The sequence below is a fragment of the Canis lupus genome, chromosome 22 (genome assembly GCF_003254725.2).
Source record: "Canis lupus dingo isolate Sandy chromosome 22, ASM325472v2, whole genome shotgun sequence".
Classification (NCBI taxonomy): Eukaryota; Metazoa; Chordata; class Mammalia; order Carnivora; family Canidae; genus Canis; species Canis lupus.
The window spans coordinates 11,751,344-11,823,432 of NC_064264.1; positions in this window are offsets into that span (position 1 = coordinate 11,751,344).

Here is a 72,089-nt window from a genome sequence, read left to right on the forward strand (position 1 = left end):
ATTTTATATCCAACTAATACTCTTTGTTAAGTTTTATGCTAATTATCTAATACAATAAATGCCACCTGCTAACCTATCTAACCAAGTACTTTCTAACAGTTACAAAATGCACATTTTGCCTTTTTAGAGGTCGACTTTAAATTAGGGTGGTACTAGGATACTTCTTATTTCCCTTGTTATACTTACTGGCTTTATCATTCATATATAAGATAGATAGGTAGATAGATAGATAGATAGATAGATAGATAGATAGATGATAGATAGATAGATAATTATCTGTATCTATAGCTTTTAGTTAAATGAATTCTAATTTTGTTACTGACTCATAAAGCAACATTTTATTTTATTTGCCCTAAAGCTACCCTGAAAGTAGAAATCAGTTAAATTAAATCCTAATCTGAGGTTGATAATAACTTGACATATAAATTTGGACAAATTGCTTAATTTCCCTGAGCTCCATTTTTGTCCAACTGTAATGATTTCTCAGCCTGTTCCAATTCCAACCCCTTATGGACATATCGCTAATAGGCAGGTCATTTCAGCAGGGAAGCTCCAGGATTTAAAGCAATGGATATGTTTACGAGTCATACACCCAAGTCACATTCATTAACACTTTTTGATATGCAGTTTTGTTATTTTCAAAATAATATCATCAATGATATCATCTCTTTCAAAGAATCAGGGGGATCAAATAAAATAAGATCGTATAAAATCATTTTGTACCTGCAGAGCAGTATTTAGTTGTAAAAAACTGTTCTAATTCCAAGAAAATACTTCCATACTTCAGGGGTGATGCTCAGTGTACACTATTATATGGCTTGGTAACTGAGATTATAATTGTTTTAGTCATAATTTCTACTTTCTTCAATCAGAAGTATTTATAGCATTTATTTATTATGTGCCTGGAATTAGTGTCATATATTTACAAGTCACTTTGTTCTCACTTTTGTTTCTGACAGAATAGTTTTTTTTTTATTCAATATTCTTGTGTTCTTCTGCCCTCCTGATCATCTTTAAGCCAAGGTTTTGAAACTTATGAAAGAGTACCATGCCTTGCTTTCTTTGAGCCAGCAACAAGATAAAGGTAAGGTATTGTTTTTGACATAGAACTAAATCATATTTTCTCTTCTATTTCGGACACTCCTAATGGTAAAATGTTTACTCTTGACCATGTATAGGTCTCCTATTCTTGGGAGAAGCAGCTCACCAACTTGGTTACCCTTCACAGGGAACCTGGACTCTGTGATTATAAAGGATAACTTCATAATGGATTGAGAACAGCTGACTGGCATGCCTTGAAGAATTATCATGTGAATAGATATACAAGTGAGTAGACATACAAGGTAAATAATACAAGTGAGTAGATATACAAGGTAAACAATTATGCTGCACTGGCAATGTCACTCCTATCTGGCTTAATAGATTCAGTGCAATGGAGAAACAATAACTAACTGACCTCCTGATCTGAATCCTACCAGGTAGTGGGAGGGTTCTTCAAATAGTAGCAATAGTACTTGATCAAGTCAGTACAGTCCCATCAGCCCCTCAAGGGGCCCAGATTTTGATTAGTGTAATGCTGGATCCAGAGTAGAGAAACAATGCGTGATTAGAATCCACCTTAAGTAGTAAAAGTTAAGACAGTGTCTTTTTTTTATATATAAATTTATTTTTTATTGGTGTTCAATTTGCCAACATACAGAATAACACCCAGTGCTCATCCCGTCAAGTGCCCCCCTCATGCCCGTCACCCAGTCACCCCCACCCCCCGCCCACCTCCCCTTCCAACACCCCTAGTTCATTTCCCAGAGTTAGGAGTCTTTCATGTTCTGTCTCCCTTTCTGATAGATAGGATAGATAGATGATAGATAGATAGATAGATAGATAGATAGATAGATAGATAGATTCTAACTTGATGTATTAATACAGCTAATATGTACTAATACAGCTAATATGTCACAGATCTGAGACTAAATTTGTCTAAACTTCCTGCTACTTTTCCAATAAAAAGGTATCAATGTGTATCAGAAAGTATCAAAATGATCAAATATAAACCGTTTGATAATTCTCTCCCCACCTCTTTTAAAATATTTAGCACTAGGCATCCTTTCCTAACTTTCATTTCACTTTAATGCCAGTCTCAGAAATCAGGCAACAGCTGCCTTAATAATCTCCTTGCCAATATCCACCACCCCTATATGCTGTTGCCAGATTTTTTTTTTCTTAATAAAACTATCGTGTCCCTTCCCAGATCAAATCACTTGTATGGATTTTTTCCTGTTGGAATGAAAACACAAATAAACTTCTTGGTTTGCAAAACAAGGCTTTTCTCAGGTAGTCTTTCTTCCATCTCTTTTCTCCCACTGCCCGTGTGTTGAAGTTACACTGGCCTATCTATCTACTCCTCCTCAAAACTGCCGTTCATTTTTCTTCTAAGGAAGTGTTGAACATTAGCTTCATCCATTATAATGAAGGGCTGGGAGGATATGTGAACTATTTCCGTTTAAGTATTCAATATTTTTATAAAATATTTAAAACTCTAATACAATTTATAGGGGGTGAAAAAAGGAAATTTGGTAGTGTTAATTGCCTGGGAATATATTTTTTGATCGATGTCAACGTGTCCTTGGTGATATTTTATTTTTTCTTTGTTCTTTATTATTAAATGTATTGTGACATGTTATGTCAAGGAAATAATGTTGGAGCTGTAAAGATCATAGCTGGGTGACTGCACTTACAAGAAACCTTATAAATTTTAATAAATGACCTTTCCAAGAGGCTGTCAATAGCAACAACTTTAGGCAATAAGTCCAATAATTTATTCTATGTCTACCTATCTATCCAACCACATTTGTACAAGTTAATTTACAATTAGGTTTGGAAATAAAAAAATATGTTAATGTTGCTAAGTACTACTATTTAAAGATACTTAGAGCATTGCTTTTACCTACATTTTTCAAAGTTTTATAAATAAGGTCATTTTTTTCCATTTGTATAACATAAATCATAAAATGTACAGGAATTTATGAATGTATACAGAGAGAAGAAATGTATCCTAAACAACGTGTTTGTCAGAACGCTCAAGGCTTGCTTTTCAAATTATGTATAATGTGACAAAGCAAGGGGGAAACCCTGTCATTTTAGCTTTGGAGTGCAAACATGCTAATGAGTACATATTCTGGCATAAATGTGGTTAGAAATGTACTGTGTCAAAGAGATTGATCTCCATAATAGTTAATGAATCTGAAATGAAGAATAGAAGATACAGTGTCCTAGATCCAATTTTATTGCTTGGAATTATATTCGCCCTTGGCAAAGCAGCTTGTTTATTGGTCCTCATTATAGCTGATACAGTATTGTAAACTACTTTCATCTAGAAATAAAGGTTATCAAAGATCATAACATAATGCAGGCATGAGGAGTTTTCACAACACTTCAACATGCTTTTATTACTGACTATAATACAGCAATACATGTAGTGTAAGTATTAGCATTACAATTATATTATCAACACCTTACCTGTAGTTTTAGTGTCAAGAGACATTATATTTAGTCAAGCTTGGATAATGGTGCAACTAAAAACAGTATTGAAAAATCAAAACTGAATGCATGGCAAACATTTAAAAACACGCAGGACAGATTTATTATTCATATTGAACACAATTATTCCGCAGTACCAATGAAAAGAAAGCAGAAAACAACATGACACGATAAGGACTGCTATTGTTTTAATCTCAATTTACGGGAATCCTTTTAGCTTAAAGGATCCTGGGCAGGAGGTGGCAAACTAATGTTATGAAACTATTGTGTTCTACAAATTTTAGAACTTAAAAGTTATCGAATTTTTCTTTCATATGGAGATATTTAAAGGGCGATAATTTCATTATACTGGTTATATGGAAGCCATACCTAAGCGAAGTTTGGATATTTGAAATAATCTTAAAATGAATTGTCTACTCATTAAGCATCTTTAATTGAATGGTCTTTAGAATTTAGTAGACATTTTTAATTTCACTCAGAAAGGTGTTGCTCTATGCTTCTATGAAAAGACCATGTTCCTTTTCCATCCCACCAGTGTCAAAATGTATGAATCGGTGATTAAAGGGAAAACATGAATATTTTGCCAAAAACATGAAATGACATTTGCTGAATGGATGAATGTCAGCTTTTGTTTTCAAATCAAGCTATTGGAATTTTATAAAGCTTTGTCAACTGTGTCATATATGGCACCGAGATTCTTTGATTCATTTTATTATCAAATACTTGTGAAGAAAAAAATTAATTTGATTAACATTCTTGATATAGTATTTCCCAATATCCTATCACAATACCTATGAAAACAAAGAAAAAGATGTGCTTTATAAAGATGCACCTTATCCTATAAAAGACACATAACTTTTTTTTTTTCAAATATTGTGTGAATTCTACTTAGTAAGATAGTGACTTAAGGAGAAAGAGATATAAACAATATGGTGCCAAAAATATTTTCCTATAGATGGCATTGATGTTGAATAAATCTCTATTTATTATTCTCTATACACATCCATTTTAGAAGCTCAAGGAAAATAAAATACTGGACCTGAAAGACAAAGAGCCAATAGATCATATTATAAAAAATCCAAGGTTGAATTGTCGTGTTGTCAATTAGTTCTGCATGTCAAAGAATAATTAGGGGAAGTTTATATTGAACTTTTACTATTATTGGTTTTTATTTTTTTTCTGTTATTGGTTTAATTCCTACTACACACTCTCAATTGGGCAGACTGAAGGCAATTTGACCATTCATCATTGAGGAGGTGAGAGTAATAGCATTAGTTCAAAAAATACAGATTGTTTTGGCAAAAGCCACCCAATTGGTGTTTTCATCATCTAAGAATTATTGAAGTGATAAAAAATAATATGACATTAAAGAAAAATACTGCAGTAGGGAGAAACAAAGTTTTTATATGCTGATGACATAAAGTGTTAGATATTTATAAAAATAATACTCTGCAAGTTGCAAAATACGATATTATAAAAGTGTCTCATATATTAAAACCTGGATGCTGCAGTCAGTTAAGCATCTGATTCTTGGTTTTGGCTCAGATCATGATCTCGGTGTCATGAGGTCAAGATCCACATCAGGATCCATGCTCAGTGCAGGGATGGCTTGAGATTCTCTCTCCCTCTCCTTCTGCTCCTTCCCCTCATGCTCTCTCTTCAAATAAATAAATAAATATTTAAAAAAGAAAAGAAGCAAGATGACATGCATTGTGTCTGTTTCAAAGAGTAGCTATAAAGACAGGAGTGACCACGAAGATATAAAACAAGTGAAAAACAAACACAGAACAGATGTATTTCAAAGAAAAAATGTTGGATTAAAAGGTTGAACTAAATAAAGGAGAGCAAATTAACCAAAAATTCAGTGGCAGAGTTGACATCACATGGGGGAAGTAGGGAACAGAAGTAAAAAAGAGGAAATTAAACACTGATGTAAATAAGAAGTCAAGATAGACTGCTGTAGTACAGAGAACATGGATGAAAATGATGAAAATAAGTAGAGAGAATATATATGGAAGAATAAATTAAAATGAAATTTACTTCAAGAAGAAACAAAAAGTACAAAGGAAACAATTATGAAAGACATAATTAGGGATGCCTGGGTGGCTCAGTGGTTGAGTATCTGCCTTTGGCTCAGGTAGTGGTCCCAGAGTCCTGGGGTCAAGTCCTGCATTGGGTTCCCTGCAGGGAGCTTGCTTATTTCTCCCTCTGCCTATGTCTCTGCTTCTGTCTAGGAGACTTTCATGGATAAATAAATGAAATCTTTTAAAAAAGAGACATAATTAAAAAGTGTTTTATTGGGTTAAAAACATGCCTTGACAACATAGACTCAAATTGCTTACTACAGTTGAGCAAAAACAAAAACCAAAAAACCAGGCCACATATACCATGAAGAAGATCAATTTTCATTTTTTTTTTTTTTTTTTTTTTTTTTTTTTTTTATCAATTTTCATTTTGAGGAATTAAAAATGTAAGCATCTAGATAAAACAAGTTACAAATAATAAAAAATCAATTAGTGCTCAATATTCTTCTGTACAATGTTAAATGAAAGATAATAACATGGTTTTGTGGAGAAATACACAGTTGTAAACAAGAATTCCCTATGCATTTAATTCACTGTTCATATATAAAAACCATTTCCAAATATGATGATAGCAGAGAGGAAAAGAAAAACACAGCACATTTCTCTTTTTTACATAGAACAGAGTTAGATGATATTGCTCAGGGATATTATAGGGAAAAATACATTAAAATAGGTGTGCGATATGTACAAAATAACTTCTAGTTTGGAATAAGGAGCCATCAAGGATTCATTTTTTAAAATTATCTATTTATTTGAGAGAGAGCGAGAAAGAGAGCCTGAGCAGGAGAGGGGTAGGGGCAGAAGGAAAGGGAGAAGTAGATTCCCTGCCAGAGCAGAGAGCTCAAAATGAGACTTGATCCCAGGACCCTGAGATCATGACCTGAGCCAAAGGCAGACACTTAACTGACTGAGCCACCCAGGTCCCCTGCCATCAAGGATTTTAATCAGGCATATGTCATAAGATTTACACTGAGGAATATTCTGCTGATAACAATGTGAAAATTGTATTTGATGGTAGTAATATTAGTGGATATTAGTAACTAATAGTACTAATAAGACTTTTTGTATAAAAATATAAAGCCTGAGTAGGGGTGGAGGGATCGATGGTAGTGATGGTAAAAAGAATAAGTAAAATATAGAAGAAATAATATCAACTAAATTTGCTGAACAATTTGAAAATGGGGATTTAGATATAGGGGAGAGAAATCATGAAAACTGGGCGGGGGGGGGCAGATGGTTCAGTTGTTTGAGCATCTGACTCTTGATTTTGGCTCAGGTCCTGGGATCAAGCCGGCATTGGGATCTACACTTAGCAGAGTGGCTGCTTCTCTCCTTCTTCCTCTCCCTCTGCCCCACTGCTCAAATACATACATACATACATAAATCTTTTTTTTTTTAATCACTAAAAGTAACCAAAAGTCACTTCCACATTTATTACTTGAAGGAATGGATGGATTCTGGTATTTTTTATTGAGAGATGAAAATTAGCACAATCATCACATTTTTAGGGGTTAGGAAAGGGAAAAGAGAGGATATTATGGCTTCGTTTCACATATTGATTTTGAAGGTGCCCATTGGAGTACAGAGAGATATAGAGTGGGCAAATCAATAGGTACATCTGGAGTCAGGAAGCAGAGAGTGATAATTGATGAAGATTGTCATTAAAAAAAATAAGAATGGATGAGATTCAGCAGGGATGATATATACATGCAGGTTTGTAATTGGTGGGTCCTGAAATATTGTTCTCAGAAGGGTTTCTAGGTGGCCCTGGAAATAAATATTTTTACCATTGTCTTTCATGAAAGCCTGGAAGAGCTTAGTGTCTGGAGATTTAAGATGTTGTCTACCCTGACACTTCCATTCCTAATTTCTGCAATAAAATGCAAATATTTAGATGTCAAGCACTTTATCAGGCAAAGACATTTGAAATAGAGCAATCAAAAATGTGATGTCCCAGGAGGCAAGAGAAAGGGACTGTCTGGTTGCATCAACCAACTTATCTAATTAATTTGACACTACCACGTCATTGCCAATCATAATAGAAGCTATTTCAGTTATAAATTTAGAAATGCAACTTAAATGCTTGGAAAAGGCAGGAAAATATGATTAACTATATATCAACTCTTCTTTTGGGAAGCTTGAGTATAAATGAAAGGAATAAGTTACATTGATGGCGAGAGATTTAGTGTGAAGAGGAGAATGATGGAATGCTTATAAGTAGGGGGAAGAGAGGAGCAAAGTGCAATAGGTTTACAATATAAAGAAGGCTCTAGGTGGAAAAATGTTCCTGGAAAGAATACAGCTGTGAGATGATTCACAGAAGATAAAAAATGGGATTATGGGTGTAAATGCAGATTAGGACAGGACTGGAGAGAATTCCCACATAGAAGCTCCTATTTCCTTTATAAAGAAACAGGCAGTGCCATCTGCTTAGAGTGGGTAGGAAATGTTGAATAGAAGTAATCTCAAGGAGAATAGTGGAGACTTGAAATAGTGGTTTCAAGAAAAGAAAGAGATTGCCTATTATGGACTCATTACCTTGTCAAACAGCTAACTTTGAAATCATGAATATGTAATGGGACAAAATATACTATGCATACTAGGCATGCCACCAGCATTTATCTATTTCATATAAAATTACATGTTGCTGTGAAAATCTGATGTTGCCTTGCCTCGCACACATTTTTTTCTCCTACTTCAGATTTACTTTATTTTTTAATGTGAGACTGCATGAGAAATTTTGCATACGTTATTTTATAAGCTATTAAAATAATCATGATATTTTCCTCTAACTTAGATTTGTTCACTTTATTAATGTGCTTCCTAAGTTGAAACCCTCTATACGATCATCCTTTCTGAGAGTAGCTTCACTTAAACCAAAATTAGAAAAAGGAAGAGGAAGAGGAGAGGGAGGGAAAAAAATGAAAGAGAAACATGTGCTAAGCGTGGTGCTAAGTGTTTTGTACTTAGAATCTTCGCTGTGTCTGACGTTCGCTTTCGTATTCATATTCAAGTTAGGCCCCTGATGTCCATCAAGTGATGGAAATGAGGATCACCTAATGCTTTTGAGTATGTGAGTTATTTTTTGCCTCTCTTGCATATTATGCAGTTATGCCACATACTTCATATTCACTTTGTTGGCATTGTGCGAAAAAATTCAAACTTTCTAACAGCTCTGAGCCAAAAAAGCAGCCAGTCCCAGTCCAGCTGTACCATTCAGAACTTTTCCTAGACAACAGGAGAATAGTGCAATTCTTTAGTGGGATCGATTGATACTCACGGTCCCTTGTGTAATACAGACCAAATATCTAACTTTTTCTCATTATAAATAGCCTTCTGGGCTGCACTTATCTAGGTCAGTCATGTTTTTACTTTTGTTAGCCTACACTGTGATGTAGTTTTGGCATACTCTGGATTTAATCTGAATGATAGGGAAATGTTTGGAAAAATGATTTAAGTCCTGTATATGCCACTGTGTTGAAGGATGGACCCCAGTATAATTTCCCCCTCATTTGAAATATTTATATAAGTGACAGTGCCAACGTGTTATTTTGTCATATTTCATATTTTATCTCTTCACATAGGCTGTTTTCTTAAGAATATATGTTTGGAAGGTAATCTTTTATAGTTCAAAATGTGTAAAACAATAATTAGAAGTTTTCTGAATTAGAGATGACGGGGAGGAATAGAGCATTACAACCAAGTACTGTGATTTTTAACAAACCTTATGGTTTATTTCAAATGGTGATATTCAAACAGAGATCACTCAGGGAAAAAGGATGCCTATTTTTTATTGTGAATCACAATTTCTTTCCTGTAACTGTCCCAAAACTTTTTTGGTAGAGATTTTACTAATTTTTTTTTTTTTTTTTTACTTTTCTAATAGGAAAATTGTTAAAATCAATGAGGAAGAGGAGGATGAAGACAAATGTTATTGCTCTTACAGAAATTGTGGGTTTGAAGGGGATTTTTAAAATTAATTTGAAATGTCTTTCCTTTTGTTTTCTTTAACTATATGATGTCTTTTTCTCCTTAAAAGAACTGACTCTAGCTATCCAAGCTGAGTCACATACTCTGATGAGAGTCTATGCTTATGTTTTCTTTATTATTTTCCCGAGATTATCCAACACCTTCAAAATGGATCAATGGAAAATATTCTCTTTTTATTGTCATACTGTATTTCCTTTTAGTCTAGAGCTTCACTTATGCATTTTTGTTGGAGACCAGTGTCTAAATGAACTGGCTTATTCCTACTTGAAATGGAATGTAGACTCTATGGGCATAAACCATGTCAGAATCAGCCACAGAGTGAATCTCACTGGCTGTAGTGCATGGCAATAGCAAATATAAATTGTTGTATATATATCTGGACATAAAATTTTTTCCTCTTTAATCTTAAATATTCCTAATCGTTGACCTCTTATAAATGTTAGAATATAACAACAAAATCAGTTAATTTGGTCACTATATTTCAAACAGGATGATCCAAGAAAACTAATTAAAATGGGAATTTTGGCATCAGTTGTGCTTATTTTCTTTTCAGGCACATGGATATTTTCGCTATTCACATACTTCATTACTTGACATATGGTAGAAGTAGGTGTATGACATGTTCCCTGAAATTTTCACTGAAATGCATTGGTACAAATCACAGGATGCCTAGAGCTCCCTCACAGGGTGAACCAAACCTGCCACTTTACTATCTTTATCAAACCTCTGGCACAACATCTATTTCTTCCAAGACTTTTATCATACCGCAAGATAATTTTCTTTCCCATGACCAAAGAAATATTCATCATACCTGCATGTCCTATAATGCTAAATTCCATAACTCCACACATGACTGTAGTCATAAAATGACATGGAGGCAATTTGGTGGTTGATGCTTTTCCCCAAAGGAGGTTCCATATATTATCTGGGAACACATCTCTGATTGAGTGGCAATGTAAGGTTGTTGCGTTTTGGAGCCTTCTCTAATTAAAAAAGTATCTATCACTAAATAGGACACTAAGTAGGATTCCCATAATTTCTTTGGATTTGGCATCATTCCTAGGGGCTCCCATGGAGATGACATTAAGTGTTTTCATAAACTCAGAAGTGTTTGATAGTTACATGCATTAATAATTCAGCTTAATTTTGATGTAAAAAATCAGGGCAGTAAGAAAACTAATGTCTCAAAAATTATATGGCGATGATAGCAGTAGTAAAACCTACTTTTGATGACCTTTCTCTGTAACAGAAGTAGGCTGGAATATGGAGAACTGGTGAGAGTTTATACATTTAAATCTGAGGGAAAAAATAACATTTAGTGATACATAGAAAATCACTAAGACACAGTCTTCTATGGGAACTTCACTTTGATAGACTCTCCATTTATTATACAATTTAAAACAAAAAATTTAAAAAATAAAACAAATTATTTAGTTTTTCATGTAGTATTGATATTTATGTAAAATGTTGATTTCATATAAGAAATAAGATAGTATTGATTCTCTATAAGAAATAAATAATTGTGACAGTTCATTTTAATGAGCAAAACACAAGCTACATAATATGTATCATCACATAACTATATAGAGTTTACAGATATAATGTCTACATGTAGTCAACTATTAGGTATAAATATAGTCAAATATATATGTATGTATATGCCTTTTATCATGATTTTTCTTCTCTCATGCCTTAAAGGCTAGAAAAATTTTAGCAAGGAATTCCATCTTCTAAAAGGGGCTCATGAATCCTAATAAAAGGAGAAGATAAAACTGATATGTAAAACCAGTCACTTTTTTTTTATAGTTCCTGGCATATAAATTTCCAAAATGAATGATAAAAGTCTATTTCTTGTTCAATTCATAGTCCATTGCAGATCCTAGGAGTCACTGGGGTAACACTTGGCTCAGTCATCCATTCAGACTCATGGTTCTTCCACCATATAGCTTTGCTGCTTCTTGAGCCTTAGAATCTGTGCTAGATTATCTTCATCCAGCAAGATAAACTACGAAATATAGACAATCACAGGGAGATGTTAGAGCCCTTCATTAAAGAGATGTCACACTTCCATTCATATTCCACTGGTCAGATCTCAGCCACTTGGTCCCAACTAACTAATGAAAAATAAAATTTCTGGAAACTCTTGTCTAATGACATACACAGGTGTCCCTGTCAAAATCTTATCTTCTGACCATCTGTCCATCTTCTGGACAAGTAAAAAAGTAACTTTTTACTTTCTATTATTCATAGAACTTACTTACCTCTTCTAAGGAATAGAGTTCAAAGTCTTATTCAATCACTCAGCTCCAAGTCCCAAATCCCTAGAGACATTCAGCCCTTATCATGAGAACTTTGTGGTCTGGTAGTATCATTACCCAAGTTCTTACACAGCTTAAAAATTATGGATAAATGACTCGGTCATAATCATACTCTTGTAGTCTACTTCACTACCATACACACATGTGCACGTACACATATATAGATTTGCATAAAAAACAATGTATACATACACACATACACACAAAGAACAGGGTTAACAAAGGGCCCTTTCCTTTTTTTATTTTAAAGATTTTATTTATTTATTCATGAGAGACACAGAGAGAGAGAGAGAGAGGCAGTGACACAGGCAGAGGGAGAAGCAGGCTTCATGCAGGGAGCCCGACGTCGGACTCAATCCTGAGTCTCCAGGATCACACCCTGGGCTGAAGGTGGTGCTAAACCACTGAGCCACCCAGGCTGCCCCGAAGGGCCCTTTCATAGTATTTATATTCACATATATCTGTATTTACACCTATATCTATATCTATACCTATGTATTATATATATAACATATATATTATGTATATATCTGTGTATATATATATATATATACATCTGTATATACACACACAGAAATAGTTATGTAAATATAAAATAAATGAATATATACATACAGACAGATATTAATTATCTGAGGCAAAATTTACAGAGAATGAATGTACAGATCTTAGGACAGTTTGTGGAATTTATAAAAAAGTATATCTATCACTTCTACATACATATAGGATATTTTCATCATCCCAAAAAGATTCCTCTTGCCACGTTCCACTAAATCCCCAACACTACTCCCTTTTGGACACCCTTCCATTTGCTGTCCTTGGAGATTAGTTTTAGTTATTTCTGATCTTCTCATATAAAAGGAATTAAAGAGATGTCGGCATGTGTCCAATAAGGTAATAGTAATATAATTTCATTATGACACACACAGGCACAAAGCATTTTGTTTATACATTTTCCAGTTGATACACAATTGGGTTGTTTCCCATTTTTGTTATTGTGATCTAAGTTGGATGAACATTCTTGTGTACTTTTTTTATTGATTTTATTTCTTTTGGGAAATAGATTTTCTAATTCATAAGATAGACGCTAGTTAAGTGCTTAAAGAAATTACCAAAATGTTGTACAGAGTGGTTGTACCATGTAAATCTCTACTAGAAATTTAGGAGAATTTCACTTGTTCTATAGCTTTGACAGTATTCAATCATTATTTGTCTGTTTTTTTGTTTGTTTGTTTTGCCTTTTTAGTAGTAATGGAATGATATTTAATTGCAGTTTTATCCTGCATTTTCCTGATGACTAATGATATTGGGTATTTTTTAATGTGTTTTGTGGCTATTCACTTATCTTTTTTTGTAAAATGTCTATCCAAGCTTTGCCTATTGGCAAAATCCGTGTTTTTCTTTTTGCTATGGATTTTATTGAATCAATATTTTGAATATATATCATTTGCCACACAAATGTATTATGGATTTTTCCTCCAAGTCCATAGTCTTTTTATTTTTGGCTGTATTTTTTAGAGCACCTTGAGGTTCACAGGAAAACTGGGAGAAAGATACAGTGATTTATCATATTCTTTCTGCCCCCATATATGCATAGCCCTGTCCTTATCAACATCTTTCACCAGATTGCTACATGTGTTACCATTGATGAATGCACACTGACACATTGCAATCACCCAGGGTCCATAGTTTACATTAGAGTTCACTCTTACATATATTACATGGATTTCAATAAGTGAATAACATGTATCCACCACTGTAATATCATACAGAATAGTTTCATTACTCTAAAAGACCTGTGGATTCTGCTTATTCATTCCTTCCTATTTCCTTCACCCCTGGCAACTACTGATCCTTTTATTGTCTCCATAGTTTTGTCTTTTCTAAAATGTCATATAGTTGGAATCATTCAGTATATACGTTTTCAGGTTGATTTCTCACTTAGTAACATATATTTAAGGATGTGCCATATATTTTTTCATGGCTTGATAGCTTTTGTTTTTGCACTAGTTAATATTCATTTTCTGGATGGGCAACCTTAATTTTATGCATTCATTTGCTAAATAATATCTTAGCTGTTTATCTAAGTTTTGGCAGTTATGAAAAAAAGCTGCTATTAATATCCATGTTTGAGGTTTTGTGTGGATATGTTTTCAACTCCTTCGGGTAAATAACAAAGAGAGTAATTGTTGGATCCTGTCTTAGGAGTATGTTCAGATTTGAAAGAAATCAATAAACTGTCTCCCAAAGTGGCTGTACTATTTCACATTCCAACCAGCAGTGAATGAGAGTTCCTATTGCTTCACATCCTCATCAGCATGTGGTATTGTCAGTGTTCTGGATTTTGGCTATTTAAATAGACCTATTTAAATAGGTCTTATTGTTTTAATTTGCATTTCTCAGATGACACATGATGTAGAACATCTTTTGACATGTTTATTTGTCATCTCTTCATTGGTGAGGTGTCTGTTAAGATCTTTGACCCATTTTTTAATTAGGTTGTCTGGTTTCTCATTGTTGAGTTTTAAGAGTTCTTTATATATTTGGATAATAGTCTTTTATCGGTGTATCTTTTGCAAATAATTCTTCTAGGTGTGTGGCTCTTCTTCGCATTCTCTTGATGTTGTTTGCCTTTTTATTTCTCAACAATGTCTTGTATGAACAGAATAAAAATGTTGTGAAAGTTCTCCTAAGGGATGTTTTATTCATTTTTGTTACTTTAATATCCTCCCTATGAAATCTCTGCATGTTTCAATTTCTCAAACATATTCCCTTATGATTTCTTCTAGAGAATCTATAGCTGTAGCTTTTACCTTTACATCTCTGATCCATCTAGAATTAATTTGCTATGTGGTTTGAGATAGGAGTCCAAATTCATGTTTTCCACATATTTATTCTGTTGTTCCCACATCATATGTTGGATATATTTCTTTTGCTTATGGAATTTCTCCTTGTGTTATCTTCATAGGTGTGTTTCTCTATCTGGATCTTTTCTTCTTTTCTATTAATGTGTTTGTCTATCCAGACTTCAATATTGTGTCTTGATTATGTGATTATATATTTAGACTGGTAAATTAATCCCATTGATCATTATGGTGTGTCCATTATTATTTCTGATAGTAATTCTTGTCCTAGTTTTCATGGATGGATATTAGTATAGCTACTTCAGCTTTTATATTTGCATGGTTTCCCTTTTACCATCCTGTTTCTTTCAACCTATCTATGTCTTTATATTGTACTTCACTTATTTTGATGAGCACTGAGTAATGAATAGAAGTATTGAATCACTATATTTTACACAAGAAACTAATATAGCTCTGTATGCTAACTGTAGTGAAATTAAAATAAAATTAGTAAATAAAAATTTAAAAATGTTCAGGCACTCCTTCAAAAAGCACTAGATATTCCAAAGAAGAGATATGCAAAGGAAATATCACCAAATCTAAAGTATAATATTTACTGCCAAAGCAATGAAATAGAGGTGTGATAGGAATAAACAATTGTGTATTCCACAGCTTAAAAAAATAAAGTACTTCAATAATAAACTACATATTGATGGGCTGCATTTCTTTTTATCCATACTGGCAGTTTGCTTTAAGGGTTTTTTTGTTTTCTTTTATTATAGCAAAAACACTTAACATAAAATCTACCCTCTTAAGAAAATGTTAAGTACAATATATTATTGTTGACTTTAGATGCAATATTGTACAGATCTTTAGAATTTATTCATTTTTCTTAAGTGAAACTTTATGCCTGTTGATGGGTAAATCCCTATTTCTCCTTTCCTCAGCTCCTGGCAATCACCATTCCATTCTTTGATTCTAAGAATTTGAGAGCTTTAGAAAACTCATAGAGGTAGAAACATACAATATTTGTCTTTCTGTGACTGACTTATTTGACTTACATAATGTCCTCAAGTTTCTCCTATGTTGTTGCATATTGTAGCATTTCCTTCTTTTCAAAGACTGATTTCTTAATTTATTGAAGAAACTACAGACTGCTTTCCACAATGACTGTATCATTTTGAATTTCCTCCAACAGTATGCAAAGGCTCTAATTTCTCCACATGCTTGCCAACATTTGTCATCTTTTTTTTTCATAATAGCCATTCTAAATGTGTGAAATGATATCTCACTGTGGTTTTGATTGACATTTCTCTGAAGATTAGTGACTTTGAACATCTTTTTAAATATCTGTTGGCCATTTGCATGTCTTTTTTGGAAGAATAGATAACTATTCAAGTTATCAGCCCAATTTTTTAATTCTAACCAGCCAGGTCTGTATAAACAAAGAATTATCGTCCTAGAAAACTTGATCTTATCTATTGTGGGTCCTATTTGATGGGCCAAATTTCCTATGGTATCTAAATGCATTTTGTTACTTTTTAATGTTTCCAAGTGGTTATTTTATTTTTTTAAATTTCTGTCCAGAATTTATCATTGTTAATGTAAAAGAATGTGTTTACAACAAGCTATTCCTATGCATTGTATATATGGATATATACAAATGTTTATATGTAAATATATATGAAATGTTTATTTATATTACATATATAAATATTTTATAATGAAAATTATACTTATTTGTTATTTATGATAATGACACAGGTATACACCTAAAACAAATATATCTGGCCAAAGTATGTGCTGATTCTAAAAACATTAGAGGCATAGTTGGTTAAGCATCTAGCTCTTGTTTTTGGCTCAGGTCATAATCTCATGGTCATGAGATCATGTTCTGTGCTGGTGTGGAGTCTGGTTAAGAGTCTCTCTCTTCTCCCTCTGTCCCTCTGCTCACTGATGTTCTCAAAACAAAAAACATTAGTATATAAATCCACATAGAAAAAAAGGCCAAAAATCATGAATGTTCATATGAAAGACTAATTTCAGAAACATTTCCTTGGATGAAATAACGTCATGGAAGTCTTAGTTGTCTCTATGTCTGAAATAAACTGGTGAAATAATCAATGAGATATAATATTTTTAAAAGCCTCTGAAGTTAACATAATTTATAATTCTTTTATCCTACAAAAATTAAGAGTTTATTGTAATAAAATTTAATAGTTTGAATTCTTTTGACTTCTGAGTCTGTAGACAAAATAAAATACTGCAAAGTGTCCTGCAACAAAATCATATCACAGATTTCTGGATTGTCATCAGTATAAATCCAAAATGGTTGTCACCTAAATATAAGTTTATTAACTGCTTGCTGTATGCTAAATTGAGCATTTAAGGAACATTGGATGTTGATTTGATATCCTGCAACATTACTTCATTTGTTGATTAATTCCAACAGTTTTTTGGTTCAATCTTTAAGATTTTCTATATATAAGATCATATCAACTGCACACAGAGACAATTTTACTTCTTCCTTTCTTATTTGGATGAATTTTATTTCTTTATCTTATCTAACATTTTAGCTAGGACTTTAAGTCTATGTTGAGCAAAAGCGATGAGTCTGGGTATCCTTGTCTTGTTCCTTTTCTTAGAGGAAAAGCTTTCAATATTTCACCGGTGAATGTGATGTTAGCTGTGGGTTTTTCATATATGGCCTTTATATGTTTCTTTGATGACAAATTTGTTATAAATTTTTATTTTGAAAGAATTTTGCATTTGTCAAATGTTTTTTCTGCATCTGTTAATATGATTTTTATCTTTTATCCTTTTAACATAGTATATCACATTTATTGACTTGTATATCTTGAACCAGTCTTGCATCCCAAGGACAAATCTTACTTGATCATGATGCAGATGCTTTTAATACACTGTTTAATTAGTTTGTTAATACTTTGTTAAGAATTTTTGCATCTATATTGATCAGAGATATTGGTTTGAGTTTTCTTTTCTTGCAGTGTCTTTATCGGACTTTAGTATCAGGGTAATTCTGGTCTCTTAAAACGAGTTTGGGAATAATCCCTACTCTTGAACATTTGAAAGAGCTTGAGAAAGGTTGGCATAATTCTTTAAATGCTTGGTAGAATTTAGCTGTAAAACTATCTGGTCTGGGCTTTTCTTTGTTAGGAATTTTTTGATTACTGATCCAACCTCCTTATTTGCTATTGTATTTCTATACAGTAACAACAAACAATTGGATAGATAAGTTTGAAAAAGCCCCATTCACAAGACATGAAAGACAATAGAATACATAGGAATAAATTTAACCAAGAGAGTAAAAGATCTATACAATGAAAACCAGAAGATTTTGCTGAAAAAAAGTTGAAGAAGACACAAATAGAAAGATAGCCCATGTTCATAGATTGGAAAAATTAATATTGTTAAAATGTCCATACTACAGGTCAGTGTAGTACCTATCAAAATTCAAATGTCATTTTTCACAGAAATAGAAAAAGACAATTTGTATGGAACCACAAGAGATCCTGGATGGCCAAAACAATTTGGAGAAAAAGGAACAAAGATAGTGACATCACATTTCCTGATTTGAAACTTTACTACAAAACTCTAATAAAACAGTATGGATATATATAATCAACTAATATTTGACAAGAAAGTCAAGAATAACAACGTACAAAGGATAATCTCTTCAATAAATGATGTTTAGAAAACTAGATAAGTACATACAGCAAAGTGATATTGGACCTCTATTTTATACCACTCACAAAAATTAACTTGAAATAGATAAGAGATGTAAGCATAAGATCTGAAACCATAAAACTCCTAGGGAAAAAGGTTCAAAGCATTGGTCTTGACAATTTTTTTTGATATGACAACAAAAGCACAAGCAAGAGAAGCAACATAAACAAAGGGGACTATATTAAGCTAAAAATCCCTGTACTGCCAAAGGCAATCTGTAAATGGGAGAAAATATTTGCAAATTATATATCTGATAAGGACTAATGTCCAAGGTGTATAAAGAACTCAAACAACTTAAAAACAAAACAAAACTATACCCCAAACAATCCTTTTTAAAAGAAGGCAAAATAAAAAAGATAAGAGATAACAAGTGTTGGTAAGGATGTGGAGAAAGGGAACCATTGTAAACTGTTGGTAAGATGTGAATTTGTTCAGCCAGTAAGGGAGGTTCTCAAAAAGTTAAAAATAGAACTACCTACCATATAATTCAGCAATCCCACATCTGGGTTTATATCCAAAGAAATAAAAGTAGGACATCAAGGATATCTTTATTCTTATATTTGTTATGGCATTTTTCCACGATAGCTGTAATATAAAAACAACCTAAGTGTTTGTCATAGATGAATGTATAAAGTAGATGTCATATAGATAAATACAATGGGATACTATTCAGCTATCAGAAAGAAGGAAATCATTTGCAACCATGTCAATGGAACTCAATGGCATTTCACTAAATGAGTTAAGACACTGTATGGCATCACTTATATGGGAAATATAAAAATGTGGGACTCATAGAAATAGAGAATAGAATGGTAGTTACCAGATTATGGTTGGTGGGGGGTGGGGTTTGTGGAGATGTTCAATGGGTTCACACTTGTGTTAGAAGATGAAAAGTTCTGGAGATCTAATGTACAGCATTGTATATATAGTTAACACTACTGTTATAATATACTCAAAAGTTGTCATGAGACTAGACCTTAAATGTTCTCACCATAAAATTAAGATTATTATTATATAATGTGATAGAGGTGTTAGCTAACACTATGGTAGCAATCATATTGCAATATATAAGTGTATCAAATCAATACATTATACACCTTAAACTTGCAAAATGTTATTTGTCAATTATATCTCAATAATTAAAAAAAAAGAGTCACTGAAAATAATTATTTGGCCTAACTTGAAAGGTCTTTTATGTCAAGTAACTTGTTAAGTAAAATGATAATAACAACTTACTTCATAGAACTGAAGATTAAATCTTATAAAATAAAATTAAATTAAATTAATTATTATTACTTGTTAAGTAAAATGATAATAACAACTTACTTCATAGAACTGAAGATTAAATCTTATAAAATAAAATTAAATTAAATTAATTTATTATTTATTAAATTAAATTAATTAATTAAATTAATTAAAATTAAATCTTATAAATAAATGCAAAACATGTAGAACAGCTCAAAATCTGCTAAAAATCAAAGACCATCTACTCTTCTTATTGTTATTAGAGGGAGGATGTGGCACAGGATGAGATTTACACTTTAGAATGATCATGCTGGAGTAAAGAGTAAATTGGAAAATGGTGGTAGACATTGGAGGTAATTAATATTAAAAAGGTAAGTGTGATAATTTAGTCAAGTGATGAAAATGGTATGGTTAAGACAGTGACATTGGAATATAAAAAGGAAAATGAGTTAAAATCTTGGCAACCATCCAATATTGTAAACCAGGAAAATGGTTAAAGATGGTCCAAAGTCTCTGAAGCTCTGAAGTTGTGTACCTGTGTGTGTGTGTGTGTGTGTATATGTATATGTATGTATATATATATATATATATATAATGGTATCAGAGAAAAGGACAAGTAATAAAGAATGGTATGGGGAAGTAAAGTGTTTCAATTTTTATATATTGAGTTCAAGTGTCTTTGGAATATCCAGCTATTAGTCTATTAGGATGTAGCAAATAATTAGGGAAAAAAAAGACATCAGGAGAAGTTAGGGTTATCCATACATTGATTGATGATTGTGCTAGATTACTCTCCTTTTCTTCAAAATCCACGGAGTTAGTTATTGTCATATCCACAGAGTTCTTTCCATTAATCCATTGGCTGCTTGCATAAAATTTAAGAACAACTAGTGCTGACAGAAAATGAGCCAGAGAAATGTATAGATAGATTGTGGGAATAATCAAGGGGTAACAATAGAGATACAGAGAGAAAAACACACATCCAGAGTTAAAAGACAGAGAGATACAGGGATGAATCTTGAAGAAGACAACAAGATCAAAGAGAATGCGTATAGATGAAAGGAACCACAGAAAATAAGATCTAAAACAGACCTGAAGTGAACACTAGAATGTATATGACATTTTCACTTTTGCAATAGTGATTAGCTATTTAATTATTGCTTGTAGCCCTTTAACTCATACATATCGGCATAGAAGTATTATGTTACAGAAGATAACAAAAAGAAATACCAAGTTATAATGTCAGTGAAAAAATATCTTATCGCTATAATGATTAAATTAAGCAGAGGATTTAATTTGCCCCTTGTCCATAACTACCCCAGTTCAGTAGTTAATATGATTAGGTTTAGGTTAATACATACACATTTATTTTGATTCACCTCTACCCACATAACAAAGTAAGGATTGTAATCAGGCCATGTGGGGAAAAACAAAACAAAACAAAACAAAACAAACAAACAAAAAACAGGATAACTAATTCTAGTTGTGAGTCACAGCATCTTATTAAAAAACTCTATAATATTAGTTAATAGCAAGCTATTTGATATTGAAACCCACACATACATACCACATTCATTCACCATGATAGAAAACTCAGGATAACTATTTGACTAATTGAATTGAACTGCTTTAATATTTTAATGACTACTTTACCAATGTAAATGCAGTTCAGTTTGTGTTATCTGTTTGGAGTAGAACACATAATTTTCTAAATAATGACTAATTAATAGAAACTAATTGATTGTAAATTCTAAACAGATAAAGCAGATATATTTTTCAGTAATAATGGAGTACTGTTCTGATATAATTAAGATTTTTGATGACTGACAGGATTCAGACACTCCCTTGCCATTATTAACGTTGTTTTCATTTTCTAAAGTCTAGTATGCATTATTCATATGGGAAATTAGTGAATAGCACAAATGGACATTTTAACTGCAGCCAAAACTTAGGATTTGCGACTTACAATGTGGTAGCTGTTCTGAGTCCATAATCCATTTACCCTCAGGAACCAAAGAATAGCCTTAATACTCTGTGTTTAAGCCACTTTGTTTATAGTTTTACAAATATTTAAGACGATAACCAATTTTTCCGTTTAAAACCACAAAGAAGGACATGATAATTAATGATTGTAGTTTAGCATGGGGAGGTTGGTGAGTATTATTAGGATCGAATGGATTAAAAAATGTAAGCAAGACTTTTCCATGCTCACATGAAAAAAAGCATTTTATGCTTTCTTCAGCTTTTACTTTGGTTTACAACTGAGTGCATTTAACCACCTACAGTCTCTTATGAAATAAGATGTCATTAATAAGCATAAAAATAAAACTCTTCATTACCACAGAAATAGATTTTGTTTTTTAAGGAAGATTAAGATTATGGATTATGAAACATAAACCAATTATGACTTCACCCGAAACTCCCAATTATTAAATCTGTCCTAGTTTTCAAGGATACTCTCAACAAATTTCTTTTTTGTTTTTTTGTAGTTGCTGTTTAGGAACAAAAGCACTAAACATGCCAGCCTCTTGTGTATAATAAATAAATTAGACATACATCAAATAAACAATGTATCAAAAGTGTAAAGGAAATTGACGATGGCCAAGACAGATATATCAATAACTAAGACGGCTATGAGTAGCCAACATTTTAATGCCTACATTGACTTTAAAGCTTCATTGGTCCTGCTTCAGTTTGTTTTCAAATTATTTGCTTTCATACTCTTAAGATTATGAATTTCCAAGGGAACCTTCTAGTTGCCAGGAGGTTGGGTTTTGGTTTTGAAATCATTTTTCTAGGGTAAGATGGAGTTACTAAAATTTTTATTCTAACATCTCAAAACTACTATGATATCATCTAAAATAACTCTACGCTTTTCATTTATTTATTTATTTATTTATTTATTTATTTATTTATTTATTTATTTTTAACTCTACGCTTTTTAAATCAAGGCTAGCTTAAGCAGAGATGGCCTAACTACCAATTATGTCAAATCTTCTTCAAGTAAAGTTGTGGCACTTCCAAGTTCCTAAAATTCCTAAAAGCGTGTATTGACAATCACAAACCAGCGGAAGAAATGTATTTCAGACATCCACCATTTCCCCCCTGTATTTGCATACTTTTATGCATCTTGTGAGGTTATTGAATAACAAACTGAACTATCAACTGAGGATCCAGCATATAGAATGGCATAATAGCATGAAAATAAAACACCAGGATGATATCTGGAATCATTTGGTTTATAATCCTAGTCCCTGAATCATCTTGTTGGTACCAGTGCCAGAGTGAACTCATCAGTACTACTGAACAATTCTCTCTTAGGAGGACATGTGCAAGTGGTAAATGATGAGAAACGCCATTATTCACCTGATTAATAAATTATGCTAGGTATTGTATCATAGTTACTTATTATCTATGTGTTCTACTATGTTGAGAGTTTAATTCACATTAGTACTAGGGAAGGATTATGATGGTAATTTTATGTGGCAATCTCTCAGGAGTTGACACCATGTTCACTGCTCTGCGGTGTGCCAGAGTGCGTGTGCCTATGAGGAGACAGCCTTCTTTTCCCCAACACTCTGATTGCCCCCTTCAGTCAGGGACATTGAGGCTTCAGTGATAGGGCACACTGCATGCTCTGTTTGGGGGCAAATTTGTGGACCTAAACATACTTCATTTTCATAGTCTTTTTTTAGGTCATACAGGCAGTCAGACAGTCAGTAACATTTACTTTAAACTAAAAATTAGTGTGCAGCATTTAAATGATTTATACATATCTAAAAATAAGCACCTATGCTCTTTTTATTCATCTAGCTTGTCCCTCTGTAACTAACCTAGCTCATTAAAGACATTTATCTTTCTGTTCTTAATGTATGGTTCTCCAGACAGATGTTAGTAATACCATACAAGTCCTGATTTTTTTCCCCCATACACAACATAAAACTATTAGTCACTTTGAATTATACAAAGAAATTGAAACCTGATAAGGCCAATGAAATGCTGACTCTGGTTCTTGATCTGTTGAACTATCAACCCTTTTTAGGGCCAACTGCTTAAAATCAGCCCATTAACTATTTATTTACATGGAAAGAAATGTCTATTTTGAAAAGATTAGTGCTGATTATAATAGTAGACCAATCATAATCATGCATTTAATATAAATACTGTTTTTGATGATGGATAAAATAAATACTTCTGATGACATTTATTTTATGTTATACTTGCCATGTGGAAGAGACAATACTAAATGTGGAGTGATAAATTTAACATGATATGGCTATTTTAATATTTTTACAATATTGTGTCATTATTTAATGTCTCTACTTTTAAACATGTAAGTGGAAACCATTTAGACAGAGAAGAGGTTGCAAAAAATTATCTAAAACAAAACTTAAGAAATATTTAGTGATTGTTACATCTAAGTTTTATTTTTTATCATGGAATATAGTATTTAACTTTATTAAGAGTGTTTAAGACTTTTGAAGAGGATAAAATGTATGGAAAAAGGTAAATTTATTTTGGAATTGGTGCTTTGGTAATATTTGAGAGTTAGAAGCAGATTTGTCTTTGACTTGGCCCTGAATTCTTGACTGGTGGTTAAGAGGGTCTCTCATGAATGACTAATAGCAGAGGGAAAGAGATCATTTTCAGAAATATTCAAGATACAGGGCTTTCTGGGTATAGTTGAGGTCAGACTATAAGTAATAACAAGTAATATATCCAGTGATAAAGGAGAGGATAATGGAGGGATTATCTGCTAATGTTAGAGGTCTTCATCAAAAAGAGTGCAAGAAGTGGTAAACTGGTTAGCTGAAATCAGTGGTTCTGGCCATATCAACAATTTTATGAGACAATAAATAATACGTTTAGTGGTCATTTTATAAGTACCTAGAATTTGTCAGAACAAAAATGTGAGCATTACATAAAATTTCATATTAATAGGAATGCCTGGGTGGCTTTGTGGTTGGGCATCTGCCTTCTGCTCAGGGCGTGATCCCGGGGTCCTGGGATCCATTTCCAACAGGGCTCCCTGCAGCGAGCCTACTTCTCCCTCTGCCTGTGTCTCTGCCTCTCTCTCCGTCTTTCATGAATAAATAAATAAAGTCTTAAAAAAACTCATATTAATAATTATTGAAACCTGCTCAATGATCTTACTAAATATAATCTCAATCTACTGGCCATTTTTAATATTTACTAAAGAAACCACTTTTTCATGCAAGTAATTTTCCTGAGTGACTACACTAGTTTTACTCTGAAATGTTAGAAATTCATGGTAAGGAAATCAGACAGAAACCTTTCCACAGAAAATATTCTGAGAAATTTAAATTTGATATGGTAAGATTTTCCAGTGGGGGTGACAAAGGGGGTTGCTAGAGTAAGGGTGTGAGGAATTTGGATGAGATGTTTACATGTGGGCCCAATTAGTCATAAAGAAAATGGAGATAGAAAAAGGTAAAAGTTTCCCAAAGCAACTTTCACATTTGGGTAGAGAAGGAGGAATAATTCAAACGCGTCTGAGATGGAGCATCAAGTAATTGGACAACAATCAGGAATATATATTGTCAACATCCATTCAAAAGAGAAATATCTTTCTAGTAGGAGAGAGGATTTCATTCTGTTCAGCGTTGCTAGAGGTTAAATAAGAAGGTTAAATAAGAAGAGGTTAAAATTCCCTTTTACCAAATTCCCTTTTATAAGAAGAAGTTTCTCTTTCTCAACTTAGAAAAGTTGAGAAGAGAAAGCTGAAGGATAACTGAGTCATTAGAGTGAAGGAGAATTCGGGAATAAGAGAAAATGGTTTTGAGGAAACTGCCTATGAAGAGAAATAGAAAAAATGGTCTATCCTTGAAGAATGATGTGGGGAGAAGACATATTTTTGACGTTTTATATTTTGCTTTGTTTGAAGGATGAGAGGCACAAAAGCACTTTCTAAGCTGCAGGTAATGATACAATGGGAGCAGTGAGTCTGGTGATGCCACACCGTCATAGGTCAACTGGAGAGGGAAAATCCTTGCAAAATTAAAGGGCCTGACATCCAGGATGCATGGGTAGCCACTAATTTTTGATGGAACAAGGACAAATCTCCTCATTCAAATGAGAGACGGCAACGAGAGGGAGAAGACAGTTGGCTTCTGCTTGTTTGATGCAGTGTGATGAAAACTCATGAGCTTAAGGTGTAGTGGGTGAAAAGGGAATCAAAGATTTGAGAAGAGAATTGATACGAAGCATTCCCTTGGGAAATGTGAGCGTGAGTTTACAGCTTACCAAGGAAGTGGAGTAAATTGTTGAGCCAAAAAGTTGGTCTGATTTTGTAGAACACGAATTGAAATGGATCCCATCAGCCAGTAGGTCATTTTTCCCACTAGTGCTCAGCCCCTACCTCCTCACTTCCACCCGGGAGATAGGAGGGGGAGAGAGGGAAGAGAAACCTGAAAGGGTTTCTTTTCTTTTTCCGAAAGGGAGTTTACAGACCAGGGGTATATTAGTTTCCTAGGCTTGCCATAACAAATTACCACAAACTGGGGAGATTAAAACAGGAGAAATGTTTTCTCGCAGATCTGTAGGCCAGCAGTATGAAATCAAGGTATCAGCCAGGCCATGTGGCCTCTGAGGGCTCTAGGGAAGAATCTTTCCAGAGTCAGGTGGCCCCGGATGCTCCCAGGTTTGTAGCATCCTGATGTAAATCTGTCTCCTTCACTGGGCACCCCTCTTCCTGTGTATCTGTCAAAATCTCCCTCTCCTTTCTCTTAACGAAGATTCCAGTCTTTCAGGTTAGGGTCTCTCTAACTCCAGGGTGATTTTATCTCCAGATCTGTAACTAACTATATCTGCAAAGATGTTATTTACAAATAAGTCATATTCTTAGATTCCAGGTGGACATAAATTTGGGAGGGGACATTATTCAACACACTACGTAAGACGCAGCACAGACAAGAAAGCCAGAACCTGAGTGTGTCTATGGAATTTGACTGGGACCAAACTTCAACTTAGTCTTTCTATTTTCCACCTGTTAATTTGCCCCCTAGTATCTGCTAAATTGGAGGTTTGATCACATTGCTTTCCACAGACTGCAGGAGCGCATCACTCCCCGCATATTAATGCATCAACCTTATCATAGTCACCACCTTCCATCTTCCGTAAGCTTATTATTTTTTATGTTTATTTTTTTATTTTTATTTTTTTTTAAGATTTTATTTATTTATTCATGAGAGACACACAGAGAGAGAGAGAGACAGAGACACAGGCAGAGGGAGAAGCAGGCTCCATGCAGGGAGCCCGACGTGGGACTCCATCTGGGACCACCGGATCATGCCCTGGGCCAGAGCAGGCGCCAAACCACTGAGCCACCCAGGCATCCCTCCATGAGCTTATTAAAATCTTCCCCCTCCCAGCCTCTTTCTTCTACAATCCTGTCATTGTTTGAGTTTATTCCTTTCTGAATTTCTATACTTTAATTGTAGTGTGGTTTCCCCATGGATGACAGAGTGAAATGTGTATATGTATTCTTTCATTTGTGAATGAAAAATTGTCCTATTTTTTTATGACTGTTTTCCCATTTTGCTCTAGGAATTGCCTTTTCAATGTGCTATTTTGTTTTTATGTAACTCTTTCCTTATAGCCTTTTCCTAAGGCCCATATTCTAATTTTTTTTTTCTTGGTTCATTTTTAACTTAATATATTGGCCATCTTTATTTTCCAGTATGAAAGATGAGAAAATTAGCTCACTAATACTTCCTTGTATCTCTGCCTCAAATTCCCTTTTACCGATATTTATTAATTAACAATTCATAATTAGTATTCATTATTGTTACTATTTTTAGTGCTTTCATGTTCCCTTTACAAAATTATTCCAAGACTACTTCTTGTTTATTAACTTATTTAACTTTGAGTCCTTTTTAGGGCCTTAGCAAGAAATCTTAGCAAGAAAAGCGTGGAAAATATGCACTAACATGTCATCTTACTTTTATTATCAATTTGTGTTTACTATATTATTATACTTAATTGTCAGTGTCATAATATTTAGCTTTTCTTCTCATGGTTTTCATGGTTGATTAACCATGGTTCCACATTTAATAGGTTTACTAGGTACAACCAGTTATTTAACTATGGCTTAGAGCTGAATTTTAAAATTTTAAATGCAAACATATAGGGGGTCAACAGAGAGAAGAAACAGTTATAACTCAAGTAGAAGTGTTGGTTTTCAGTAAGATCAGGGACAGATCTCCCAAATACTATAGCAAGAAGTAAGAATATGGGCAATTTTGCAGACATGTTGAAAGATTTGAAGGAGAGCCCATTTTATGCCATTTTTAAAATCAGGTAGTGATATCATTTTAAGTTGAACTGAGGACTTGTTTGTGGGCTTAGAAATTGAGAGTAAACAGAGAAAGGGTAAGGTTGACAACGAATATCAAGTGATATTGTGGGAAGTTGAAAAGCAACCCAATAGGAGAAAAAGGTATCATGGGGCAGGATTTAGGTATGTAAAGAAATCAATGACGATGCTCTTAACCAATATTCTCTAATACCTCCTAATACCAATATCTGAAATGTATAGGGTTTTTATATGCAAAATGTATTACATGTATTATTACTGGGTCTCACAAAGATACTATCAGCAGGGCATTATTATCCCCATTTTACACATGAAATTAAGACTGTATTACTGAATTTCATGATTTGAAAGAAAAATGTCATATTTTATTATGCATCAGGAAATAGCAAAAGTAAAATTATTCCTTTAACAATCTATTATTTAGAAAAAATAGTACTAGGGCTTGCTTCATTATAAATGAAGATTAAAAAACATATTAACAGAAATAGAAAATTGGGCAAAATCCCTCAGAAATAATTTTCTTGGATTGATTGCCACCATCAGACAATATTCTTCATACAGATTTTTTTGTTCAAACAGTAAATCACTAGACCTATTCCTACCACTTGAATGTATGGTACTAAATTTTGTTTAATATGATATTTAAATGAGTCTTTTTTATAAATTAACTGCAAAGGGAAGGTGAGCCAGAACAATTTTATGCTTCATATGGTGTTCATAATTTGGCATACTACAATCAAGAAAAGACCAAAGCATGGAGTTTAAACAGATGTCTACTTGTATAGGTCCATAATACATTGGTAGCTTTTTCATCATGAACTCGGAGACATCCTGCTTTTCAGTTAGATGGAAAAAAAGACAGGCCTGATAAATGTCTAGGAGAAAAAATAAATCAGCTCAGCTGTGACCCAGGTCAGGATTATTCTTAATATTCACAATTAATTTCTGGAGAGCAGCTTGTATAGAACATTACCAGCTGCTCCTGTAACAAATATGTGCACATTTTGGCAACTACAGATTCAGTAATTTGCTTTTCTCACATGAAAACCAAAAGGTGAACTCATCTTGTATGCTTTTTTTCTTTCCTCGTTTCCTTTATAGTGATAATGCTTTTTATCACATGAACTGCAAGTAAGAGTAAATTAAGAATGGTGAGAGTGACACCTGAGCTATGAATGAGCATCATTCAAGTTAGGATGCATATCTTAATTAAAATTTCAGTGAATAGTAAAGATAGACCTCCCAATGACTTTTTTTTTTTTTTTTTTTTTTTTTTTTAGTTCTGAACTGCTGTAGAGATACTTTCTATTTCACTTTTTGCTAATTCATTTATGTACTTTGTTTAAAGTGTGGATAAAAGATCAAATTAATGTTATTTCAGATTCAGTCTGGGATGACTTGATTCTGTGATGAAAAGACACTATTTTCATGCATGTTTTTACAGAGATAAATGGATGGAATCAGTGCATGTTATCTCTTTACAAGGTGGCACTACTCTCTCATACTGAATCCCTGTAGAATTGGTTTTTACAGACTCCTCTCCGGACTGAAGGATGTCTGTCTGATATGGCATTTGACATCGGCTCTATCTACATGTGGACTTCTAAACTGAAGATATGCCAAGAAAGAAAATTAAATAATACCATTTGACTATTATTTATTTCCACCCAAAACAGGGGCAGCATCACAATTCAATAAAAAATCAAGAGCTCTCCAGCGCACCTGGGTGGTACAGTTGGTTAAGCATTGAAATCTTGGTTTCAGCTCAGGTGATGATCTCAGGGTCCTGGGATAGAGGCCTGCATTGGCTCTGAGCTCAGAGCGAAATCTTCTTGGATTTCTATCTCCATCTCTCTCTGCCCATCTCCCCACCACAGAGTCACACTTTCTCTCTCTTTCTCTCTAAAACAAATAAATATTTTTTTAAATAAGTAAGGACATAAATAAAATAAAATAAAATAAAATAAAATAAGCACAAGAGCTTTGGAATAGTGCATGCTTTGTTTTTACTTAAAACTTAGCAATAACAAATGGTGGTTTCTTAAGATATCTAATTATTTCCAAGTTTAATTTGTAAAAATGAGGGTTATGCAAATATTCATGATATTAATGAATATAGGTTCAAAATTAAGTCTGTCATGACTTTTGTGGGGAAAGGAAATATATCATGTTCCTCTTGTCTAAAATAGATTCATGGTTGGGGTGCCTGGATGGCTCCATCACTTAAGCATGGAACTCTTAATTTTAGCTCAGGTTATGATCTCAGGGTTGTGAGATCAAGCCCCGTGTTAGGCTTGGTGCTGGGCGTGGAACCTGCTCAACACACACTCTCTCTCTCTCTGCCCCTCTCCCACTCTCCTCCCTCTCTTAAAAAAAAAAAAAAAAAAAGTATTTGTGGCAGCTTAAGAACTAAGCGATGTGGGTGGGAATGAGAGAATACTTGTAGGGGTTAAACCAAAAAACCCAAAGTTAAGTAGCAATACTCAATCTTTATTCTGAGTATGTGGATATTCAAAGAAAACACAGAAAGACCAACTCAAAATATGTATTTAGTTTATTTTAAAAAAATAATTTCCACTACTAATTAAAAAACAGATGTCAAGATTTTTGTCATTGTTGACTTGAAAAGGCATATATTTTTTGACAACGTTTATTTTTAAAAAATATGTTTACAATGTATAGCCTCTACGATTTGGGGGAGGACATCTAGGGGAAGGTAGGACCTGATTTTCTTTAAAATTCAAGTGTGTTCAAGCACTGTATTAGTTTGCTTGGGCAGTCAGAGCAAAGTACTATGGACTGAGTGCTTTAAAACAACAGAAATTTATTTTATCACAATTCTGGAAGTTAGAAGCCCAAGATCAAGGTTACAGCAGGCTTGATTTCTTTTGAAGCCACTCTCCTTGGCTTGTAGATGGTCATCTTCTCTGTGTCTTTATGTGATCTTCCCTCTGGCTGTCTCCTAATCTCTCCTTTTTATGACACCAGTCAGATTAGATTAGGGACCAGCGTTATGACTTCATATGACTTAATTATCTATTTAAAGACCGTATCTAGGGCGGCTGGGTGGCTCAAGTGGTTTAGCTCCTGCCTTCAGCCCAGGGCGTGATCCTGGTGACCCGGGATGGATTCCCACATCAGGCTCCCTGCATGGAGCCTGCTTCTCCCTCTGTCTGTGTCTCTGCTTCTCTCTCTCTCTTTCTCTCTCTCTCCTCATGAATAAATAAGTAAAATCTTAAAAAAAAAAAAAAAGATTAAAGACCATATCTCTAAATACAGTCACATTCTGAGGTACTGGGAATTGAACTTCAACATATGAATTTGGAAGGGACACAGTTCCTCCCATAGTAAGTGTCCCACCATGACTGGGAGTATGTCACATTTTTATAATTAAAAGAATTACCTTTGCAATACTCAGTAATGCTTTATGTGGAACATTTTAAGATAAACTTCATGGTTTGTTTATTGTATATCAACCATAAAAGATTGCCTTTTATCTTTTTCTATTGTCTTGGTTTTTAGTTCATATTAATATTATTGCTACCAGTGTCTTCTTAGTTTTATATTCACTTGTTTGTACTCACTTGTTTGTACTCTATTACATGATATTCAATGGTGCTGTGTCATTATTCTTTATTTTAACAATAGAATATTTAAGGTTTTTTTTTTTTAGCTCAATTGTAAAGCTTATTTTTTCATTTGTTTGTTTTACTTCCATCACTTAAAAACTTTTAATGGCTAATCATTGTGCTTAGAGTTAAATTGAAATATATTACCCTAGATTGCCTAGCCTCACCTGGCCCCTTACCCTGGGCTACCTAGCCTCTCCCTCCCTGTCTAACTAACTTCACTGCTCAACACTTATGCTCATTCATCACAGCCATGTTAGCAAGGACCTTTTTATTCTTGATTTATCCAAGTTATATGCCTAGAATTTGTGCATACTGTAACCTCTTGCCACAATGGAATTCCACATGCTGGTGACTTTGTTGGCTTGGTTTAATCATTAAGGTTTTAGTTGGTACATCTTCTCTTCACAAAAGCATTATGTGATCTTGCCCTCTATCATGCTGCCAGGCCCTGTTTTTGTAATTTCCAGTCATTCTCTATCATATCACACTTTCTTATTTCTTTCAAGGCCCATATCAGTATCTGAAGTTTCCTCTTTGTCACAGTTTATTTTTATATCAGCCCTCTCCAATAGAATGTTTTACAATAATTGAAATGATCTATATCTGCACTGTCCAATACAATAGCCACTAACCACATGTGTCTTTTGAGCCTTTGAATGTAGCCAGTGGGACTGTGGAACTAATCATTAATTTTATTTCATTTTAACTCATTTGAATTTAAAATTAAATAGCCACATATAACTGGTGGTTTCCATATTGGATGGCACAGCTCTTCATCCTTCATTAAACCCAAAATTCCACCATGATGAGAAATATTTCTGTGAAAAGTGGTCACCTTTACAATATGATACTTGGAATGTTCATATTTAACAATAGCAAATACACAAAATATATATGAAAATAATAAATGAAAAGATGAATAAATGTTAGGAACATGTAATCTATTTGTATTTATTGTGGTTATTAAAATACTTTGTTTGCATTCTGACTGGTTATCTAAGATTAGTATGATCATCTTTCTTCTTTTCCCTCTCCTGATTTTGGTTTAATTGATCAAATCTTTCCTTTTTGTTATTCCCTTGTGTGTCTGGATATCCTAAGAGTTATTAATTAATGCCAGATGCTGCTCTGAGTTCTTTACATATATTAAGTCATTTGATGTTCACAATAACCCTAGGAAGTAACTGCCATCATTACCCCCTTTATACAGATTGGAAACCTAAGGCACAAGACATTGAAGCAACATGTCCAATTCACTTAGTTGATCAGAGAGAGAGCCTCCAGACACCACAATATTAATCATTATTCTACATTGCCTCTATTTTTTTAATATTATTTATTTATTCATGAGGAACATACAGAGAGAGGCAAAGACATAGGCAGAAGGACTCAATCCCAGTGCCCCAGGATCATGACCTGAGCCAAAGGTTCCCCTCTACATTGCCTTTAAATTTGAAAGCTTCCTTCTGTTATGCTAGGGGCTACCCTTATATTAAGAAACATTTGAGGGGCACCTGGGTGGCTCAGTGGTTGAGCATCTGCCTTTGGCTCACATCATGATCCCAGAGCCCTGGGATTGAGTCTCTCATCAGGCTCCCTGCAGGTAGCCTGCTTCTCCCTCTGCCTGTGTCTCTGCCTCTCTCTCTATGGCTCTCATGAATATATAAATAAAATCTTAAAAAAAAAAGAAACATATTTGAAATTATATTCAATATTATATAAATATTAGGGGCATAAAATAAAAGACCAGATCTTTATGGCACTTTTCTTTTTAGTAGGTGCTGTCTTTTACCTTCATCCTCACCTGAGTATGACATCGTGTTGTAATAATTTGGAGTCGATTGAGAAAGAGGAAAAATGTGTCTCTTTGCAATAATCCTTGACTTCTAGCAAGCATGACTCCAAGGGAATGGCCAGGAGAAGAAACTAAGACATATGCCATCAAAGTGGGCTCTTTCTCTCCCAGCCAGGCAAGCCACCTAAAAAAAATCAGGACGGAGAATGGACTTTGCTTTTTTCCTCATCATGTTTTCCTTCACACATCCAAACTGGCTAATTGGTAAACAAGTAAAACAAATTAGATATACATCTTTTGGATTTGTTAATGTCACTGCTCTATCTGGAGTCAACAGGAAAACCAATTACTCTACAGAATCTGCCCCAGAATTTCAAAAACACTCATGTTTAGAAATACATAGCTATGCAAAATCCAAATCCATCTTTTGCCTCCACTTACATTTTTAACTAGCCTTTTGGGGGCTATCTGTGTCAGAGAACTGCCTACAGTCATTCTCAAATTAGTTTTATTCTTCCACCATTTATTTCCATGTCATTAATGGCATTAATCCTTGAGTTTAACACGTTAGCCTGCACAACCCATCCTTAGAAACTGTGTACTTCTTTCTAAGTAACAACTCACAAGTTAGTTGATTTTCTTCCAAGTGTGCAGGAAATATGTTTCTGTGATCAAAATTACACAAAGAACCAAATGTTTACTTTCTGTTATGTCTTATAAACACCAGTTGGTGTTAATCTGAACTTCACTATTTTTATTTTGAATTTGCTTTATTGTGCAAGCTTCACTTACCTCAGATGAAGTTTATTTCTAAAACATTATTTGAATTAAATACTAATATATTTCTTCAGTTTTACTCTTATCATTTTATTCCCAAGATATACAGATACATAAATAGAGATACAGAAATATATATATTCAAATCCAGATGGAATCAAGTTTTGTTTGGCAAAAATAATACTTTAAAACTCATAGAAAATGTAGGTGAATAATTTTTGGACCTGATGGAGAAAGGAATTCATAAGTAAGATGTAAAAGAAAAGCTCCATAAATTTGACCATATTAAAATGAAACACACTTAAAGACAGGAAAGTTAAAGATTATGAACTGGGAAGGATATTTAAATAGACACAATTAACAAAGAACTCATATCAAGAATATATAAAGGATTTCCACAAATCAATAAAAACAGAATCAAGAACTGAGAAGGAAAATGGATGAGCAACATAAACATGTATTTTAAAGACTTAGAAACACACATGGCCAATTAACATGTAAAAATGCATCCAAACTACAATCACAAAAATCCAGTTCTTTTTCTATTTTCATTTTACTTTAATTTTCTGTAGCATTGTGTAATGCCGTCACTTTTTTCATGAGTCTCTGTCCTTTACTGGCTTGCAGTACGTGCTCAGTCATACTCCTTTTATGTCAGACAAACCCCTTCCTGTTCCAACCTGTTCCTGCCTCTTCTTAGTTCAACAGTTTTATTTGACAAATTTGTCTTCTATACCTTTTGTAGCCCAAGCACTATATGACTCATGGATGACTGGAAATGAAAAAGACAGAGTCCTTGTTCTCCTTGTCCCCTAAGTACTTATGATCTAGTGAAAGAAGACAGGACTTAACAGATAATTTTTAGCATTAGCTTTCTCATCCAGTGAGTCTACCATGGTAATGTGCTATGACCTCCTCTGTGAAACTTTCCTAGAGCTTGTTTGTCAGCTGTCATAGACAATCTAAGTGCTAAGGGTACTACTCTTACTTTGTATCTGCTTTTTATGGGGAGGAATGACATTTTTCATATGGTCAATAAAGAGGGGAAATAACTGAACATATCACAAAACTTATGTTCTACTTTTAATAATGAAAGTAATAAAACATATAGAATTTTAATGCAAGGAAAATCAATGAGAAAGACTTCAAAAAGAAAGTGGAAGTGGAACTAGGTGATGGGCAAAATAGGCATACTTGTAGGTGGGGTCATTAAAAATGAGAGAAACATGATTAAATATTGGTCTTGACGGGATACCTGGGTGACTCAGCGGTTAAGCAACTGCTCAGGGAGTAATCTTGAAGTACAGGGATCAAGTCCCACATCAGGCTCCCTGCATCTCCCTCTGCCTGTGTCTCTGTCTCTCTCTCTCTCTCTGTGTCTCTCACGAATAAATAAAATTTAAAAAAAAATGTTGGTCTTGCTATGCCTAGAAAAATCAAGAGTATGATTTGACTCTAAAGATACCTTTGAATATATAAACCTTGCTTCAAATCAACTAGAAATCAAGAGAAAGTAGTGGCAAAGATGAAGAAATATGAGACACTTTAGGGTATATACTACTAGAGTAGGTGGTGGTTGTACATATTAATCACATCTCTTACTGTTGAGGAATTTGCAATATCATGAGAAAAAAGACTATTACTTAGATAACATAATTACAAAAGTGCACTTAGTACAGAGATCATACTGATAAGTTATAAGACGCTTCTTTTAACTAAAGGAATACTTGTGTGTTGTCCTGCAAGGTTTTGTATACAAAAGAAGTTAGATTCAGAAAAGACCCTGAATAGTCCAGGGGAATATTAAAAAAGAAAACCAGAGTTGGGATATCACAATGCCAGATTTCAGGTTGTACTACAAAGCTGTGATCATCAAGACAGTGTGGTACTGGCACAAAAACAGACACACAGATCAATGGGACAGAGTAGAGAATCCAGAAATGCGCCCTCAACTCTATGGTTAATTAATATTCGACAAAGTAGGAAAGACTATCCACTGGAACAAGGACAGTCTCTTCAATAAATGGTGCTGGGAAAATTGGACAGCCACATGCAGAAGAATGAAACTAGACCATTCTCTTACACCATACACAAAGATAAACTCAAAATGGATGAAAGATCTAAATGTGAGACAAGATTCCATCAAAATCCTAGAGGAGAACATAGACAACACCCTTTTTGAACTTGGCTACAGCAACTTCTTGCAAGATACATCTAGGAAGGCAAGGGAAACAAAATCAAACATGAATTATTGGGACTTAATCAAAATAAAAAGCTTCTGCACAGCAAAAGAAACAGTCAACAAAACTAAAAGACAACCTACAGAATGGGAGAAGATATTTGCAAATGACCTATCAGATAAAGGGCTAGTATCCAAGATCTATATAGAACTTATTAAACTCAACAGCAAAGAAACAAACAATCCAATCATGAAATGGGCAAAAGACATGAACAGAAATCTCAGGACATAGACATGGCCAACAAGCACATGACAAATGCTCAGCATCACTGGCCATCAGGGAAATACAAATCTAAACCACCATGAGATACCACCTCATACCAGTGAGAATGGTGAACATGAACAAGACAGGAAACCACAAATGTTGGAGAGGATGTGGAGAAAGGGAACCCTCTTGCACTGTTGGTGGGAATGTGAACTGGTACAGCCACTCTGGAAAACTGTGTGGCGGGTCCTCAAAGAGTTAAAAATAGATCTGCCCTACGACCCAGCAATTGCACTGCTGGGGATTTACCCCAAAGATACAGATGCAGTGAAACGTCGGGACACTTGCACCCCGATGTTTATAGCAGCAATGTCCACAATAGCCAAACTGTGGAAGGAGCCTCGGTGTCTATCGAAAGATGAATGGATAAAGAAGATGTGGTCTATGTATACAATGGAGTATTATTCAGACATTAGAAATGATGAATACCCACCATGTGAGAAGGGCAAACATTATATGGTCTCATTAATTTGGGGAATATAAAAAATAGTGAAAGGGAATAAAGGGGAAAGGAGAGAAAATGAGTGAAAATATCAGTGAGGGTGAGAGAACATGAGAGACTCCTAACTCTGGGAAATGAACAAGGGGTGGTAGAAAGGGAGGTGGGTGGGGGTTGGGGTGAATGGGTGACAGGCACTGAGGGGAGAATTTGATGGGATGAGCACTGGGTGATATGCTATGTGTTGGCTAATTGAACTCCAATAAAAAAATCAATAAAAAAAAACAATAATAAAAAATTTAAAAATTAGAAAATTAAAAAAAGAAGTTAGATATTTATCATCTCATAATTAATAATGTGGCTCTCACTATGTAGGTATCTAAACAAAATCTCAGAAATTATGTAACTCTAATTTTTATTTACGTTGTTCAGTTGCAGGTGAATAGCCTTAATTTAAAGTGTGGATAAGGATAGGATACACTATTTTAGCTATTTGTAATTATTGATGGGGAAGCAATAATCTGTCCAGTAACATTCAGGCATAATGTTTTGGGGAAAATATTCAGAGGCTTCCAAAATCAGTAATTATGTTGGGTACAAAAATCAAGTAAAACTTTGTTATCTTGTCCTTATCTCTTAAAATTAAATTTTCAAATATACCATCATTTAATTTTAAAATGTATTCAGCAAGTATCTATGTTACTAGGGATTATGCTTTCCTAGATATAATGCTATTGTGTATGTGTTTTTGTGGTAGGGAGGGTTTAAATGGATGTTTCCAAACTTGAAAAGCTCATAGTCTGGGGCAAGGAAAAGGTATGAACAAATAGTAACCCAAAGGGGGAAGAACAATAATGTAAATACTACAGGGGGAGCATAAAATAAGCCTTTGGAGAATAAAGCAAATGCTTCATAGATGTAGTGATATCTATCACCTGGCCTTTAAGAATGATTATGACACTGAGTGGACATTATGAAGAAAAACATTTCAGGCATTTCAGGAAATTTCTAGCCCATCTCTACAATTTGTCACAAACAACTTGATTCTCAACCATTCTATGCTTCTCATTCATATATTCTTTCTTTAATAATGAATTTTGTCACTAAGTTTCTATAAGCAGCTTGGTGGAATTGACTCTCCCTTAAGACCAATACCTACAACTTTCCAGGACTTGAATCCACCTTTTTAAAGTTAACTCACAGTTGGGGCGCCTGGGTGGCTCCATTGGTTTGGTGACTGAATCTTGAATTTGGCTCAAGTAGTGATCTCAGGGTCTAGATTGAGCTCTCTCTCCCTCACCCCCACTTTTAGGCTCTGCACTGAAGAGCAGGTTAAAGGTTCTCTCCCTCTGCCTCTCCCCACCACTCACATACTAGTACACTCTCTCTCTCTAAAATAAATAAATAAATCTTAAAAATATACAAGACCCGCATTCTTCTCTTCAATCCTTTATATTTTTAAAATATATTTTATCACTTATTAATATTAGGTGGGTACAGTTGCTTAATGGTCCTTTAATGGTCAAAATAATTGGTAAGAGACATATTCTCAAAATTCATAGAGTCCCATAAATACCTAGGTCTTCTATCCATCAACCTTGAGTCACATTTATTTTGTTCATGTTACCCTGATAAAATTTTAGTACTAAAATTCACATCCTTCCTTGTCCTAAGTCCTATGGTGAATATTATTTTTTCTCTCTTTCCCCTAATAGTTCAATTTTCCTATGATGCATAAATGTGGTACATATGTGCTGTTTTCTTAATGAATAGACTATTACTTAGATTTATATATCCCTCTCAGCATGCCAAGTGATCAGGAATTGCATTCTAATTGTATCCAAATCCACAAGATTAATTTGATAATGTGAACAAAATGCGTGTCAAAAGGCCACTAACTTTTCACTTTCTTTTGTGACTTTAATACAAAATATTATTTGTATTTGTATTTGTATTTGTATTATTGTATTGCATTATCATTTGTACCCTTTTGATGCCAAATGGAAGCTTCGTTCATTGAGTTGGGGGGAAAATTTATTTCTAAATATTTAACACTAGGTTAAAAAAAACTTGAAAAAAATTGGGAAGAGAAAGAGTGTACATTTATAAAATTTTTTTTCAAGAAATTCACAGTCTAATTAAACTTATGTCAATCCACCATTATTTTTTAAATCTCTTAATCAGCTACTCTTTGCACTTTTTTCAATTTGAACATGCCTATATCTCCTAAGCTAATGAACTATATAGTTACAGCTAGTCTGCTATACTAAAAAGATAGACTATCCAAATCATCAGGACTGTTTGGGTAACATAAGTCAATTTAATTTGTGTAAAGTAGGTCCCTATCAGGGTTTTCTGCTGCAGGTCTTTTAATTTCCCTGTAGGTTTTTAACTCCATGATGATTTTTTGTAATTAAGAGTTATGTACCTCATGACATTAAGTTTGTCAGGAAGAGTGCTCCTGCCCACACTGCTAAGAGCAAACTAAGAGTTTCCCCTGAAATGCTGTGCATTTCTCAGACTTGAAAGTAGAGGAGTCTAGGCTTTCCTTTACATATCTATGTTCTGAGGATGAAAATATACCTGATTCACGAGCCAATGTTTGCACTTGATAGACTCAATAAACAATCCTATATTTTTGAAAGTTTTCAGATAACATAGAAAACTACAAAGCTAAAAAGCATGATAGTTTTACTCATCATTTTGGACCACTGAAATCTTCAGAAACACCCAAAGGACAATGTGTTTCTTGTGCTAGTCAGAATTAAGCGTATTAGCACAATTATTTAACCTCACTTTATTCTCATTGTAGAACACTTGCTGTTATTGCTGACCTTAAACAACACAGGCGTTAGGGCACCAACCCCCACAACACAATCGAAAATCCATCTACAACTTTTGACTCCCTAACATTTAACTACTATTAGCTCATAGTTGAATGGAAGCCTTACCAATAACATAAATAGTCCATTAACACAGGTTCTGTATGTTATACATATTAGTACTATATTCTTACAATGAAGTAGACTAAAGAAAAGAAAATTTTACTAAGAAAATTAAAAAGGAGACAAAATATATTGACAATACTGTACAATATTTATTTATTATTTATTTATAAAGATTTTATTTATTTTTTCATGAAAGACACACACAGAGAGGCAAGACATAGGCAGAGGAAGAAGCAGACTCCCTGCAGGGAGCCTGATGTGGGACTCGATCCCAGGACCCCAGGATTACCAACTGAGCTGAAGGCAGATGCTCAACCGCTGAGCCACCCAGGTGCCCCACTGTACAGTACTTACTGAAAAAAATCCACCTGTAAGTGGGCCCACACAGTTCAAACTTATGTTATTCAAGGGTCAACAATATATTATAAATGAAAGGATCTACTACAAATGAAGTTAAAGAGTAGAATTCAGATCAGATTCAGTAAACATATGTATTCATTATAGGATATTTATTCATGGTACACATATCAGGAATAGCTTATATGATTGTATAGTGCATATATAACTAGAACGTATTTTTCATCAGGGATTAGTAATTTCAACTCTTAGTAGGTAAATGCTGATGCTACATTCCTTTGAACCCTCACACTCTTAGAAATGTATAAAATGTTTAAAAATGTGTTTATTTAGGATATTTTTAATATACAAAAAAAGTAGAGAAGATAAAAGGACTAACTGGACATACCCATCATCTACTTTCTATAATTGATATGTGGTGAAATTGTTTTATCTATAACCTGACCTACTTCCATCGCAAAGTTTTGTTTTTTTTTTTAAGATTTTATTGATTTATTCATGAGAGACACAGAGCAAGAGAGAGAGGGGCAGAGACACAGGCAGAGGGAGAAGCAGGCTCCACGCAGGGAGACGGACATGGGACTCGATCCCAGGCCTTCAGGACCACAACCTGGGCCGAAGGTAGCGCTAAACCACCGAGCCACCCGGGCTGCCCCATCACAAAGTATTTGAAGCAATACTAGACATCATAGCATTTTACCTATAAAAGTTCTTACATGCATTCCTAAAACCGTGGACACTTTATAAAATACAACATGACTAAAACACTATTATCACATCTGAAAATCAATAATAATTTCTTAATATTATCAACTATTCAGTAAGCACTTATATGTATTTGAGTATCTCATAAACATTTTTAGCTGCTCATTTATTTGTTTCTTTGTTTTGATAATTGTATGTGTGACTTAGGACCCAAATCAGTGTATATATTGCAACTACATATTATGTCTTTTAAGTCCACATAGACCCCTGGTAGCTTATATCTTCTAGAATAAATTGTTACCGTGACTCATGATAATTGTGAAAATAATTCTGAGTTTTGGATTCACTCAGTGGAATATACAGATGTTATAATTATTTATTAATTGTTTAGAGATACATATTATGAGAAGTTTATCACAAATGTCATACTTAATATTTTTAACTTTTTAGATAAGACAGTGCTGTATGCAATTCAAGAGAACTTAGCAGTTTCCATGGCATCTGGACAAATAAAAAAATACGACTACTCTAGTTAGCAAACACAAGTTGAGGTAACCCTTAATAAAACTGTGAATTTGGGGATGCCTGGGTGGCTCAGTGGTTGAGCATAAGCCTTGGGCTCAGGGTGTGATCCTGGAATCCTGGGATCAAGTCCCACATCAGGCTCCGCACAGGAAGCCTGCTTCTGCCTGTGTCTCTGTGTTTCTCATAAATGAATAAATAAAATCATTAAAAATAAATAAAAAATTAAAAACCTGTGAATTTTGATTTAAAATATACACATACATGAATCTGTACATATTTTAATGCTCATATATTAATCTAATAAGCAGAAAACTACAAATAAAAACAAATCACGATCGGTTAGGTTTGTCATCATTTTAAAATTTCTTAACACAATGAAAGATAGGCACAGCTCTAATTTATCCATTCTTATTCATACAGATGATATATAAATTAAAATACAATAGACCCATCATTACAGATGAAAAGCATGAAGAGAGTTTTCACCTGATTATAACTTCCTTTCTGACTCTGCTACCCAGCTCCAAATATAGCCTGATATCTCATGGTTAAGAACCAACTTTTTTGGCCAGGTATGGGTCAGAAAATTGCCCAGGGTCCCCTGGCTGCCATAACTGACTACTGGTGCCTGAGCAGAAAGAGCAACTGCAAGGAGTTTTGGAGTATGCCATACAGTGGAATATTATTTGGCAATAAAATGGAGTGAGGTGTTGTTACATGTTGTTGCTAAAATGAGGATGAACCTTGAAAACATTGTGCAAAGTTAAAGAAGCCATGCACAAAAAAGATACACTGTATGATTACATTTAGGTAAAATTTCTAAAATAGGCAAATCTATAGAAAGTAGATTAGCTGTTACTTACTGCTAGAGTAGATGGATAATGTAAAGTCATTGCAAATGGGCATGGTGTTTCTCTCTGGTGTGATGAAATGTTCTAAACATGGATTATGGAATGATTGCACAGCTCTGTGAACTCTGCAATTATACTAAAAACTATAATATATGAATTAATTAAATATGAAAAGCAACAAAAGCTGAACTTAGGAAAGATTATATTTAGTGAAGAAGAAAGGTGTCATCTGATCTAAGCTTCTATCTTAATGAACTTGAAACAGAAGGGAAAATTAAATCCAAAACAAGGAGGCAGTAAATAATATAGAGAATAGCAGAAATCAGAAACAGAAAAGAGGAAAATAGGAATCAATGAATTCTAAAGCTAATTTTTTTTCCGAAATGATAATTAAATTGATGAAACTCTGGCCAGAGAGTTGAAACAAGAAGGAAGGAGGGGAGAAAAAGAGGATGGCAAGCAGGCAGACAAAAAACAAATTACCATGAAGGGATGAGAGAAATTACTTCATTATAGATCCTACAGGTATTAAAAGTATAATAATGGGATATTACAAAAAACTTATGTCAATACATGCAACAAATTAGAGAAAATGGTGAATTCCTTAAAACACACAAATTATCAAAGCTTACTCAAGAAGTGAATGTCCTATCTTAAATACTCTCATGTCTAGAGAGCTTGACTTGTGAATTATACAAGATTTTGGCAGAAACCATCCCAATTTCACACAAAATCTTTCAAAATATCAAAGATGAGAGGACAATACTTAATTCCATCCAGGAAGCTATCTAGCATCACTCTGCTACTCTGTTATGAAACCACACAAAAAACCTGGAAACTTAAAAAACAATCATCAACAATGCAGAAAGAGCATTTGAAAAAATGCCATCCATTTATATAAAAACTTTCAGCTATCTAAACACAGAAAGGAAATTTCTCAATCAAATAAAGAACATCTACAAAAACTTGTGATTAAGATCATTCTTAACAGCGAAAAACTGTATGCTTTCTCCTAAAGATTGGAAAGAGGGCAAGGAGAGACACGTGTAATACTTCTTATCCTAGGCAGTGCAATTAGATGACTAATAAATATGTACTTAAAGATTCAGTAAAATTAAAAACCATTTTTTGGGAGGCGGGGCAAGATGGTGGAAGAGTAGGGTCCCGAAGCCACCTGTCCCCACCAACTGACCTAGATAACTTTCAAATCATCCTGAATACCTATGAATTTGGCCTGGGATTTAAAGAGAAAACAGCTGGAATGCTACGGAGAAAAGAGTTTGTGCTTCTAACAAAGTAGGAAGATGGAAAATAAATAAATACATACATAAATACATAAATACATCAATACATCAATACATAAATAGAATCCAGTGGGGGAGGGACCCCCTTGAGGAGCCGGGCTAAGGCCGGGGAACAAGAGCATCCAGGACAGGAAAGCCCAGCCCCAGAGAAGCAAGAACTTTAACAATCTTCCCTGATGGAAAGGCGCTCACTGGGAACCCGGGCAGGATCCCAGGAGGGGCAGTGGAGTCCCCAGGTTCCCGAGGTCACTAACAGAGGAAGAGTTCCCTGGGGGAGAGCGTGCCCACACCATCCCCAGAGTGCGGTAAAGGGCTGGAGGCCTGCCCGATGGGGTCTCGGAGCAGCTCAGGCAGTGGCTCCGCACAGAGGGGGCTGAGAGGCCCCCGGGAGCACCATTCCAGCAGCGCAGGCCCCGGATCCCAGGGTGCAGGGGCACAGCCCAGGAACCTGCGCTCCCCCCCGGACAGGTGGAGGCCAGAAAGGGCCCAGGACAGCGAGGATGTTCCTGCTGTCGAGTGGCCCTGAGATCTGCAGATCAGTGCCCCCCAGCCCCGGAGCATCCAGGCCCCTGCCGACTGGGAGCTGCAGTAGCTCCTGTGGGAGCTGACTCCAGGGCTGGGGAGCTGGCTCCCAACAGTGGGGTTCTTCCTCCTGGTGTCACCCTGTGCCTGGGACACAGTGGGGCTGCAGGGAATAGGGGCCTCACAGGATAAACAGCTCCCACTGAGCTGTGCACCTGGCAGGGGGAGGGGCAGCTCCCCCAGGTGCACACACCTGAGAATCAGCACAGCAGGCCCCTCCCCCAGAAGACCAGCTGAAGGACAGAGGAAGAGCAAGTTCTTTACCAGCAGCGCTGGAAAGCTCCAGGGGAAGCCAAGGGATTTACAGTATATAGAACCAGAGGATACCCCTCCTTGTTTATTTGGTTTTTGTTTTGTTTTTTGTTCTTTCTTTGTTTTTTCCCTTTTTCTTTTTTTCCTCCTTTTTCCAGTACTTGTTTTTAGCTACTCTGCACTGAGCAAAATGGCAAGGAAGAACTCATCACAAAAGAAAGAATCAGAAACAGTCCTCTCTCCCACAGAGTTACAGAATTTGTATTACAATTCGATGTCAGAAAGCCAATTCAGAAGCACAATTATAAAGCTACTGGTGGCTCTGGAAAAAAGCATAAAGGATTCAAATGACTTCGTGACTGCAGAATTTAGATCTAATCAGGCCAAAATTAAAAATCAATTAAATGAGATGCAATCCAAATTGGAGGTCCTAACAATGAGGGTCAATGAGATAGAAGAAAGAGTGAGTGACATAGAAGACAAGTTGATGACAAGGAAGGAAGCTGAGAAAAAAAGAGGAAAACAAAAGATCATGAGGAAAGGTTAAGGGAAATAAATGACAGCCTCAAAAGGAAAAACCTACGTTAAATTGGGGTTCCAGAGGGTGCTGAAAGGGACAGAGGCCCAGAAAGCATATTTGAATAAATCATAGCTGAGAAGTTCCCTAACGTGGGGAGGGAAACAGGCATTCAGATCCAGGAGATAGAGAGATCCCCCCTAAAATCAATAAAAACCTTTCAACACCTCAACATTTAATAGTGAAACTTGCAAATTTCAAAGATAAAGAGAAAATCCTTAAAGCAGCAAGAGACAAGAGATCCCTAACTTATATGGGGAAAAGTATTAGATTAACAGCAGACTTCTCCACAGAGACCTGGCAGGCCAGAAAGGGCTGGCAGGATATATTCAGGGTCTTAAATGAGAAGAACATGTAGCCAAGAATACTTTATTCAGCAAGGCTCTCATTCAGAATAGGAGAGATAAAGAGCTTCCAAGATAGGCAGAAACTGAAAGAATATGTGACCACCAAGCCAGCTCTGCAAGAAATATTAAGGGGGACTCTGTAAAGGAGGACCTAAGGACACGTACAGCCTAAAAATGAAAGGTGGAGAGCAATTTACCATTCAAATGGTCCTCAAAAGAAAGCAGGGGTAACCATTCTCATGTCAGATAAATTAAAGTTTATCCCAAAGACTGTAGTAAGAGATGAAGAGGGACACTATATCATATTTAAAGGATCTATCTAACAAGAGGACCTAACAATCATGAATATGTATGCCCCTAATGTGGGAGATGCTGAGTATATCAATCAAATAATAACCAAAGTTAAGACATATTTAGATAATAATACACTTACTGGGAGCTTCAACAAAGCACTTTCTGTAAATGACAGATATTCTAAGCACAACATCTCCAAAGAAACAAGACCTTTAAATGATACACTGGACCAGATGGACTTCACAGATATTTAAGAACTTTACATCCAAACGCAACTGAATACACATTCTTCTGAAGTGCACATCAAACTTTGTCTAGAATAGACCACATACTGGGTCACAAATCAGGTCTCATCCAATACCAAAAGACTGGGATTCTCCCCTGCATATTTATGGACCATAATGCTTTGAAGCTATAATTCATAATGCTATGAACTCAATCACAAGAAGAAATTTGGAAGAAATTCAAACACATGGAGGTTAAGGACCATCCTGCCAAAAGATGAAAGGCTCAACCAGGAAATTAGAGAATAATTAAAAAGATTCGTGGAAACTAATGAGAATGAAGATACAACTGTTCAAAATCTTTGGGATACAGCAAAAGCAGTCCTGAGAGGGAAATACATTGCAATACAAACATCCCTCAAAAAACTGGAAAAAAACTCAAATACAAAAGCTAACCTTCCACCTAAAGGAATTGGAGAAAGAACAGCAAATAAAACTTAGCACCAGCAGAAGAAGAGAGTTAATAAAGATCTGAGCAGAAATCAATGAAATAGAGACCAGAAGAACTGTGGAACAGATCAACAAAACCAGGAGTTGGTTCTTTGAACGAATTAATAAGATAGATAAACCATTGGCCTGCCTCATTATAAACAAAAGAAAAAGACTCTAATTAATAAAATCCTGAATGAAAAAGGAGAGATCACCACCAATACCTAGGAAATACTAACAATTTTAAAAACGTATTATGAGCAGCTCTACGCCAATAAATTAGGCAATCTAGAAGAAATGGATGCATTCTGGAAAGCCACAAACTACCAAAACTGGAATAGGAAGAAATAGAAAACCTGAACAGGCCAGTAACCAGGGAGGAAATTGAAGCAGTCATCAAAAACCTCCACAGACACAAAAGTCCAGGGCCAGATGGCTTCCCAGGGGAATTCTATCAAACGTTTAAAGAAGAAACCATACCTATTCTACTAAAGCTGTTCGGAAAGATAGAAAGGGATGGAGTACTTCCAAACATTTTTTTTATGAGGCCAGCATCACCTTAATTCCAAAACCAGACAAAGACCCCACCAAAAAGGAGAATTATAGACCAATATCCCTGATGAACACAGATGCAAAAATTCTCAACAAGATACTAGCCAATAGGATCCAACAGTACATTAAGAAGATTATTCACCATGACCAAGTGAGATTTATCCCTGGGATGCAAGGCTGGTTCAACACTCATAAAGCAATCAATGTGATTGATCATATCAGCAAGAGAAAAAACAAGAACCATATGATCCTCTCAATAGATTCAGAGAAAACATTTGACAAAATACAGCATCCATTTCTGATCAAAACTCTTCAGAGTATAGGGATAGAGGGAACATTCCTCAGCATCTACAAAAAAGCCATTTACAAATATCCCCAGCAAATATCATTCTCAATGGAGAAACACTGGGAGCCTTTCCCCTAAGATAAGGAACACGACAAGGATGTCCACTCTCACCACTGCTATTCAACAAAGTACTAGAACTCCTAGCCTCAGCAAGCAGGCAACAAAAAGAAATAAAAGGTATTCAAATTGGCAAAGAAGAAATCAAACGCTCCCTCTTTGCAGATGACATGATACTGTACATCGAAAACCCAAAGGACTCCACCCCAAGATTGCTAGAACTCATATAGCAATTCGGCAGTGTGGCAGTATACAAAATCAATGACCAGAAGTCAGTGGCATTTCTATAGACTAACAATGAAACTGAAGAAAAAGAAATTAAGGAATCAATCCCATTTACAATTGCACCCAAAAGCATAAGATACCTAGGAATAAGCCTAACCAAAGAGGTAAAGGATCTATACCCTAAAAACTACAGAACACTTCTGAAGAAATTGAGGAAGACACAAAGAGATGGAAAAATATTCCATGCTCATGGATTGGAAGAATTAATATTGTGAAAATGTCAATGCTACCCAGGGCAATTTACACGTTTAATGCAATCCCTATCAAAATACCATGGACTTTCTTCAGAAAGTTGGGACAAATCATCTTAAGATTTATGTGGAATCAGAGAAGACCCCAAATAGCCAGGGGAATATTAAAAAAGAAAACCATATCTGGGGGCATCACAATGCCATATTTCAGGTTGTACTGCAAAGCTGTGATCATCAAGACAGTGTGGTACTGGCACAAAAACAGACACATAGCTCAATGGAACAGAATAGAGAATCCAGAAATGCGCCCTCATCTCTATGGTCAACTAATATTCGACAAAGCCGGAAAGACTATCCACTGGAAAAAGGACAGGCTCTTCAATAAATAGTGCTGGGAAAATTGGACATCCACATGCAGAAGAATGAAACTAGACCATTCTCTAACACCATACACAAAGATAAACTTAAAATGGATGAAAGATCTAAATGTGTGACAAGAATCCATCAAAATCCTAGAGAAGAACACAGGCAACACCCTTTTTGAACTTGGTCATAGCAACCTCTTGCAAGATACATCTCGGAAGGCAAGGGAAACAAAAGCAAAAATGAACTATTGGGACTTCATCAAGATGAAAAGCTTCTGCACAGCAAAAGAAACAGTCAACAAAACTAAAAGACAACCTACAGAATGGTAGAGGATATTTGCAAATGACATATCAGATAAAGGGCTAGTATCCAAGATCTATATAGAACTTATTAAACTCAACAGCAAAGAGGCAAACAATCCGATCATGAAATGGGCAAAAGACATGAACAGAAATCTCACAGAGGAAGACATAGACATGGCCAACAAGCACAAGAGAAAATGCTCTGAATCACTGGCCATCAGGGAGATACTAATCAAAACCACATGAGATACCACCTCACACTAGTGAGAATGGGGAAAATTAAGGCAGGCAGGAAACCACAAATGTTGGAGACGATGTGGAGAAAGGGGAACCCTCTTGCACTGTTGGTGGGAATGTGAACTGGTGTAGCCACTTTGGAAAACTGTGTGGAGGTTCCTCAAAGAGTTAAAAATAGAACTGCCCAACAACCCAGAAATTGTACTCTTGGGGATTTACCCCAAAGATACAGATGCAGTGAAATGGCAGGATACCTGCACCACGATGTTTCTAGCAGCAATGTCCACAATAGCCAAACTGTGGAAGGAGTCTCAGTGTCCATCGAAAGATGAATGGATAAAGAAGCTGTGGTTTATGTATGCAAGGAAACATTACTTAGCCATTAGAAACGATGAATACCCACAATGTGCTTCAACGTGGATGGAACTGGAGGGTATTATGCTGAGTGAAGTAAGTGAATTGGAGAAGGACAAACATTATATGGTCTCATTAATTTGGGGAATATAAAAAATAGTGAAAGGGAATAAAGGGGAAAGGAGAGAAAATGAGTGAAAATATCAGAGAGGGTGAGAGAAATGAGAGACTCCTAACTCTGGGAAAGGAACAAGGGGTGGTGGAAAGGGAGGTGGGCGGGGGGTTGGGGTGACTGGGTGACAGACACTGAGGGGGGCACTTGATGGGATGAGCACTGGGTGATAAGCTATATGTTGGCAAATTGAATTCCAATAAAAAAAAATTTATTAAAAAAATAAAACCACAAAAAACCCAAAATATAAAATGCATAACAATTTACCCAACCATCTTATATCTTTCAATTTACAATACAAGAAATTATATAATATAAAAAAACTAGCAAAAACAATCCAAATATTCATCTTTGGGGGGGCAGTCAAATGTTTTGTGATAATATGCTCCATTATATTATACAGCCATTAAATGATGATGAAAAAAAACCTATTTTTTTCCTCAAAAGACAATGTTTTGAACATAAGTAGCCCAGCCTTTTACTGGAAGATTATATTTGAAATACTCATAGTTTGGGCAGCCTGGGTGGCTCAGCGGTTTAGTGCCGCCTTTAGCCCAGGGCCTGATCCTGGAGAACTGGGATCGAGTCCCGCTTAGGGCTCCCTACATGGAGCCTGCTTCTCCCTCTGCCTGTGTCTCTGCCTCTCTCTCTCTCTCTCTCTCTCTCTCTCTGTGTTTCTCATGAATAAATAAATAAAATATTAAAAAAAAGAAATACTCATAGTTCATAAAGAGTTGTATCAAGAATATATAAAGGACTTATCAACTATAGCCAGATTATGGAAAAAGCCCAAATGTCCTTGAACTGATGAATGGACAAAGAAGATCATATACAATGAAATTTTGCTCAGCCATCAAAAGAATGAAATCTTGCCATTTTTAATGATGTGGATAGATCCAGAGTGTATTACATAAAGCAAAATAAGTCAGCCAGAGAAAGACAACTATATGATTTCACTCAAACATGAAATTTGAGAAACAAAATAGATGAACAGAGGAGAAGGGGAAAAAAGATAGGGAAGCACACTATAAGCGACTTACCTATAGAGAATAAACTGAGGGATGAGCTAGATGGGTGATGGGTATTAAGGAGTGCACTTGTGATGAGCACTGAATAATATATGTAAATGATGAATCACTAAATTCTACTCCTGAGACTGGTATTAGGCTATATGTTAACTAACAAGAAATTCAATAAAAACTTGAAACAAGTGAACAAAAATAATGCTGCAATAAACTTGGAGTGCCTATATAAAAAATTAAGAAGAGGAAGAAAAAAATTCAATAAGTAAAAATAGGTGAAACTTTGACCATTCTACCAAGGAAGATATGCAGAAGGTATGATCACTAAAAAGTTGTTCAATATCATTACTCTTTGGGAAAATAAAAACTAAAACCACTACATACTTGTTAAATGGCTAAAATTAAAAACCTAACAGTACTAAGTTTTGTTAAGGTAAAGGTTGTGAGGCAACTGGCATTCTTATACATTGCTGGTACAAATGCAAAATATTACGACTGTGTTGTAAAAACATTTGGGCATTTATTTATAAAGTGAAGTATATACTTACCATGTAGCCAGTAATTTACTCCTGAATATATGCTAAGAGAAATAAAAACATATGTCCATACAAAGACTTGTACTCAACTGTTCATAGCAATATTATTCAAAAGTGGAGAGAATCCAAATGTCTATTAATTGCTGAACCTATAACCAAAGTATACAGTATCCATAAAATGGATATCATTCAGAAATTAAAGGAATAAATTACAGGTTTACCAAAAACATGGGTCCATCTCAAAAGTATTCTACTATGTGAAAGAATCCAGTTACAAAAACCATATGGTACATAATAACATTTATCAGACTTTCTAGGAAAGACAAAATTAGAAGGATAGATGGTAGCCCATTATCACAGGCCCAAGTAGTGTAAGGGCTGACCTCAAAAAAGCAAGAGGGAACTTTTTGGAGTGTTGAAAACATTATACCTTATGAGTTTGATGGTAGTATTAGGATAGTATCTATTTGTTAAAATCAATCTATTTTGCACTTACAGTTGATAGATTTGATAAATAAAATTACCCCAAAATACACACAACAGAAAGTGACAGATGAACCAATTATTTCTGAGTTTTATAATGAAATCTCTAAAGATGAGAAGGAATGAGTTGTCCCTACATGCAGTGTCTTAGAAATATATGTTTTATATGTTGTTACAGTAAGAAAACAAGACACAATAGACTATAATTTGTGTTTCAAAAATAGGAGTTTTGTGAATATGCAAACATATAATCATATCTATGTAGAAAACATGTCAAAAATTTTCTCCAAAATGTATTTCTTGATGATGGGAAGATAGAGCTTTTCACTTTTTATTTCACATAATTCATTAATGTGTGATTTGGGTTTTTATAATGGGTGTATTTAAAAATAGTTTCAAGAATTGTTTTTAAAAAACCAGTGAGTGGGCAGCCTTGGTGGCTCTGCAGTTTAGCGCTGCCTTCAGCCCTGGGCATGATCCTGGAGACCCAGGATCGAGTCCCATGTTGGGCTCGCTGCATGGAGCCTGCTTCTCCCTCTGCCTGTGTCTCTGTCTCTGCCTCTCTCTCTGTGTCTCTTATGAATAAATAAAAGTAATAATAATAATAAAAAGACCAGTTAGTATTGTTAAAACAAAAAAAAATCGAATTATTCTTTTAAAGTGATGCTAACTGTGAGGCAATCTGTATGGGAAGACTATGGATAAATTTGTAGACGTTCATAGGTGAATCCCTTCCTGGGAAACTTCTCCAACTTCCAAATCTATAAATTCCTCCTTGGGAGGAAAAAAATTAGTATTATGAAATACTTTCAACATAAAATGATATATTACATATTAAAATTCTCACCCCAACATGTTTACTTCCTTCTTATTCTTTTCCTTTTCATCTTTGTTGGGTCATTCTCAGTGGAAATAAAAGAAAGCATATGTGTGTGTGTTAGAAATGGAATAATTGAAAAACATAAAAATACTTTTAACTTCTTCAATGCACAGACACGTTTAAGTATCAGCGCTGAAAATCTTGCAAGGATGTCAAGATTAGTTACAATCGTTTTTATAAGAAATCTTACCCATACTCCCTTAGCTAGTCTCAAAGTATACTAATGAGACAACAGTGGTTGTTCAAAATGAAAGCTTGTATGTCATCTTTGTGTTTGATGAAGTACTCAATTTGTTTTAGGTTCTCAACAATAACTTCAACAGAAACTATTTTGCTTTCTATAAATTACCAAATATCCTTGTCTAAATTAGAATAATCTCTATTTATCTATCAGACAGGCACTCTTAGATTTTCTGAATCAAATGGGAAAAAACAGTAAAAAATAGAAACTGCATTTTTGCATGCCATTTTTTTTTCTTAAAAATATATTGGAAGGGCATATGAATGAGTTAGTCAGTTAAGCGTCTGACTTTTGGTTTCTGCTTGGGTCATATCTCATGGGTTGTGAGGCTCCATGCTCAGCAGGGAGTCTGCCTGAAGATTCTTTCCCTCTGTCCCTCTCCCCACTGACCCATGGTCTTTCTCTCTTTCTAATATAAATAAACAAATCTTAAAAAAGAATATTGGAAATTCTTACATTTCACCATTATTATTTTCATTAGTTTTTAAATATCTGTCATGAACAATTGCTTTTCATGTATTTCTCTGACATTAGTCATTCATGTATTTAAGTGTTGCCCATAGAACAGATTACACAATTGTAAGAAATTTGTTTCTATCGTTTTGGAATCAGTTATTTTCATAAATCTAAAAAACTGCTTGCTATTACATTATTCTAGTATTAGAATAAGTTACATCCTTCACTAGTTCCTAGTTAAAACCTTTTTTTTACATTTCACTATTAATTCTTTATGTTCTGGAATTTTTACTGCCATTTTTATTTGTCCAGTCATCTATTATTCTTTGCCTTTAATCTTACACCATTCTATACTCTATTTGTATTTTCTAAAAAAACAGAATTGTGTTTGAACAATTGAAACTTATTTATTCAAAATATCTTAACACTCAACAAAAAGGACAAACATTTTAGATAAATATTTTAGAGGTGAGTCCTTCTTCTCTACATAATAAATTAGGTTTTCATAAAACTGAAAATACCAATTATAGTTATTCACTGAAGTTTAAATTCTTTATTTTTTCTTGTGCAAATAACCAAAGACTCCACCCTGACCCCCAGAAGTTCAAGGTTTTCAGTCAGATATACATCTCAATTATTTTGCTTTATAGCTCAATACAATGGAATTTTTTTTAATCATTACCATCTGCATTCTCTCAAATAAGATACTAGAAGCTTTGCTTCAGTGACTCTATTGTAATATTTCAGTTTAATCTGGTAAATCATTAGGTTGTACTGAGTCAAAAATAATCAGAACTTCTACCTTGAATGATAGGAACACCAAGAATTGAAGCAGTTAATTTTAGAAATAATTATTTATTCAAATGTAACCCAAATGATAAAGCTCAGTCTGCATGCCTGGGATATAACTTTTATACTTAAGTAAAGGCATCTTTAATTTTCTCTCTCCTTTTCCTTTGATTATGTTTAAAATCTCCAGATTGAACTAAAAACATGGTAACTTTTAGTGTGCTTTTAATTTAATTCAATTTCAATTAAGAGCTGCTTGTATTGACAATACTTTGTTTCATTTTTATGTCCAAACATTTTACTATGCTTTCTCCTCCTGAAAAAATCAAATATTTAATGTTGTTGAAGAATCATACTATTGCTTACTTTGTAGAATTGTATCATTCAAATATTTTTGGTGGTAAAAATGACCTGTAATGAATATACCATGGCACAAATATTTAAGTATTTCACTTTACCGTTCAACCCATGCAATAACTTTCAAGGGTGTTCAATAAGAAATAAAATAAGTCACACACGTAGGCACATACACACATGCACGTATGAAAGTAATATTAATAGTAATGTACCAAGATTTTACCTTTTTAAAATTTGAATCACCAATACTTGCAAAATTGAAATTAAATCTAGATCTAGATTATATTCAGTTTATTTGGGCCTTCTGATTTTTGCATAAAATTCCATGATTTGTGATGTGAATGTATTTTCAAGCTCAATCAATTATTGCATTGTAATGCATTTAGAATTTACTTGACTGGGGCAGCCCGGGTGGCTCAGTGGTTTAGCGGTTTAATGCTGCCTTCAGCCCAGGGCCTGATCCTGGAGACCCAGGATCAAATCCCATGTCAGGCTCCCTGCATGGAGCCTGCTTCTCCCTCTGCCTGTGTCTCTGCCTCTCTCTCTCTGAGTCTCTCATGAATAAATAAATAAAATATTAAAAAAAAAAGAATTCACTTGACCTGTATTAAAATGACATAAACCTATAGCTGTAGAAGAGCATGATTGCTAATTTAAGAAATCTTCTCATTGTTTCTTAAACCTAAAGCCCTATGTATTATACCGGGAGTTTTTAGGGACTGGGCATAAAAGCACACATATTTATGTTTTATGTATGCATATTTTACCTGAAATATTTGGATTCAAAATTCTTAAATGTGAATTTCTTCCACATTTCTTATTACCTGATATTCTTTAACTGAAATTTTAGGGTATATTTTTGTTGTGTTTTATTTTCCAGGGTTTTCTAGCTAACAATTATCCCCAGGAATTTCAGTGATAATCACCAATATATTGATTTTCACAGATTTGAGACACTTTATTTTCTGTCAAACTCTAAAGGCCAACTGGTTTTCAGCTGATTCTTGTAAAATTATATATTGTAGGCTTAAATAACATATGCTAAGTGGCTTTGGAGATGCTTCAAAGTAGACGATCCTTTCTGTCCACTTTAAACTATAATGAATACATTAATGTATGCTAATTACTTCTCTGGAAGGATATCAGAGTATTTCAAGCATAGTGATCCATCTATGAATGAACATATTTCTTGAACTTTTACATGCCTTTCCAGGATTTAAAAAATATCCCAAAATTTAACAATTTCTTATAAATTTACAATGATTTCTTATAAATTTCCCAAACCATAAAATGCTAGAGATGATAGTTAATGACTCATTCACTGAACATTTATTGGGTATTGACTTAAAGCCAAGCAGTGTTTCAATTGCTTGGTAAAGGTGTGCAAGACCTTATTCTACTAGTGCTTTCTTTTTAGTAAAAATATCTCTCTAAAATAAAAATACCATTCAAATAGAGGTAAGTATATAGGACAGAGTAACATAAGAACATAAGAAGGACAATGGAGATGAAACTTACATAGGCAGCTCAGGGAGGGTCCCTATGAAAAGGAATGTTTTAGCCAGGAGTAGAAGGAGGAGAGAGAGCTAAAAATGAGGAAATCTCAGAGATGGGCATTCAAGTAGACATTACATCAAGTTTCAGGTGCTAAATAAACAATGAGATGCTGAAGAAAGGCCAGTGTTCAGGGTACATGAGAAAGAGTAGTGTTATGGGATGCTGTGGGGAAAATATGAACAATGTGCACAAGCTCTTCCTTGTGCGACATGCCATGGGTTTGAATTTTATGCAAAAAGTCATGAGATGTCATAGACAGTGGCTTAGTCATTACGCGATCCAACTCAGTCATGAAAATTACTATTCACCTAACCCAAACACTCCAACCATCAGATTCAGTGCCAAAACAACACTGGAATCACTTGACATTTTATTATAGTTGCTCAGTACATACAAATATTTATGAAAATAAGTGTATTTCCATATCACACTTCCTATCCAATATTGTTACTTTTTAAAAATGGTATCTTTTTATTTACTTAAAAATGAGTACTTTATTTATGGTGTCAGTCCATTTTCTTTTACGTTACTTAGCATAATCCTTTACAAAATTGTATAATTATGAAGGTAAATCTGAAGTCCCTCCAATATTAAGTGTTATGATCTTACAGATGGTGTTCATATCCTAGCTTGGTGACCGATGCACAAAAAAAAAAGATTCTAAGGTGAGTAGAAATTAATGACAGTCTTGAAATGTTCTTGTACAGGCATCATCTCATTATTCAGAATTTGCTATGGGCTAATGATTTAGATCATTTAATTAAATTGTTTGTTTACTTGTTGTTTGGCTAGGTCATTGCTTAAAAGCATTTTTATCCATGTGGGGAAAGGAAAAAGAGAGGAAAAGACATATTAATCAAAGAGTTAGCCTAACCAGTATATCCTGAACCTAAGAGACTTGTTATTGTGAAATTTATAAGATACTGTGTATTGCCTTAAGGAGCCAAGCCAAAACTCAGTGTCTGCTGTCCCATGTATAAAGATAGCCTGAACTTCCTATAGAATTTATATAATTTTCATATAATGTGATTATTGATATGTTTAGATTTAAAACTTTCAGTTTGACATTTTTTTTATTTGTTCCATCTCTTTTGTTTCCTCTTAATTCTTTTTACGCTCTCTCTTTGCTTGAGTATTTTTAATAATTTCATTTTATTTGTGGGGGGCTTACATATAACTTTTGCTTTTTTATCTTAATAATTGCTTTTAGATTTGTAGTACAGATCTTTAACTCATCACACTCTACCTGTAAGTGTTGTTATGCCACCCCTCACATAATATGGGACTCTTAAAACTGTACACTTTCATTTATCTTCTCCCACTTGTAGGTTTCTAGGAGATGGATATGTAGAAAGAACCTTCTGCATTATGATGAAAATTCTCTTGCAAAACGTCACTAAATTACAATATGCATGGACATTATTCCAGAAAAGCAAGTGTTTTCTCCACAGTTCCTCTGACTATAATTTATTATTTACCTGGAGCTACCAGTAGGCAGATGTAGGGCATTGTTTATTCTTTATTTCAAGGTATTTGATGCCCATAAAAATGGGTGTAATAAATCTCTGCGTCACAAATCAATCACTTGACAAATCACTTTTGAGAGAAAATTTTCCTCTGAGCTATCCCAGAAAGTTAACTTTGTTAGTCAATTAGTTTTATGCATTATCATAGTTTGAGCGGGGTAGGGGGAGAAGAATTGGTAAATATAATACATTTATAAACAGGATTATTGTCCTATTGATTCGTAATATTTTATTATTTGTTTATGAATATTTAGGGCCATCACAACCCATACACAAAAAAAGATTCAATATAATTTCCTGGGAGATTAAATAGCACAAAACAGTAAACAAACTAAATGGGAAAAAGGACAAAATCAGAATGTAATAATCTTTCTCTTGCAATGTTGAAAAGAGGTTACAGGTTCTTGTCTTCAGATTTGAGCCATTCATAAGTTCCAATACAGAATTCAAGATTTGTTGATAGAAGAAAAGCACTCCCCAGTTCGCATGGGGAATAAGCCTTGGGTACTCCAATATAGGATGTTTGCTTACATAAAATGTTTATCCTATAATAGATTGCTTGTCCTACCCTGACCCTGAAATTCAACTCTAAAGCAAATTTTGCTATGCAGGACTCTCACACAAAACTGCTTACACATCTGTCATTGTCCTCTACAAGGCAAGCTTTAAGTCTGTACTGTATTTATTATGCAAATTCCTTTGAAATCTGTGGTGCAGGTGCCTCATGCCTTTCAAAATTAGTTTGCATATTAAATGTAGCATAGAAAATGATGGCCCACAAACTTTAGCTGCTTTGGTTTTAATCAGACTGTGGAATAAAATGTATTGGATATTCAGGGTAATTCACACACAATGGAAACAATTAATGGGAAATACTCTAGCACACCCTTTGTTTCATACCATATAAGTTGAAGAGAGCAGCTGTTACCCAAACTTGTTTTCCTCAATTGTTTCATTTTATTTGGAAAATATCAGAACAAGAAAAAAAATATGCAATCCTTGCTAGGAGCATATTTATGTGACTGAGGTTTTTCTTTTTTGTCAAATTTACTCTTCTTAAAAAAATGATAAAATTGCCTCAGGATGTCAAATATACTTTTCTTATGACTGTATAATGAGAATGGACCAAGGCTTTGTGAAAATATTTATCAGAAAAATAAATCATTGGAACATAATTTTTAAATAGAATGGATTTAAATAATAAGGTGTAAATCAGCAAGTAAATCAATGCATAATATCAAGCATTACAGAAATGGAATAATTATTCTAGTTCTTGTTTTTATAAAGAAACCTGAATTATATGACCATGAATATAAAAATGTATTTTATAAAATACTTGCAGCTTGTGGGGGACAGGAGAATGAATAGGCATAGCATGGAGGATTCTTAAGGCAGTGAAAATGCTCCTTAGGATACCATAATGATGGATATATGTCATTACACATTTGTCAAAACCCATAGGATATACAACACCAAGAGTGGGCCCTAGTATAAACTATGGATTTTGGTGATCATGATATATCAATGTAGGTGCATCAATTGTAACAAATGTACCACTCTGGCAGAGGCTGCTGATAATGGGGGAAGCAATGTATGGGGGGAGGCAAGGGGTTTATGGGAAATTTCTGAACTTTCTTCTCAATTTTGCCGTGAACTTAAGACTGCTCTTAAAAAACCTGATTCTTAACAAAACACTTCCTGGCAATATTTCAATGCTACTTAAAAAGTAACTCCGAACTCCCAGTTTTGCTTCAATGTGTAGAGCTTGGAAGTCATCACTCCATTCTTTCAACTAGAAGTTGAGTAAACTGAAAATCAGTTATTTGTTTAGATCAATAGGAAAACTGAACTTTCAGTTTGATAAATTTGATAAAACTGCCACTCCAAAATTTGGAGATTGGCAAATTCAGAGCTTCCAGTACCTGAAGCAGTTGCTACTGGAGCCAGTAATTGATAGGAACATATAAAGGATACTGCTGACAAATTGTTGGAAGCTGGTTGTGGACTACCATTAAGAGGGAGAAACTACTGGGAATAGAGTTGGAGGCACAGTTAAGGGAGTCCCACATTTTTAAGGATTTAATTTCCAGGAACCCCACTAAGTTCCACAGTGAAAATCAGAGAAATATTCCTTCATAGTTCTGGCAAGGGAATGGAAAAAGTAAATACTATGAAATATGCTTAGGGAGGATTTCATAACGAAACCTACTCTCCTGAGAAAAAGGCTTTACCAGGCCCCTCGAACTTGAGGGAAAGGCACTTCGTTGTTTCAGCCCATGTTAGACTTCATGTCTCATGTAAGGGGATTAGGGAGGGAAAGCAACGAAAAAAATTGTACAAGTCATAGTCGAGTGACATAGGTCCTCTAAAAGCCTAATATTAAATCATAAGATTATTTAATGCCTCACTTGCCCTGTACCTTACCACCACCCCAGTAGAGCTCCAGTATAACCACAGTGGATTACAGCTCAAAGAGGGGCAAGAAGCAGGTGCAATCAAAGTAGAAGTTCTTAGGTAAATGCAAAGACATCAGGGAAGGTAAAAGGAAGAGTGCCTCTTGTTGAATTTGATGCTTCTGGCTCCTATAGCTATAGCAAACCTTAATCACAGCTGAACTCTCAGTCAAAATAACCTAAAACTTCACAAGACAGGCCCATTTTTCCTTTGCTGTTATCCAGTGTATCATATCTGACTTTTCAACTACAACAAAAAAATTGTAAGACATGTTAACAGGCAAGATTAGGAAACATAGAATCAAGAGACAAGGCAAACATCACAACCAGACCTAGCTATGATACCGATTTTGGATTCAGCAAGAAAGGAATTTAAAATAATGGATTAAAATGTTAAGGGCTCTACTGGAAAAAGTGGACAATGTGCAAGAACAGATAGCATTTGAGGCAGAAAAAGAATTTGGTAAAATCTAGCACCCATTTATGATAAAAAAAAAACTCTCAACAAATGAGGAATGAAGAGGAACTTTCTACACTTGATAAAGAGCATTTACAAAAATCTCACATCTAATATCATACTTATTGTTAACTGCAATGACCTCTCGAAAGGGATGAGTTCAGTAATCTTCAGAAACAGATAGAAGTCTGTATGCAGTGTCTTCTCATCTCAATTCATTTGTATGTACATTATAGTTTGTTATTTTTTAATTACACTGAGAAGGCATGGCATCTACCATTTTTCTTTAAAAAAAAGTAGAGTTGCATGATATTACATCAATTTAGACATGACATTTGTCAACATCCTTTTTCCGCCTGTGTTTCACATTATTCTTATGCATGCTATTAAAATCCAAATCATACTTTCATACCAAATTTTTACCTTTATGCTAACAGTGATAAGGCTATCAATAGCAAGAATCTGGTGGATGGATCAGTCTCAGTGTGTAATCTTTACATGGTTTATTTCCTGTCTTATTATTTATGCAAAGCTTCCATAAAAAAGAGAATAGTCTTTGAGGTATTATTTTACTCACTCATTTATTCTTACCATGCCACTACCCAATTTTCATAGTATGCCTGTGCACACAATCATTGAAATATAATTTGCTACTCTCTCATGGAGAAAAGACAAGACTGGCTATCAGGGATTATGGCTATATTCACATCTTAATCAGCTTCATTAACATTCTCTATCTCCCCCATCCTGTTCTTACTAATGACCTTTTTCAATGTGTATCCATTTTGACTTATCTACAGTTTTTGGTAAGATTGATCAAGAATCTCTCTTTTCTTTCTTAATTTTTTTCTCCTTTGAGTTTTATGAATTGTATTTTTTTTTTTTTGCTTTCTTCCTGCTAACTCTTCTCCATCTGTTTTTGTCCAGTAATTTTTATTATACCTCAGTACCCATAAATTATTTGTATAACTTTCCTTGTCCCCATTTTGCCTATTCTGTCTTGGGGATTTCAACCACCTTATGGCCTCATCTATCTTTTTTTCTGCTTGTGATTCTTTTCTTCTAAAATATAAGCTTCACTAGGGTGCAGATATTTTTCTAATTTTTTCACCACTTGCATGTCCCAAGAACAGTGTCTGGCACAGATATAACAGGTATTCAATACATAATTGTCCACTGGATTACTTCCAAATGTATACTCCCAATGAATCTCAAAGGGGATGGAGAGATGGGCGCAATGAGTGAAGGGGAGTGGGAGGTACAGGTTTCCAGTTAAGGAATGAATAAATCATGGGAACACAAGGTGCAGCATAAGGAATACAGTTAATGATATTGTAATAGTGCTGTATAGTAACAGATGGTAGCCACTCTTGTGGTGAACATGGGATAGTGTATAAACTTGTTGAATCACTGCATGGGACACCTGAAACTAATGTAAAACTGTGTCAACTCTAAAAAAATCTTTAATGCATATAAGATGTTTACTTAAGATGCATATTTTCAAGCCCCACGAAGGGATTCCCGCCGATTGTTCTGGGCTAAGACCAGAAATGTTCATTTTTAACAGGTTTCATGGTGACAGGTGTTAGTCTTGCTTTGAGAAACACTGAATTAGACATGTATTTTTAACTGCTATTGGACATCTTCAACTGAATATACTTTAGATATTTGTAAACTCACATTGTTTCTAAATATTTGCTCTTCTATTTCTATGAATGTAATTTGTATTACTTTTCTTTCATATAAAAAAAAGCCCTCTATTCTGTATACTTTAACTTTTTGTCAATACTTCTTCCTTCTATTGGGCCTTTCTTTTCTGCCCCTGCCATATTATAATTTCTGATACTCAAAGAATTTTCAAATATTATGATTAAAAAAATGTTACTACTACATGGAGAATATCATATCCTCTAAGAACTTGAAAATAAAGATTATGATAACTAACCATGAATTTAGCATGTGAAAATAAATGTAAAATTATGCAAGATTGCCCAAAGCAGACAGATTAACTCCAAGATCTTGGTTTCTGACCCAAAAGTTCTACTTGTATTATATTACATTACATTACATTACATTATTTTCATGTTAAGTTTACTTACTTGTGTTATTTTTAATATTAATCTTTATTGAAAATATATACACACAAGACAGTATTTTAGGTACTTTGGTGTTATGTGCATAAAATCAGTAAAAAGATGATGTACTAAATACCTTATAGATTTGAAGGAAAGGGAAATGTGTACAGACAGGTTAAAGGGAAGAATATTTTAAGTTTTAAAAATTATATGGATAAAAAAATCACAGAATAAGAGTTTTCAATTTTTGTGGTTGTGTAGATGTAGGTGTGTCTGTACATGATCTTATACATTTGTGAAAGCATATGTTGACTTATTAACTCAAATTAATAATTAAAATTAAAGAAAAGTAAATTTTCTATTCCTGACCCTGTGATTCCTGCTTGTGAACATGCTACATGAAACATTGTATTTTATTGTAGAGTTTGAATACAAATCTCTTCTTTACTGTCTCTCTCTAGAGGTTGGAAATTATCTCTTCTGCCTAAACAGAAAGCTCTACATATAATGAACCTAAATGTATGTTAAATGGAAATTATGTTACACAGAATCAGTAAGAACTCAGTAGTAGATATTTATAGAATAGTAAAGAGATATATGCAGAAATCCTTTCATTTTACTTCCCTTTGAAGACTGCCTCCATTATGAACAGCAATATTTTCAACTTAATTATGAAAAAAATGTTCAGTAATGAATACTTTGATTTAGTTTGATTCTTACTCTGAAGCGTTAGATGCATAAAATGAAATATAATTGTAAAATTAAAACTTTACATGATTTTAATGATGACAAATTGTTTTATTTTTCCATTATGCTAACTCCATTTGTCACTTTTATCTTTAAAATGTAGAGGAATTTCAGTATATAGGTGATTTAATTTTAAAAACCACTTTGAAACTCTCAAAAAATGTTTTAAAAATAAGTGAAAAAAAATTAAAATAGGTGAATATGATTTTTCTTCTCTCTTTTTATTTTTATTTTTTGCATTTTTTTTAAAGCATGGTTTCCCTTTCTGGACATCCCAAGGCATCTGTCTGCTATGTTGGGATATGGGAAATAGGAATTTTACATGAGATTGGCATAGCAGAAGTGAAATGTAGTATTTATATTTTGATGGCAAATTCAATTTTATTTTGAAACCATAGTTTTAAAACCAGGTTTTCCTGAGAAAGAAATTATTTCCTAAATTTTATAATTCTTTAAATGTCAGTAAAAACGTAGTAATTAAGTCTGGTGTACTTGGTCTTTTTTTTTTTTAATGTCATCAAGATTATCTTTTCCTAAATTGTTATGGGAAAATAGACACAAGATATGGAGTTTAATAACAGACAATTTTAATATTTCTATGTACTGCCTTGTTAGTTTAATTTTAACTGTCTTTGTGGCATAGCATTTTATTTGTTATAGGGTTGCCAATTTCTCCATCACTGAAAGCCCAGGTTGTAAATGTAGTTCAGTAGAAATGGACAAAATCATTTAGTGAACGTTCATACCACAGTGTATGTGAGAAACCTACCCTTATTGATTCAGCTTCAATGGAATGCATCAGAAAGACAAAAATGGGATATATGTATATATATATACATATATCCCACAATCTTCTCATTCTGCGTATTTGCTGGGAAGAAGGTCACAAAATTGAGGGTAATTCTAGGAAAAATGTTTAAGATACTAGAAATGCATAAAAATCAACCTGGAATTATAATAACTGTAGTAGAAGAGAATGTTTTAGGGCTTGAATTTACCTCTAGCCATTAACTCTTGGTTTCTGGGTTCACAGCAACAAAAATTGGCTTTCCATTGTAGGTATGAGTTTTAGTGCACAATATTGGGGGCACAACACTTCATCTTCTTTATTGCTCTTTTCTGATGTGGGAGCAGGCACAGGGAGTGCTAATATGATAAATTGTCCTTTTAACAATTCACCATGCTCATTTTGCAAAACTCAGAAATCTGACTTTGTCACTTTGTTGCCTAAAACTCATCAGTGGCTTCTCATTAGCTTTTAGATAGAGTTCAACTCCCTTTTCCTGGATCTGAGGCTCATACTGATACTCTGTCCACTCACCTCCCACCACTTCCTAGCACGGGTTTTTCCCTTAATAGTTGCAAACATTGAAGTCTGCTAACTTTATACCCCTATCAGCCTATGCTTCTATGTTTCAACTTTGCTAATCTTATTACCTCCTTCTAGAATAGCGTTCCCCTTCCTCTTTGTCTGGCTAATTTCCTTTTATCCTTCAGAAAACTCAAGCATCATCTCTTCCATGAAGCCTTCCCTGAATCCTTAAGTAAGTCGTAAAATGATTCCTGTTCTTTTGCACCCAAAGCAAATTTATTCCCTAAAAAAACCTAAATTCCTTATACAGCACCAAAATTACTCCACCAGAGCAGAGTAGATTTACATTTCTTAGTATGAGAAAACAAGTTAGGTTAGGTTTTATAACAACAAATGCTCTATGAAATCTCAAGACCCAAATGTGTTTTGGCATGGATACCAGAGCTCATCTCAGCCAGGTTGGTAAGCAAGCCAGTGAGGGATGTAGCAAACAGTTGGGAGTCCAGAACTCCCAAATGCCTTCAAGGACTTTGTATGACAGTTGGCTTAACCTGAATGAGGATTTTTCCAGAGAGTGTCAAAATGGCTCAGTGATCACAGAATTCAGTGCAGGCCAATGGGACATACGAAAATATGACTTATATCCAAGGTCTGTGAAACTCCAACTATAGCTGGTGTAGAGTCTCTGGGAAATTATTGGGCTCCCCTGAGATAATAAACCTATGGGAACCAGCCATCCTGTTGTAAAATATAAATAAGTAAATATCAAGTCTCAGGAAGATAAGCAGTAGCATGTGGAAAAGGACCACTGCTTGGAGACCAGAAGACATGAAGAAAGATACTAGCTTGTAATATGGATCTTCAGTGGGAGGTCAACTTTTTACCACTTGCTATAGGTTGTACAAGCCCTTCTTTCGCATATGTCAACGTGTCAGGAACAGAGAGAAAGAGGAGGACATTGTAAAGCCTAGATACTTAAACAAAAGAAATGAATTATGAAAAGAGAATATTGAGGTTATTTAATTGAACTGCAATTACTGGAGCAATCTCCATTTATTTTTTATTCCTATGTTACTAAGTAGGTTGAGGATTCAAAAGGACTACAAAGTGGATAGTAGAAAATATAAGTTATATTTTCTTTGTGCTTTTGGATATGCTGTGTTTGGATTTAGAATGCTGGTATATAGTAGCTACTTAATTTATATTTGTATTTCTCTTATGAATATGTGTCACTTGGAAAGGATTGAACATCTCATATTAAATGTGAACTTCTTTTCTTAAAATAACTAAAATTTAAAACCTATATATGTCAAGATTCAAATATTTAAAAATAGTAAAAATATTAAAATTATATTTATATATTAAGAAGCCCTTCACTCTGTTTATTTTTTTAAATTTATTTACTTATTTTAGAGAAAAAGAGTACACGAACAAAGAGAGGAGCAGAGGGAGGGGTAGACAGAGATAAAAGCAGTCTCTCTGCTGAGACTGTGGGAATTGATCTCACAACCCTGAGATCATGACCTGAACAGAAATCAAGAGTTGGATACTTAACTGAGTCACCCAGGTACCCCCTTTTCATTGCATTTTAAACATGCTCGGTCTGTAGCTCAAAATCATTAACTCTTATTCTGAAAATATTATATATTATCATTATTGAAAAGTAATATATTTTTATAAAGACACATTTTATGATCAATTTATTTTAAAATAATGCTTCATTATTTATTTCTTTCAACACTTGTAATTGATTTTCTTTTTCATTCTTTTGACTACTATGAATAAAATATTTGAATATTATTTGTATAAAACAAACTGAAGATTCTGTAAATATAATTTCTAAAAAAATGATTATAATACATATACAGTCATAGAAACAATAGGCTTTCATGAGTTTATTATTAGAATATAATAGCAATTAGGAATTACTATTTTTATAATTGAACTTTATATTTTTATTTATTATGTGAGAGCTTTAAACAAGCCTTGATATTTTATAATTTCTAAATAAAAAACAAAGAAAGGCAATTTGAATCTTAATTCTTCTTGACAGAGGATATGGGAATTAATATCAACAAATAGATTTTACTTTAAAGGAAAATATGAACTTCAGAGAACTTTCACAAATAAGTATCAACAAGATAATTTAAAAATTCAAAAAGAATAATTCATGCTTCATCTATGGGTATGCCTAATTTAAAAAGTATCCACTATGCTTTCACTGTTGTAATGTAACATTGTCTTTCTTGAAGAAATGTGACCCAAAGGGACTGAAGAAGTAGCAGGATATGATTTTATGAAGAACTTCAATATGCAATAATATTGTCCTACCTACCACTGACTCATTATTCTCAGATGATGTAAACAGATGCTTGCAGGATTTTTAGTTCCTTGGCCAAAATCACATAATGAGTATCTGAAGAAACAGAGGTCAGAAGATATTCTGATTACAGAGCCTGGACTTCTAACCACTTTACCTGATGGCCTCGCCTTGAGATATATATATATATATATATATATATATATATATATATATATATATATATATCACTCCTTCATAGAAAGACAAGGTCTTCTTGGTCAAATGAAGGGCAGGCATCTATAAGTCATAATTTCCTAATAGAGAGGGAAAGGGGAGCCAATCATGAAAGTTATCAATGAGGAAATAGCTAACTGATCAGGGAAATTATCACGTAGTGGTTGATATCACTGAGATTGGAGCAAACATGAGTGTTACTAACTAGCAGTGTCAGTTTTGTGGAGGGTGAATTAGAAGCAAAGAATACATATATTCAAATGTAAAGGAAAAAAGTAAAACAAATGCAAGTATACAGATTAATGACTGATGTAACAAGACTATAGAGAAGAACACAGACACCTGGGTCCAACATTAGGAAGAGAAAAAAAATTATTAGAAGTCAGGTAAGGATTCATGGCAAAAATAAGCTTTATAATTGCATTTTTAATTTGTTGATAAAATATATTATTTGGTCACTTTAATAATAAGTCTTTTTGAATTTATTTTTAAAAATACTCTTGAATATGCCCATTGATCATTTGCCTTCTAGATGACAAGCATGATCTGCCATTTGTTTTAGTTTATTTTATATACTTTTTTTAAAAAAAATGGTTTTGAATTTCAAGAAAAAATTGAAGAGACAGTACACAAAATTTCCAAACACTTTATTTCCCACTTCCCATACCTCCACTGCTTCCCCCATTATTAACATCTTGCATTAATATTTCATGTTTGTTACAATTAATGAGTGAATATAGGTACATTACCATTAACTAAAGCCCATAGTTTATATTACATTATAAATTTATATCTTGACAAGTACATAATGTCCTGTATCCACCATGACAGTGTCCTACAGAATGGTTTTACCCTTCTAAAAATTTGTTTATTCATCTCCCCCACCTCCTGCAAAACTTTGGTAACCAGTGATATTTTTGCTGTTTCTATAGTTTTGTCTTTTCCAGAATGCCATATAGTTAGAATTATATAATATGTGGCATTGTCAGACTGATTTATTTCATTTAGCAAAATGTATTTAAGTTGTCTCTTTTTCATGGCTTAATAGCTCATTGTTTATGGTTAAATAATATTCCATTATATATATGTACCACAATGTGTTTATATATTCACCTGTTGATAAGCATCTTGGGTCCTTCCAGTTTTGGTGATTATGAATTAGTTGCTATGCACATTCATGTGTAGGTTTTTGGTGGACATAATTTTTGACTTCTATGGTAATACCAAGGAGGACAATTGCCAGATCTTGAATAGTTTTGTAAGAGATCCTAAGCTGTCTTCCAAAGTGGCTTTGCCACTTTGTACTCCTGCCAGTAATGAAATGAATGAGAATTCTTCTGGCTCTACTTCCTTACCAGCATTTGATATTGTCAGTGCTTTAGATCTTGGCCATTTTAATAGGTGTGCAATGGTATCTCCTATTGTTCTAATTTGCATTTCCTTCATGACATGATTTGGAATATATTTTCATATGCTTATTTTCCATCTGCAGATCTTCTCTAGTGAGATATTGAAGGTCTTTGGCCCATTTTTAAATCAGATTGTCTCTTATTGTGGGTTTTGAGAATTATTTACAGATTTTGGATTACAGCCCACAATCAGATGTGTCTCTGCAAATATTTTCTCCTAGTCTGTGACTTGTCTTTTCGTTTTCTTGACTTGACATTTTCAGTGCATAAGTTTTTAATTTTAATGAAATCCAGCTTGTCAAATGTTTCTTTCATAGATCATGCCTTTGGTATTTTATCTAAAAATTATTGCCATGTCCAAAGTATCTAGGTTTTCTTCTATACTATCTTCAAGGAGGTTTATGATCTCACATAGTACATTTAGGTTTATGATACATTTGGAGTTAATTTTTGTGAAAGGTTTAAGGTCTGCATCTAGATTCTTTTTTTTTTTTTTTGTATTTTTATGTCTAGTTCTAACACCATTTGTTTGAGAAGACTATCTTTTTTTCCCACTGTATTATCTTTGTTCCTTTGTCAAAGAATTAATTTAGTTCTCTCTTTTTTAAATGTCAATCCTCAGAGTTTTGTAGTTTTCCTCACTTAGATCTTGATCTAAAATTTTTTGTTATATTTATACCTGAGTATTTCATTTTTGTCAATGTGAATGTAAACTGTGTTTTTAATTTCAAAATCTACTTGTTCATTGTTCATTCCTGGTCTGATAATTCCAACATCCTGCCATGTCCAATTCGGATGCTTGCTCTGTCTCTTCAAATTGTGTTTTTGCTTTCAAATATGTCTTGTGATTTTCTTTGTAGCAAGATATGATGTTCCAGGAAAAAAGAACTGCTGTAAAAAGAACTTTAGTAATATGATGGTAAGGCATGAGGGGAAAAGGAGTACTCTATAGTCCTATGATTGATTACATCTAAGAGCTTTAGATTTTACTGAGCCTATGCCTGTGGATTGTGATCTTCACAAGAGTTTCTGTTTTTGTTTGCTTGTTTGTTTTTTATCCTTCCTTAGATGAAACAAATGTTGAGTATTTCCCTTCTCCCAGGTCACTTTGGATCTGATAATATCCCAACATGTTAGGCTCTGGTTAACAAGATTTCCCCGAAAGCAGGCCTTGTGAAGAACAGAGTTCTCTGACACGTTTCAAAGTGGTTCTTTTTCCTTTTGCCACGTGAGAAGCACAAGGGGATTTTTCTATGATATTTGGTGTGGAAACCTGTTCAATGTCCTGGTGATAAATCTCACAATACTGTGGGATGCCTCTTTATGACTGGATCTCTTTGAGTTTTTAATTCTCGGAGTTGTTTGCACCAAGGCTCCAGAAATTTGCGGATTACAGTTCAAGATTTCCTTCCCTGGCACTTGGTCCTATGGCAGTTTCCCACCATGAGTCTCTGAGTCATGGTAAGCCATGATTCCTGTGTATGTTTGTCTGTATCTCCAGTCTTGCAGGCAGCAGTTTGCCCTCTGCCCTCCACTTTTCTGAATCCCAGACGAGTTGTTTTTCAGTGTGTTCAGCTTTCTGTTATTAAGCAGAGTACAACTTCTATAAAGTTTACATGTGGAACTAGACATCTTTCCAGTAGATTTTTAAAAATATTTTATTTATTTATTCTCAGAAAGAGAAAGAGAGAACACACAAGCAGGGGGAGGGGCAAAAGGTGAGGGAGAGAGAGAATCTCAAGCAGACTTCCCACTGAACTTGGAGCCTGACATGGGCCTCGATCCCATGACCCTCAGATCATGACCTGAGCTGAAATCAAGAGTCAGACACCCAAACCAACTGAATTACCCAGGTGCCCCTCTTCAGTACTTTCTAACTCTCAAGGTAGTCTACACTCAGCTTTTAGCAATTCTGTGAAGTTATCATTTAAATATTCCTATTGGCTCCTGTGGCTTAGGCTTCAGGTAAGGTAATTATGTAATCTTCTTTATTCACCTGTCTCTCCAGGTTTTAGGGTGGTGGCTTGCCCTGTTACCTCAATTCTCTGATGCATCTGAGGAAAGGTTTAAGAAATAAAACACAATCCACTCCTGGGAATCTACTATGAAGAACTGACTAAGCTGTGATTCTTTAGCTTGGTTGTATAATAGAGTCTCCTAAGGAGCTAAACACCCCAAATGCCTGCCAGATCAGTCAACCAGTGTCTCTGAGGGCGAGACTCAAGCATCTATATCTTTATAGCTTCACTGGCAATTGCTATGTACAGCCAGGATTGAGCATTAGACCTAGATTAGAGCAAGATATCTAGACCAAGGTACCTGGGTTTGAATCATGCCTGTGGGGCTTGCTATCAATGTGAAGCTGAAAAAGCCTATGAGTCGCTCTGTGTCACAGTGTCCTAATCTGGAATAGGAGAATCATGATACGTGTCTCATAGTTTTTTTTTTTTTTTTTTTGCACATAATGAGTGCTATATGTGTGCTAGTTTTATTTTTATAGTTATTATTACAGACTTGGACAATAAGTTGAACCTTATCAATGCCCCAGAAATTCTGTGTGCTCTACCCTAATGACATACAACTCTTCACCATCCCCAGAGGTGATTCTTAATTTGAATATTTTATTTACTATTGCCTTACTTTCTTTTCTTTTTTATAATTTCACTGCTTTTTATTGTTGTATGATGTTTATATACCTAAATAATAAATTTTTGTTTCATGTTTACAATTTTTTTGAAATTGAATAATATTGTAAGTAATCTTTGTGTCATGCTTCTTTAAGCTACACTATATTTTTGATATTTACCTATGTTATCACAACTACCTCTAGTTCATTTATTGAGGGGGCTCTACAGTGATCCATTTTAGAATATACCACCATTATTGTATCCGTTCTACTGTTAATGGGCATTTGTTTAATTTCCAGTTATTATTTTGTTGTTGTTGTTGTCATGGAGACCCGTAGTGCTAAAAATATTCTTAGGCATGAATCATGGCGCATGTTCATAAGAATTTCTTTAGAAGGTGCGTCTAAAAGCAGAACTTTAAGGTCATAGTTTGTGTATATAGTTGATTTTCTTAGGCAATACTGAGTTGTTTAATAAATTGGCTTTATTAATTTGCCCTTCAGTTGAAGAATGTAAACATTGTTTCACGTTCTTGTCATCCCTTGACATTGTACAACTTTAAAATTCATGTCATGTTGATTGTTATAGATCTTTTTTTTTTCTTCTTTTTTGAAGTGCCTATTAAGGTTGTTTACCCATTTTTCTCTTGAAACATCTTTTCTTCTCTACCTTAGGTGATTTTTAAAAAATAAAGAAAAACTATCAATTCTTTGTCATGTATACCTGTGGTAAGTAACTTCCATTTATGGATTGCTATTTTATTCTTCTATATAATCTATTTTATAAAAAAAGAAGTTATTAAATTTTAATTTAATAAAACTTGTCAAAATTTTATTGTTTTGTGGGGGACATCTTATTAAAAAACTAAGACTTAGGTTTTAGATTAGGTCTAAAGTTATTCCCTAAAACTAGCTTATGAAGTTATTCCTTTGTAATATTTTCTAAATGTTTGGTCTTTTTATTCTTCTCACTTTGATCTTTAATTTACCTTAAATTATTACTTTTGTATATGGTATGAAGTAGGAGACTTATTTTTTCCATATGATTAAAAATTCCATTATTT